A 72,089-nucleotide genomic window follows, 5' to 3' on the forward strand; every position below is an offset into this window, starting at 1 on the left:
TTAGTTCTTGATAAAAAAAAATTGAGTTGTCATCAAGATTGTTAAGAGAAAGAAATAATAGCAAAAGAAGAAAAAACAGAGGAAAAAAGAATGGCTTGAGGAGTAGTGGAGTGATGGATTTGTTTTTCATCTTATTAAGGAAGCAAAAGTACCTAATTGAGTAAAGCTCCAATATTAGACATTTTATTTTTGCAGAAAGTCTATAATTGAACATAGAAGGGGCTAAATGTTACTTAGTTTTTATTGACCAACAAAGGAGAGAATCTTGGAAAAGAGATATAAGTGAGTTTAATAGCGTGTTTGGTCAATTCTCAATTCTTCGATATCATCTCATTTTGATCAAGCGGTGCAGCTCAATATAATTGAATCACATACGTGACTTGGAGCAGACTCTTCACAATTTCTAGCACGAATTGGACTAGATCTTGATTGCCCATTAAAGATAATTAGTTATTGATCAAGAAAATTTGAGCTCTAATCAAGAGTACTTAAGAAAAAGAAATAATAGCAAAAGAAGAAAAAGCAGAGGGGCAAAGAATGGCTTGATGAGTGGTGGATTGGTTTTAGTATTATTTAGGAAGCAGAACTAACTAATCAAGTAAAGCTCTACTATTAGACTTTTTTTTTAGTAAGTTTGTGATTGAACATAGAAGTGAGCGACTAAATGTTAGTTTTTATCGGCACCAGAAAAAAAAAGAATCTTAGAGAAAGAGATTATGTCATTTATAAATGAGTTTAATAGCTTGTTTGGTGGGAGAGGGGGGTTTGGTTGGGGGTGCTAAAACCAAAATTTAAAAAGAGGCCTTGAGATTTTTCAACATGCCTCATCATACACGTGCAACTCAGGTACTAATAAACTAGTAATAATATAAAATGGAAGGAGCTATAAGAAAACGTAGATAACAACATTTATATACTTGTTTATCTAGATTGATTTGACAGTTAATTTAATCTAAAGACAACATACATTATACATAGTTATTTAAAATTTATATACATATGGGGGGGGGGGGGGGGTGCATAAATACCGAAAACCGAAAAATTTAAACCGAACCGAAACTTGAGACCGAACCGAACTAGTTTGGTTCATGTCCATCGTCAAAAAATCGAAACCGAAACAACCGAAGTTTGATAAAACCGAACCGAAAACCGAACGCGCACCGAAATTTAATACATTACCCAAAAAAATTAAAATAGGAGCCCATTAAGTTTAAAGCAAAAAAAAACATTTATATCTTTTGTTTATTCCTAATTTTGACTTCAATTAAAAAAATCAAATAATTTAATCTAAAGACTAGGATGTCTCTTTAGGATATATTATTTATATGTTTTTTTATTTAAAATTGTATATACAACATGTCATGATTATAGTTTTTATGACTTGTGTATTTTGTTTGATTTTGATTTTAATTTATCGGTTTTATATTTTATTACTTTTGAGAATATGAATTAGTGTCAATGGAATCGCTTCTAATATTATATTTTGAGAAACCGAACTGTAACTTTAAAAAACCGAAACCGAAAGGAACCGAACTAGCAATTTGTATTTCAAAAAAACGGAAATAGCCAAAAAGTTTGATACCCTTGTTCTAGCCTAAAGGCTATTGCTTTACTTGCCTTGGGTTAAAGTCAGCCCTTATTTTGAGTACTCTGTATTAAAAATGTATTGGTAGAGTTGCAATTTGTATTTTGCTAAACGGAAAAGGGCCAAATATACCCCTGTTCTATGAGAAATAGTTTAAATATACCCTTCATTATATTTTCGGTCCAAATATATTCCTGTCGCTATATTTTGGCATAGATATACCCCTCATAATTTTAACGGAAGGACATGTGTCATCATCCTATTGGCCTATTTTAAACTATCCCCTAATTAATTAAAGGAAAAGGGTCAAATATACCCTTATACTGTCAGAATTGGCTTAAATATACCCCTCGTTATACTTTCGATCCAAATATACTCCTTTCGTTATACTTTGGCACAAATATACCCATCATTTTAACGGAGAGACACATGGCATCATCCTATTGACCTATTTTAAATTATCCCCTAATTAATTAAAATCCAAATTATAACTCGGTATCCACTTAAAAGACTCATACCCATATCCGGATAATTCTAGGCAAGCTTCAAAAAGCTTCTTCAATGGCTGCTTGACGATGTTGCTGTTATTCTTCCACGAAGAGGAGACAAGATGGAGACTTGTTTCTTGGGTGAACACTCAAATAGCTCTATTTGCTGTTCGGTAATAGCACTATAATCCCTTTGGATGAGTATTTATTCAACACATAAGCTCATGCTATCCCAATACTTTCTAGAGGTCAATGATACTTTGTTTGCAAGAAGAACTTTTCAACATTGGCAGATGCAGATGACCCAAGAGAACATGCTACAGTTATTCCTCCACGAAAAGCAGCTATTGAAGAAGTTTTTTTTTAAGTTTGCCTTGAATTTTTCGGGTATGGATATGGGTCTTTTAATTGAATACCGGGTTATGAGTTGGATGATGACAATAGGATGGGGTTAAAAATACGCCTCTACCTTGAGAAAAGAGCTAAAAATATCTCTCGTTACAAATTTGGATAAAAAATACTCCTCCCGTCATTAAAGTTTTCAAATATACCCTAGTCATAACGGAAATCCCCAAAATAACTCAATTTTATTTTTAAATTAAATCCGATCCAACTAAATAAAAAACTCATATGGGTTACCCGCTCCTGTGCCTAGTGGCTCCAAATGTAGGACTGGGAAACAAGTTGGTTGCATATGAATTTTTTACTTAGTTGGGTCGGGGTTAAATAAAGTGGGTTTAAAAATGAAATCGGGTTTTTTTGGAGGATTTGGAGATTTCCGTTAAGACAGGATTATATTTGAAAACTTTAATAACAGGAGGGACATTTTAACCCAAATTTGTGAAGGAAGATATTTTTAGCTTTTTCCCAAAGTAAAGGGGCATTTTAAAACAGGCCAATAGGATGATGACACGTGTACCTCAGTTAAAATGATGGGTATATCTGTGCCAAAGTATGACAGAAGGAGTATATTTGGATCGAAAGTATAACGAGGGGTATATTTAAACTATTTCTGAAAGTACAGGGGTATATGTGGCCCTTTTCCGTTAATTAAAATTTAACCCATAACTCTGTATACAATTAAAAGACTTATAAGCATACCCGAAAAATTCGAGACGAGCTTCAAAAAGCTTATTCAATGACTGCTTCAAAGTATTGATCAGTTTATTAAATCAGTTCCACGGAAATCAGTTCACGAATTCACTATCAAGGTGATTCTTGGGTGAACAGACCTTCAGAGAAATAAAACGTCGAAATAGTACTTACAAGAAACCAAGACCCTTACATGCAGGGGCGGAGCCACATAGGGCCGAGGGGGTTCATCCAAACCTCCTTCGGCGGAAAAAAACATTGTTTATACATGGTTAAAATTATTTATGTATATATAGTAGATGTTGAACCCCCTTTGGCTTCTTCGTATGTTTACCTTTTTATATTTTGAACCCCCTTAGTGAAAATCCTGATTCCACCACTGTTTATACCTATATATTTGAATTGAGTTATCAGGTTTTGAGATCTTGGCTTTCCCAAAATGTATGCTAATAGAATGATAGCAAACAACAATTTTATGATCCTTTCAATAGCTGTTTCTTCAATTCTATTATGACTTTGAAAGGTCTTGCCAATCCTATTAGCAACTATTGAAGAAGCTTTTTGAAGCTTGCCTCGAATTTTCCGGGTATGGGGTCATTTAGTGGTGTCTCCGCCATCTTCAAATCATGGTCCGCCTTTGAACTGAGGGAGTACTTTGCAAGAGGATGTGACGGATGAAATTTTGATTTATCAAAGACAAGTTTCTTGTACTAGTTGCTAAAGATAAATTAATTAGATGTATTTGGAGGAGCAAATTTGTTTGCTAATATTGATCAAATTAAGATCTGGCCCTCACTAATTTTTTTCAAGATGGTTGCTTATGATGCTTATAAAACTGCTCTCAATCATCAGGAAAATATGAGGGATAAATTTTACAACAGTCACTTTTGAGTTTCTGTAATTGAAAAATTGTCACTTGTATGGAGTTTTAAATTTCACATATGAAACTTCTGGAGATTATCATGTAGTTTAATTTGTGAATCTGAAACTCCATGCATTAGCTATTTTTCAACGACATGACTGCAAAATGGTGGTGGACGCAATTTAGTCAAATATATTTTTATGCCTAAGCACAGTGGTGAAGGCAGGAATTTTACTAAAGAGTGTCAAAATATACAAAAAGTAAACACACATAAAAAATAAGGGGAGTCAACATATAGTATTTATACATAAAACTGAAATTTTAACTTAACCAAATAGTGTAATTTACCGCGAAGGGATAAATTGACAACCCGTAGCATAAGGTAGCTCCGCCACTGCTTAGGTAGACTAATATCTCATTCACATCCAAAGTCAATTGTTCAATTTTTAAGGTTCGTTTGAGAAAACATACTTGCTGATTACAAGTGGTTTTTTAATGGAATATCGTTCACGAGTTCAGTTTTTAAGGTTCGATTGAGAAAACATACTTACTGATTACAAGTGGTTTTTTAATGGAATATCGTTCACTTGTCTAAAATAGTACAATTTTCTTGTTCTACTGATTACAAGTGAAATTTGGCGTAAGACCCCTCGTTCTACTCTATTTAACCTTTTTCTTTGTAAAAGAATAGTTACAGTTCCTATTGCATCCTTTAAGGGAAAAGATTGTAATATTTCAAACTTGAAACGAGATGACATGTCTTAACATTTCCTAATAAAAAAATAGGAAAATAGCTTTTGCTGCAGATCTCTAGATGTACTAATAAAAGTATACGATAACAATAGTTTAACCTTTTAAATAAGACCGTTCACATAATTTAATTCACCTGTAACAGAGTGCGGGCACACATATAGAAATTCCCAACAAAGCAGAAGTATGTTTGAACTTGTTAAATTTTGATCTTTTATGATTTAACCAAAGCAAACCGTAAAACAATACATTCCTCTGAGCAACCCAATCAGCTTCTAATTTACATATGAAGATTGACATTTATTTTTGTCAATATGTGGCAAAAACCCTCAACGGGTAAAAGAATAGGAGCCTCATTGTTCAACTCTGATTTTATCTGGACAATTATCTCTTTTTTCCCTCCTATAAAATTAAATCCATCATAATACATGTTCAGAGCTCTGAACACACATCATAAATGACAAAAAAAAAAAAAGTAAATCTGTGACAACAACAATATAATTGAATTCAATAGCTTTCTCTTGAAGGCTGTCTAAGAACTTAATAGTATAATTGAAGATTTTTAGATATTCGTACTTGAAATTTACTATGTTCATGACATTAATGATGATTATCGTAGATATTTTAATATTTTTATTTTATAGATAATATAATTCTTACAAAATATTATTACACAATATTTGAGTGTGACTGTTATAAAGAGGTAATTTTACAAAAAGTGTACCGCTATAATGATGTCATTGCTGTTATATACAAAATCTTTGTTATAGAGAAGTAAAATATAACATAAAAAATTAGTGAGAGGTCTGACCGTACATCCAAAGTTAATCAATGAGTTCAATTTTTAAAGTTCGATTGAGAAAGCATACTTACTGATTACAAGTGGTTTCTTAATGAAATATCGTTCACTAGTCTAAAATAGTACAGTTTTCTTGTTCTACTGATTACAAGTAAAATCTGGCATAAGACTCATTGCTCTGCTTTTTTTAACCTTTTTCTTTGTAAAAGAATAGTTATAGTTCCTATTGCATCCTTTAAGTGAAAAGATTGTAAGATTTCAAACTTGAAACGAGATGATATGTCTTAACATTTCCTAACAAAAAATTCGGAAAATAGCTTTTGTTGCAGAATCTCCAGATGTATTAACAAAAGTATACGATAACTAATAGTTTAACTTCACATAATTTTTAATTCACCTGTAAGAGAGTGCTGGCACACACATATATGATATATATATATATATATATATATATATATATGATAGAAATTCCCAACAAAGCAGAAGTATGTTTGAACTTGTTAAATTTTGATCTTTCATGACTTAACCAAAGCAAACCGTGAAACAATACATTCCTCTGAGCAACCCAATCAGCTTCTAATTTACATATGAAGATTGACATTTATTTTTGTCAATATGTGGCAAAAACCCTCAACGGGTAAAAGAATAGGAGCCTCATTGTTCAACTCTGATTTTATCTGGGCATTTATCTCTTTTTTTCCTCCTATAAAATTAAATCCATCACAATACATGTTCAGAGCTCTGAACACACATCATAAATGACAAAAAAAAAAAAAAAAAAAAAAAAAAAAAGTAGATCTGTGACAACAATATAGACCAAAAGGATTCTATGCTTTAATTTTCCATCCTCTCTCAGCAAGAGCTTCATTGACACGGGTAGCTGCTACTGCAGTGTCGTTAAGAGGAGGGTAACTCCAGCTTTCTGACATCTATTAAGACAAGAGATGATGGAAAAAAGTTAGTGTATTAACAAAATAAATGAAATAGTGAGGATTCATATAGCCGACCCTAACTTGTTTGGGACTACAGCGTAGTAGTTGATATTTTATTGACAGAATAAAAGAGGAGTTTGTCAAGTAGTCTTCTAGAGGCGAGAAGTCCCTCTCAGCTCTATATACAAGTCGCCTCAAGAATTCCCAGTTATTTATGGGGAAGTAATAAAGCACCTTAAAACATATTTCCGCATGCAAATATACTTCTTTAAAGGGAAATAATAAAGCACTTCAGGCATACTTCCACAAGCAAAAATACTTCTTTAAGGGGAAATAATAAAGCACTACAGGCATGCTTCCACAAGCAAATACTCAGAGATGAGCAATTCACAATAATATATATTTGGCAGGTCCGTGAATGTGAGCCAACTCGACTAAGAGAAGTCAACAGGTAGCAAATTTTGGGAACTGCTCGCTCAGCTACAATGCAAAGCGCTCTTTCGAGCTACCAACTGATTGCAGCACATAGACAACAGTATCTAGCAACCATCTTAGAACTTATGAAGAAAGAATTTCTAAACACCCAGAAGACAAGAAATCTCTTTGCTAAATTTAGGAGACATTATCAGTTGTAGGCTATATTGCTATGCCTATTGATATACGTCGTTCTACTAGATACGTTATATACGAGTATGTGCAACTATAAACAATTTCACCATTTAATTTTTTAAACACAACTGGAATCCACTATAGAGAACATTTTCAGCATGAGCAATCCAGACGTCTTCCTGTAAACCTTGTTCTCAAAACACACCACTCAGGTGACTCCCCACTATTTCACTCATGGAAACACTACCACGCAAACACAAAGGAATAAACACACCAACCATGTCCTAAATAAACCACCATCCCATCAATCCCAAATGCTCGTACTGACAAGAAAGACAAGTTTGGACGCACAAGCACCTAGCATTGTCAAAACATGCTTGTATTGAAGAACAATCTAACCTTTTCTCAAAGCAGAATGTCATCACAACTATCTACTACTCTGAGCAAGAACCATCAGTTTAGTTGTAAAGAAATACCCAATGTATTTCTCAAGTTACAACTTCCCAATTTTAGCCGTAAAGAAGGAGAAAGAGTAAGGGATTCTTACATCCTCAAGTCCTGTGAATGGCCTAGTCAGTCCTCTCTCTCTAAGTGCCTTATGGAAATCTGTGAACTTCCATGTACAGCGTTCAGCTCCAACTACATACACAGGTTTCCTGGGATGGAAGGTATGAATCACAACAAAATTTTAAGGAAAAACATGTTCAAAAAAAATTAGATCATGAACAACCACTGAGCTAATTGTCAGACATACCCAGTACTGCAAGCCTCACTCAACATGCTAACTGAATCTGCTGTGATGACAAAAGCATCAGCCCAAGCTAGATGCCCCATGTGTGGATTTGGCTCTGAAGATTTAAGAAAAATATCAATTAGATGATCATCCAAATAAAATTATAACTACACAAACTAATACAGATTATTGTTTCTGGGTCACCTTCACCATTCCAAATGTGTACTTTTGGATCCATACCAAGCTCTTTGACCACGATTTTAGAATGCTGCAAGAAATCAACAATGCCCAGAGTGTCAATCACATTTAACATGTTGCCAATTGGTATAACTTGAGATGCAATCTGTAAGAAATACCTTTTCTGGTGTCCTTCTGGAGAAGGATATTCTTACGCTCCCACAGCTCGCAAGAACATTGTGAAGGGAGGCTGTTAATTGCTTAACAAGGTCTGCCCCATACCTGCAGTATCCTAATCATAATCCAGGAATGATATAAGTTGTACATACATGAACCTAGCGGCAAAGAAAGCTACCACAAAGGGATACAAAAAGAACAAAATAAATCATACTCTACAGTCCTGATAAAATTTCATGAATTCCCATACATGTCTTAGTTTTCCTAGACCACTGAATAACTGAAGGTAAACAAGCAAGATTTATGGACTCTATGGTTGGAGAGAAATAAGAGATGCTTTGAAGGCAACAAGAGTCACATTTCAGTGGTCAAAAACAAGTGTATCCAGTATCTGTACTATTGGTGTAAGGAGGGCTTGTTAGAGGATATGGATCAATATCTTGATTTCCTAAATTTGTTAGGGAGAAGCATGTAATGGTTGATTGGTCTGAGTTCTTCTTTTTGTTGTAATTTCTGTACCAGCTTGGTACTTCATTAATAAAATTTAACCTACCATTATCAAAAACAAAACAAAAAAAAAAAAAGATTTAAATATCATCCTTTTTAATCATCCTTTTTTGAGGGTCTCCAAACTAACTTGCAAACCATGCAATAAAGATGATTAATCTATACAGATACTAGCCATTGAAAAGGAACAATACTCATTTATGACAGATTGGACTAGACAATAAACTGGGTTACAAGTCTCCTCAAACTGCAAACCAAGCATTATGAAACCCAGTTATGAAGATAAAGTAGAGTCTACTCAAGCAGATGTCGAGAAGTTCGAATATAAAAACACAAAATTTTGGAACCAAGCAATATGGAAACCCATAGATAAAGATCAAACAGTTCACTGAAGAAGATATTCAGCAGCAAGAATTAAAAAGCAATAAATCTACACAAACGGACTTGGCTTCTTGGCATGGAAGAAGAAGTTTGCTTTACTATGCTTCGTTCTTACCCACTCAAGTTAGATAATTGACTCCACTACAACTAATGATGTAGCCAAAGATTCACACTGGTACCACATACAATAGTGTTATTGTTACCAGTTTCTACTAAATTCCCTTTTGCATTACAACAGTATATCTTCTCACAAACTTTGCATCCACCAGTATAACCATTAAATACTTTTTAAACAAAAAAAAAATCAGCAATTATATACTTCAAAATTCAACATTATATATTCCAATTCATATGTCATGCGATCTCAGCTTCATCTCTTTGTACTTTCCTTTGTTTAACAAAATGAAGTTATGAAGTTTGATTTTGCAATGAAAGGATATCAGTCATTCAGATTGAAGAAATATACTTGTAGGGCCTCCAATGTTGACCACCAATAAGGGCTTCGGCAAAGGTGCAAACTCTTCATGCCAGGTAATGGCTGCAGCTCTAAGCACAGAAAAATCAACTTGATGTAGAGCTCCTACTGTAAGTACCTTGTTTTTTCAGAAACAAAAGTCAAAGCCCACAAATGATCAATTTAGGTACAACAGCTCTCAACACACAAATATATTACATATTACATGCTAAAACTAATATAAATGTTGAGGATACCTACAACATGCTTATCAGGTGGTTCATAGGGTGTTATCCACTTGTGCAGAAAACGTGGAACTTGTTCCTTCCCTTGAGGAGTTAAAGGGTAATAGTCATGCTTGGGGGTGATTACCAAGTCGAATCTGTCCAAACGGGACCTTGGATGCTGAATCTGAAGTTGAAATGCAGCAGAGACAAATAAATGAGATTTTCTTCTCCAGACGCAGATACATTCAAGAATTTTCCCAAAAAAAAAGTACATGGCATACAATCCAAATATGTCATAACAGCTTTCTTTGCTGAACTAAACAGGAAATCCAGCAGCTACCATTAGCAGTCCCTAAATTTGAGAAATCCTTCATGAGTCAACCAGTTCTTCTAGAAAAATGATTCAGTCACAAATGTTTCGGAAGTTTCTAGTCAGAGTGACTTGTGTGTGTTATTAAAAGCCATCGCCATGTGAAGCAAGGGATTATCGCTTCATGGGCTAAGTCAAGCGTTTCATAGAAGCATTCAGTTCTTTGAATCTCAATTTTGAGGAGCTGACTTAATATCAACATTTTCATACATTGGGTGTTAAAATATTTTTATTTTTTAGTAAACGGTAATAAACATGGGTATTAAAATAATTGTAATTTGATCATTCATATTTTTAATAATCGATGTCCGGACCAGCTTGCGCGTACCTTGACTAATTCCACGGGTACCTGCTACCTCCCACCAACACTATCAGTAACTCTATCCACAAGGCTTGGACAGATGGGAAGAGATCACCTAGAGCTCGTTTGGATGGGCTTACGGCTTTTGACTTATAAGCCAAAAGTCGTAAGTTAGAAATTCTAGCTTATGGCTTTTAGCTTATTTTTGTCATTTTGGCTTAAAAACAAGGGCCTAAAAGAACTTTTTAATCTTATCCAAACACTATAAAAGTGCTTAAAAGCACCTAAAATAAGTCAATCCAAACAGGCTCCTAGTCTTTTTGCCTTCGCTGGGATTTGAACGAAAGACTTCATGGTTCTCAACCCACTTCCTTGACCACTAGGCCACACCCTGGGTGCATAATTGTCATCTGATCACTAAACTACAAAATTCATATATCTTTGATATCTTTTAATGTTATGACTTGTGCGCTTCACTTCTTGCTTTTTTACTTCAAGCCGCATGAACCTTGTTGCTTTTTTGCGCTTTTCACTATTAAAAACACCGTATCTGCACGTTCACTTCCTTATCAAAATTTTATATATATATATATCAAAAAGATCTGCACGTTCACTACAAGGAATTTCACTAAACTTGCAGCCTAATTTCTTCTTCACCATTTTGGTTCCTCTGTAGCTCATATCACCTATCAGCTATCCTTATCAGGAGAACATCTATTGTACTAATTTGTGATCACAGCTGATTGACAGAATGGGCCAAAAAAAAAAAAGATATATATTTGTTCATTGACATGTAGACCTGTGCATTCAAATACAGATAGCTTGAAGCAGGAAAGACAGCTTTTCAAGCAGAGAAACATCCTAATATGCCTTTGACTTCTCAAGAATTTAGTCTCTAATAGGCAACCAGAAAAAAAACTGCAGGACTAAATAAACTGCAAGAGTAAATCACATCTTTCTCATATGGAAATTGGACATATATGTTTTTTTTTTTATAGCCAGACATATATCTAAAGAAATGGAAACTGTTGTAGAGCATGAAAGCGTGATCCAGTTTTCATCAAATTCGTTCTTAGTTCCTAGTTCCTACTCCTCCAGTAGATGAAAGTTCATAGATAAACAAGTTGTCCAACAGCAAAAGTCAAACAACCCGCAGAGAAGAAGGGTAGCACAATGCACAAATTCTTTTTTTTTTTTTTTAAATCAATAGCACAATGCACAACTTCTTTTGTATTAGAAAGCAAAAAAGGATGTCAGTAGGCATTAATATCTACCACGTAAAGAAATAAATTGACAATTACCAAGAAATAGATCATTGGGTTTCAATTGTGTTATGAAACATAAATTTGCTTCTCGTAACCTTTGTCTTTTCACCATTCAGAGTTCTACTGCAGATCTTCAAGATAATTTAGACCTAGTTTGATAAACTTTTGAGTTATTCATAGTTAAGACATAATCCTAGGCTTGTAATTAGGAAGCCTTCTGTATGCATGATTTAACCAACCCTATTTGAAGAACGCTAATATTTCCTCGGCCCCTGTGGATCCAAGGGGTTCCTATCCTCGAGGCTATCAGTTGTTACAACAGATATCTTCTTCCTACAAATGTTTGTCACCTCTTTAACACAGATTTGGAATTATTGCAGGTGTGTTACCAAATATCTCCACTGGGATTTAAAACTATCCAGTTTTTCACCACTGATGGAATGTCATTTGAGAAACTGTCCAGCCCACCACCAATAAATAGATAAATAATAAGAGGGGAAAAGATTAAAAAGAGGAGAGGAATAGGTTAAATGGACTTTCAACTATAACGATCTGCAGAAAAATCATGTTTCGCGCAGAAGCATCAGATTTCATACCTGGACAACAAAAACATTATCAGATGCCAATCTTTTTATGGAGCTAGTTATTGAAATCGTATCTCTTCCAGATGCAATCACCAGCAATGGTCCATCCCTGATAAGGAACAATCATTAGCTCATCATTACTACACTGAGTTTTCGATCGAGAGCACAAACATTATTTTTACCGTTACAAAAAGTGAAGGTCATTTCCGAGAAAGGTGTTTTAAAATGACACTGAAATGAAACATATTTTTTTAAAGAAAAAAATCCAACAAAACTGGCATTAGTCCCAATTTTTCAAAGTTGAGATTCAAAGAATAAACCATTGCTCGTTCAATCACTTTTGGCATATTACTTGAAGTGCACACCTGTCTGAAGCGCATAATTTATGAAAAATTAAAAAGTACCAAATATTTACTACTACTATAGTTTTTTTATAAGATACTTTAGTACTGCTATAGTAATCAAATTTCAATTACAAATTTACAGTAACTAATTTCAACGTTCAATATACAATGATGTTGAAATTAGGCAACACCTTAGAGTGGAGATTCAAAGAACTGGCGACTTCTCGATTGAATCACTATCCCACCATTTCTTGAAGTTCACATTTCTCTGAAGCGCATAGCTTCACGCGACAAAACGATGGCTTTTAACAACACTTTTTACCAATATTTTAGGTTTATGTTTGCAAAGAGTCTTTAGTTTGATAAGAAATTTTGTGTCACTATATGAATTAAGTGTGAGATAGCGAGAATCTCTAGTTTCAGAGAACTCCTAATTCTCTTAAGGGACAAATTAGGTTAGAACGAGATGGACCGGAGTAGAGCCGAACACAGATAGATGATTTTTATATCCATCACAACTAGTCTAAGATTGGCAAGTAGTTGATCAATTAATTTTTTGGTAAATTAGACCCCCTCTCCTCATGGGCCCACGCACCCTCCCTTGGTAACTCAAACTCCAACCTTCGTTGGAAATATATATATATATATATATATATATATATATATATATATATATATATATAGAGAGAGAGAGAGAGAGCGCTCTACCACTAAAGAACTGAAAAATCAATATCTTTATTGACTAAAACTCCAAAGATCCACAAGATTCTCTACAAATAGAGAATTGACTGCATCTGGTAATATTATACATTCTCAAAAATCTAACCAATAAATTTGCTTTCGCATAAAAACTTCTGCACTAGAAATTACCCATTTTTTTAACATCTACCATAGACTCGAACAAAGAAAACAGTACTACAACTCTACAAGCATTTTTCGATGTGTGCATCTATCATAACTTTGCATAAAGGAAATTACTGCCCAAAAAAAAAATGGACCTTTGACCTAACTCAACCCAAAAACTAGCTCATGAGATGAGGATTGCCCAAGAGGCCAAGACCATATAAGGAGACAACAACCCGTTCTCTTAATCAATGTGGACTCTAACATCACTCTACACACCCGATCTTGCCAAAGACTCAAATAATCAGTGTTTTCTTTTCTTGTTCTTCCTTCTGGTGTCCGACGAAGCTCCCCTTCAGCAGCTAGTACTCCTATCTCTAGAGTCTAGACAATCATTTAGGCGCTCGTCTCTCTAGGATCATTCAAGCACCATTATCTTTTCAACATTTGCGCAACTGACACCCTCTTCTACACCCTGAATTTCTTGGCTTTGTTATGCAATTGAAGTTAAATTGATAATAGTTATAAGGATCCACAACACTAAATCTCTTCTTGGTGATTGAGAGTAAAGTTACCAACGACTTCCCGCCGAAAAGAATTCCAGCACCACTTTTCTTTGTGGTGATCGTGCACTACTCTGGCGAGATTTCAATGTCAACTTTCTATTTTTTGTGAAATAAGCACGCTGAAGTTGGTTTACAGGTTTTTGCTCAGCTAGCTTCATGTTAATTCTTGTTTGAAGCAGCTTTATGCTTAGTTGTAACCTCTGCATCTTCTTGATGCCATTCTAATACATTTTAATTACTTCACCAAAAAAAGCACACTGAAGTTGGTCCACTTTGAGTTTGAGGGAGTATGTCAGAATATCAACTGAATATGGGTCTAAATTCATCGACGTCTAGATTCATTATACTTGAATAAGAAAAATCGTAAATAATATAGTACACTTAATCCCGATGTGTGGTGGTAGTGTTCTCTATGAAGTCTTTTTATGAGAAACTTTGGGTTAGGAAAGAGGTTGATTTCCCTTGTAATGCAATATGGGTTCCAAGTGTGCCGAGAAAAGTGTGTTTTTTCACTTGGCTAGCCTCTAGAGGGGTGATTTTGACAGCGGAAAATCTTAGAAGGGGGAAGGTTATCTGCGTCAGTTGGTGTTACATGTGCAAGGAGAGGGGCGAGGACGTGGATCACCTTCTTCTACATTGCGGGCTGACCATGAGATTATGGTGGGATATGTTTAGGTGGTTTCACACACATTGGGTAATGCCAAGAACTGTGAAAGATTTGATGTTCAGTTGGAAGAGCCAGAGGAGGAGAAGACGAAAGGCTTGGAACGTGGTACCACTTGCGTTGATGTGGGTAGTGTGGACAGAGAGAAATAGGAGAGCTTTTGATGGAGTAGAGTCGAGTTTCTCTCAGTTGAGGAGTAGCCTCCGCTCTTTTATTTACTTTTGGTCTAAACAGAAAGTTCCTAGCTGTATACATGATTGGGTGGAGTTCGTAGAGGATCATATTTTGTAGATGCTTGATCGTATGGTATACCCTTTGTGTACGGCCGTTGTGGTAATGTTTATGAATGAAAATACTTTTACTTGATCAAAAAAAAATATATATAAGATACATTAGAAATTTTTGTATTTAATTCCAAGAATATTTATTTACCTTATTAGCATAGTGATCAATAATCACCTACCATATTAAACACAATCTAAGAGTCCAATATAAGGACCACCTCTTGTACCTTGTTAAGTAAGTATATGAGAAGCTTTCTATTTTCACATAGTATTAGAGTAAGCAAAGGTTATGAGTTCAAGTCTCCGAGCCACTCATTAGGAAAAAGAGTCACGTGTTGCTCAATGAAAAAGAATCAGCGCGTAAGGAGGCGTGCTGAAGACATACTTAAGAATAAGTGTGTGTTCTCTAATAGCTTAAGCTTTTAGATGAGATGAACACATACTTCAATTACTACCACGATTAAAAAATTATAGTAAAATGCAACGGGAAGCAAATGAATCACATGAATGAAGATGAAGTCATGAACAAAGTAGAAACTTACTTCTCAAATGTCTCACGAGCCATTCTAACTATACTCTTCACGTCAGCTTCCAAAATAGATGACAAGCCTGTGCCACCATTTCCCATAGGCAAAGTTCCCGGTTTTCTAGCCCTTCTTCTCAATAAAATTCCAAATATCTGGCTTATAATGTAATACAAGCTTTTGTGGAAAGATACAGGAAGCCAGTGTAGCCACTCATTGACTCCTCCTCTTGGTCTAGTAACCCGCTGCATGTACAGATAGCAGCAACAGCGATTTCAAGGGGGGAAAAAAAAAAAAAAGGTGTGATCAACAATTACAATCTCCCAAAATAAATGCAGGACTTTCAAGTTATCACCCTCTACTTACCTCTCTGTATCACTTAATAGTTTAAAACAGCACCATTCAAATCTAGGAAGATAAGAAATTTCTAATTATCAACCGGATCAGTAGAAACTTCAACTGTTTCATTCACTCTACTCATGCAAACTTTTGAACAAAAACATGCCTCTGTTCAAGAAACTTATACCAATCAAATAAGATTAGACTGGAAGTAATGCATTGGTGGATGTGTGAACCCGGGAGAAAAAGATTGCAAGGATAAAACCCAACACCTAGTCCATTGTAGTAGCTAGATCAAGTTCATTATAATTACATACAATCATTTATTTATTTTTGATGACATATAATTACATACAAGCATGCTTCAGAGGACTACGGATTCTAAAGTGAACACGTCAAATGAGTTCAATTGACAGAACGAAAACCAAAATCTTTCAGCTTTGATTCGATAAAAGCCCCACAAGACATATTTATGCAACTACTACATGGTTGATAAGGTTCTGTGTCCTTGTTGTTTTAACAACTTGTGCCTAAACTTATAGGTTGTGCACCGGTGAGATGAATTGCATAGAGGGCAGTGGTGGAGCCAGAAATTTTATTAAGGGTGTTCGGATTTTGAAGAAGTAAAAAAAACCAATGAAGGATGTTGATACAGACCCACTTCTCAAGACTTACTCTAGGAGAAAATATCGACAAATAGATAAAGAATTATAGAGTCTTGATGAAGTGTAACTTCTGCAGTTTTTAGTGTACACCCGGAGAAACTGTCAACCAACTGCTTCCTGGAACTGCTCCAGCAGTTTACTATTCCTAGTTTATAGTTATCTGATGATAATCTTATCCTATTGTATTATCTATAAATATGTAACTAGGATTAGTTAGTTGGATATGAAATTTCAGATTTAAAACTACTATATTCTGGAGTCTTGTCCTCTCCATACGGACATCTTTATTGGTGTAATTGTGTTTAAGATTCTTGCACGATCTATTACCAATAAATCGCAGTTTCTTATTCTAGTCCTTGTGTTCTCTATTTTCTGGTTACTATCAGATGTTCCAAAAATAGTACATATCCATAGTAAATAATATTTTATCTATCTACAGAGCATAATTTTCTGGCGAAGGGTGTTTGCGCGAACACCCTTAAGCCAAGGTGGCTCCGACACTATTAGAGGGGATAACTTGCCAAAAGCATGCAAACTCTGCTCTTTTTTCTTAATCCTTTCTATTCATGTTAACTGTGCAGGATTTAATCTCATCTGAGTTACTATGAAACTCAGAAAATACCACATGCTTGTTGGATTGAATGTGGTTATATCTGACAAAAGCTATCAGTTTAAAACTATTTGTTAACTGCTTAAGTTTTTGGACAAGAAATGGGTAACCCCATAAGTTCATTGTATGAATGTTGCTGACTTTGTGTCCTTTGGATTGATCATTTGACTAAAGGATCTGCCGCGTATCTTTAACTATGCAAGCTTCTAGACTTTGTAGGAGATCAAATAAATACCCAGGTAACCAAGACAGAAATCAGGGCTAGGGGAAAAAGGACTTACAAGTGAATAGGCCTGTAGTCCGAGTTCTATGTGCTAGAATTGAAGCCAAATAAACACTTAAAAAAGAAAGGCAATAAGGCTCTAAGCCCCAAACTTGTGCAATCAAAGTCTATAGGAAAAGCAGTAAAAAGTTATCAACCTTTAACCAGTCAAGGAAATATTAACCATTGTTAGTACAATCTCACTCCCCTAAGTCTCAAGACATAATATTTCAATTCCATGCCCGCTATTTTTCATGTTTGACTCTTTTGCCCAATAAATTCTGAAAGAACTCTTTCAAAACATATACCATGCCAACCATAAAGTTTCCAATAAAATTTGCTAAGACTCCTATTTCTACACATTTGGCATCACCCAAACATTTCATAAAATCCATTTTCAATCCCCTAGTGCCACGATACAGCCATATTTGAATCAATTGGGCAATATCAGCAAGCATCTACCACAATAGTCCAGCAACCTCAAATCTTATTCGTTCTCCTAATTCAAGTTCACTAGGTCGATGTAAGAGGGCAGAAGGCACTCAGATACAACACTCGTGCACATCTCTATCTACACAAAAGATTTTCTATTTAAGTTTGAGTTTCCTGCAATTTTATCCACACACTATGTAAATAAATACTATTGGTCCGCAATCCACATCATCTTCACCATCTAGAGTAACCGTGAGCACTTCCGGCCAAACTCCTCATAGAATACTAATATTTCTCTTCCTGACTCAACTGGGACAACAAAGCAATCCAAAAAGGAAAAAGGAACTCACATATAAAGTGTGCTTGTCGGGAAGGCCGAGTGCTTGAACCAATCCAATACTAATCAAGCTCCTGACGCAATACTAAAAATTCTAATAATTCTCTTCCTGAACTCAACTGGGACATCAAAACAACAACAATAACATACCCAGTGTAATCCCACAAGTGGGGTTTGGGATGGTAGGGTGTACGCAGACCTTACCCCTACCTCTTGGAGGTAGAGAGGTTGTTTCCGGAAGACCCTCGGCTCAAAGGAAATGTAATAACAACAGCAAATAATCAAGGTAAACAAAGCAAATGAAGCAACATGTAGTAGTAAAAAGTGAAGAATAAGATATTTACTAACTGATACTACTAACTATATAAGGCGAAGATGAGATGTCACGACCTATTTTCACTAAGTCGTGCGGGCACCTACCTTTCCCACCTCGGTAGGCGAACCCTTATTCCAATAATCAAAAATATATAAATAAAGCGGAAGAAGATAAAATAACGTAAGTCTCACGATAATAATATAAAGAAATATAGAAATAATGAGAATCAACCCCGAAGATCGGTCGGTCATACAAGAGCATCTAACTAAATACTATAAGTACGAATCATAATAATACATAGTAGCCTAAAAGATCATGTCCCAGAATGAAACAAGACATAAGGATAAAAAGAGTCATCGGCATCGATCGTCCTCGCTCATCCCGAAGGACTCGAATCGTAAATCCTCGAATATTAGCCACGAAGAGTAGAAATCGATCTCGGTCTGGTACTCCGCATTCATAAAAGAATGCGAAGAAGTGTAGGTCGGTACAAACAACAGTGCGGTAGGTATCATAGGCCGACTAAGACTAGATAACGTATATAAAGACAACAAGCAAGAAAAACATATAAACCAACAAGTACAAGTCAATATGAATCCATATCCTGAGAACAAGTCATCTTTTATGTTATAGCATCTAAACCCAATTGTGCCAAGTCTTAGTATAATCAATCCGAATCGGACATCACGAGTATCACAACAATCAACAGGAACCAAGATATAACGCAATGCAATAATGTATGTGGGATGAATGCAATGCATATGCAGCTTTGTACAACATGTCCGGACGGAGTAACTCCGCGTCTCGGCGATCATGACCCATGGGGACCCGCGAAGTCCATGTACCACTCGCTCCGAATATAACCTCGGATCACGAGCACACTCTCACGATCCCGGCAAAAGACCTCTGCGTCGGACACTCCGTCGTTCCCGCAAGAAAACCTCGGGCAACAAACACTCATCTCTCTTTTACCTATAGGCAAAGACCTCGGAGGCTACACGCTCTCTCACATATCATCATTAGTGCCATAACCATGCATATATCAATGTATCATGGAAATGCATATGAGTATGATGAAATGTAATGTTAAAAACCAATTCAATCCGAAACGGTACCACGCATTAAATACAAGTAATATCGACAATAAGGCTACACAAAAAGCCACAATGGAATCACCATTCTCATCTCCATATCAATCAAGTAAAGCACCGCAATATCATAGTCATGATATATCATTAGTCACAGATACTCAATGTCTCAAGTGGCAACGAGCACACGAAAAAAAAAATAGATCAAGATAAGTCAACAACACAACGGGATGTGTAGCCCCCAAATCATACAACAAGGTCCAACCTAAGAAAATATCTAACCCAACTTGATGCCGCAGTTTATATGCATTCTCCGACAATATCATCTAAACATACGCTTCGCTAATCAAAGTCTCACCATAAGGTAAACCGTAACCTACCTCAATGCCGAACAGGTGTCACGAAATTTCACGCCAAAGCTTTTTCCTTCTGAAGTGCTTCCGTCAAGTTGCATCTCACGTTCTTCGCTTTGGTTTTTGAAAGAGAGCGAATGTTGTCCGGTTCTAATATCTCATTAATTAATGTAGGAATAAGCGAGAGAAATACGTATCTTCTTTGCATAGCTAAAATAAATTAATGTTGCACCTATCGACCAACGTAAAGAGGTGAGTTGTGCAATATATAGTAAATCACAGTGTATGTCCATCAAGTTGAAGTGATATAATTATAGTAGGACGCGTGTCCAACCGCACTCTTAAATTCTTAATTGGAATATTCATCAAACTAGTATAGAGCACCGCACTATAGCACCTCTTCCACTTGGAAATGCATAGTGGACCGTGGGTTCCACTAATGATAGCAATACACCAACCCATATTCTTGCTTGGTCATTTACAGAAAATTGTCAAAAAAATCACGTGTCAATCATAGCAACTAACTTAATGCTTATCCCTCTCTCCATTAATTCCACAATTAATCTTTACTCTCCCGCTTTATTCCGACATTTAACCAATTGCACACATAATTAATGATAATAACAAGAAGTTATACGGTTTCCTACCATTAATCCGGTAGTTCTCATCTCACAATTTACCTATGGCTTGGACGAATTTAAATATATCTAGTAGAGGAGAATTCTTAACTTATATTTCAAGAAATACTCTCCTTTAACCTTACTTTACTCGAAGAAATCTTCGAGTTGTATCATTCAAATTTTGTTGGTGACGTTTTTGAATTAGCCAAAAGAGATTGATTGGTGCATAGATATATACAACCATTCGAACTGATTATCACTAAAAAGGGTCTCGTGACCGGCCCAACAAAAAAGGGATTTAAATGGGTCTACAAAATTAATAACTTTATGCTTACCATTCATTTTCAAAACGTGTCCACTAGTACATAGCAATAGTCTTATGTTGCTGTCGCATACATCCACTTTGTCCTCCACTATAGTACCAATGAAACCTTAATTTAATGCCTAGCTTAATGTAATGATAAAACATACCACGTGCGTAATCCAACTCTTTTACAAAGCACAAATATTTTATCCTCTTGTGTACGCGTGGAATCATGATGTGTACTCCTAATCCCTTTAATTAAAGAATGCCACATAACAATATATATAAATTTGTCATGCTAGTTGCGCCACGTTAGGGGGTGACATCCAAAATAATTCATCCACTTAATCCATAATCAAATAATTAACTTCCCACTAAGTTCATCAAATAACCATTTACGCATAATTAATTTCTTAAGCACACTTCACATACTTGTTAATTAAATAACCGAATCACCCGTTATCGCGAACTATAGAAAGCAAGATTAGACCACGAAAAGGGTGTTTTAGGAATATTAGGCCTAAAAGTGCTAAACGACCAAATGGGTCGTTACATCGGATACGATTAAACAATCGCTCGTCCTCGAGCGACACAGAAGAATGAACGCCGACGGTAACTAAAGAATCTTTAATAGGACAATGCGGAAAACCTCTACGGAATACGCCATAAACACTGCTCTCTCTCCTTACTAGTCGGAACTCCCTCTAACTTAGATAAAAGACCTAATTTTCATATTTCCAAATTCAAAATTTTTCCACATCCTCAGTTTCCGAATATAAGCATTGCTTTTGTCAAAATGTTCTAATCCTATATAACCAAACCTATGAACGTTATCGATAGGCCCCACAATTTTCCTTAACCACATGACCTTAGAATAAGACGCAAACCTTGCCACTCGAATCGGTAAAGTATTCGATTTCACTAACCCTTCTTTCACCATTCTTAAATTTTCTTTCGTCGAAGTACCCTTGCCAAAAATCCTTAATGGAAATAATTTCCCTTTCTCCTTAGTTCGTAAGTTCACTAACGTGATCAACGATATCTAAAAGTATTTCACCATTAGTCTAGTCACACCTTCATCATTCGTCACCGTAAATAATTCCATTGACCCACGCCTTATTCGATAGTCCTCAAAAGGTGCTTACATATGAATAACCGACCTTTACTTAACTATACCTAAATTAGTCAAATATAAGGTATAAGTGTTTGTATTGTAGACTTAGGGTAGATAATTTACTTTAAAGTACTTGGCACGTCTTTCTATATTTCTTATGTGTATAAGTACCAATACAAATTATTTCTTGTCAAGATAGATTTCTTAACCGTACTTATATAACGTAATTAATTGATTCTTGATTTGTATATCATGGCTTTGACGTATTACAGATTTGTTATCGGTTATATACGTCTATTCTTAATCACGTATTTTTATTTATTTTTATTTTATTTTTATTTTTTTTTTCTGCTCATTTGATTTTTTTTTTTTTTTTTTTTTTTTTTGTGGCGACAAGCTTTATAAAAAGCGGTAGTTCCGACTTTTCAAAAAGGCTTTACCCTTCGGGTAAAACCGATGGCCGACAACTTTATGAAAGAGGATTCAAATCCTCTTTGAAAGCAAAAATTTACGGCATCTTCAAGATCAGCCGTGGTTTGGATTAAGCAATTTATAGGGGAAGAGATGATGTACATGAAGTGACTACACTAGCTGACCTTCGTTCATGCACTCTTCGTTCATATAGAACCAAACTTTGCGTATATGCCTCAGGATCCTTCTTACAGACCCGATTAAAGAAAGAATGCAAGGTAATTCAAGCCTTTCATTGTTATCGATCATCGGTATGATTTCGCTTTGATCTTTTGCTAATAGATCCTTTGATGATGGACTACTCTCTCAAGATCCATTTTATTCATCTTTTTTTATAATTCCTAGGTGATGGTCATATTCGAATATCTATTTGTATACACTAATAGTATTTGTTCTAAATAAATTAGCTAATGTATTATAATGTTATGGGTGCGGGGATGTGGAGCGAAACGAGCGGTGGATTTGGATTAAGTACCCAATTACTTGGGCGGGCGAGAACCGGGGAATTGTTGTCATGTGACAACAATCAAGAAAAGATAATTATAACGGAAAAAGGAAGCAAAAATGTTGTCTCGAGAAGCAATTTCCAAGTGTTTTTTACATGCCAATAAAAAAGCGGCCAAGGAACTCAATATTGGGGTGACAACTTTTGAAGATAAGATGTAGGGATTTGGGAATTCGAAGGTGGCCACATAGGAAGTTAATGAGTCTTCAAACCATAATCAAGAATGTTAAGGTTCGCTCTATATACACGTCTTAACTTTACACTCTTGTTTCAAATTAAAAAAAAAAATTCACCTTTTAGTTTATGTAATAATATTATATTCTCTTAATATTTCGTTTAGAAAAGAACGTTAAGATATTCTCTACATAGACATGTTACCCTTGTTTCGATGATGAATATTTGCGGGAATTGAAGAGGGGGAAGGAAATGGTATGGAACGAAGTGGAAGGATGTGATAGATTCATTAGAGGAAAGAAGAAAAGGATGGAGGAAATCCGGACATGGAACTTGAGGAGAAAACAAAGAAATTAAGGCAATCTTGTTTCAAGGCTAACCAAGAAGAGAAAGCTTTGGGTATGGCGAATTGCGGGCTTCTTTTGATACTTTTTGCGATAGTGGTCCGATTGCGGAACAATAATCTTGCTATTGGTTATGGCCATAGAGAGGAAGATGATGAAGATGAAGTCATTAAGTCTCTTCTTCTTGCGTTTTCAACTCAGGCCCAACCTTGCATGATTGAACTTTGCTTTTTTTTTTTTTTTTTTTTTTTTTTTTTTTGGTGTGTTCTATTAGCTACTCGAAGAAAGTAGTTGGGACAATGGTAAAATGTCTTGATTTGAGTGGTGAAATCAATCTCTTTAAAACTTCCATTTGTGGGACTTGTTCGATATCACGGGCTCTTGAAATGCGGTTCCTTTTCTTTTCAATAAAAGGCGAATAAACCTAAAATGTTTAATTAAAGGCGAACAAACCTAAAATGATCAATTAAAGGCGAACTAGCCTAAATGCGGTGCTCGATCTATGATTATTAATGAGCGATTGCTAATGATTTGGGGATTTTCTACCCTTCCAAAATCCACGTCTAAAAAGTTCACACTCAAAGAAATTTGTGAGTTTCAAATTTAATCGGTATTAAGTTGGCTTTGCCACTTTGCTTTATCGAATCTTGCAATTCCGACACTATTTTGGAGGAATCGGTCAAAAGTAGTTCATATGTGCAAGGAAAATAAAATTAAAATTTCTAATAATGTGGCCGAAGCCTATGTAAGCCTATAATTAAATCCTATTATAAGGTGGATAAAACCCAAATAAATAATGAAGTCTTATTATAAGGTAGACAATCCTAAAATAAAATAATTAAATCCTATTATAAGGTAGACAAACCCAAATAAATAATGAAGTCCTATTATAAGGTGGACAATCCTAAAATAAAATAATTAAATACTTTGAATAATTCGTTCGTTAAATGACCACTCCACTACATCTATACCTATTCTCACCTTTTCATAATTAGGTTCCCCTTTGCCACCAACCTTTAGAAAGGAAAAGTCATAGCACTAATCCATTGATCAAATTATTTTTATCTTTTATCCCCACTACAATCCAACATTAATAACAAAAATATCCAGCTGTTCAGTCTCGTTTCTCGTGCCAACGGATCCCAAAACTCGCTTTTGATGCTTCCAATGGATTCCTTGTGAAATTTCACTCAAATTAGGCTTTTGAATCACTCAATTTGACCTTATAATGAATGAGATATGGTGGTTTCAAGTTTTGGAAAGAATGCAAATTTTTAATACGAATTTCAAATAGCCATTTCACAACTTTCCCATAATTCTCATTCGAAAACTTAGATGCAGCACCCGATAATCCTTCATCTATACCATAAGAACTCTTACTTTGCTATACGCTTCCCTAAAACCGATCATACCATCGAAACAAATCGCTCTTATTAAGCCATAAATGCGTTCTTGCCTCTTTTCGAGAAAACCCAATACTATAAATATGGAGATCTTATGACCCTATGAATCACCTTTCCCATTCCTTCAACCAACCTTACAATAACGAGCCTAACCACGACTCCACACAGCTGAAACCTTAGGTCATATCTAGAAACTGAACTTAGTCAGGCATCTAAATTAGGACAACACAACTTGTACTGTACCACATGTCGGAAACAACCGTTCGCGCAAGAATTTAAGGATGAGTTCCCATCATCCGGGAGAAGGTAAAAATAGAAGTTCGGATACCAATTGGGATCAACTAGATACCAATTTGAATGAAGTAGCACGAAATAATGAAAGAATACGAATTTTCCTAGATGTCCATAGCCTCCCAATTATAAGTGTGCGCGCAACACACCCATAAGTAGGACTACTAGACATTGCTCTTGTACTTATATAAGGGTAACCTAAGCTCGATACCAACTTCGCACCCTATTTTAAAAACGGAGTCGTGCGGCGCCTACCTTTCCCGCCTCGGTAGGCGAACCCTTATTCCAATAATCAAAAATATATAAATAAAGCGGAAGAAGATAAAATAACGTAAGTCTCACGATAATAATATAAAGAAATATAGAAATAATGAGAATCCAACCCCGGTATACGGTGGGTCATACAAGAGCATCTAACTAAATACTATAAGTCGAATCATAATAATACATAGTAGCCTAAAGATCATGTCCCGTAATGAAACAAGACATAAGGATAAAAAGAGTCATCGGCATCGATCGTCCTCGTGCTCATCCCGAAGGACTCGAATCGAAATCCTCGAATATTAGCCACGAAAGAGTAGAAATCGATCTCGGTGGTACTGCATTCATAAAAGAATGCAGCAAGTGTAATCGTACAAACAACAGTCCGGTAGGTATCATAGGCGAGCTAAGACTAGATAACGTATATAAAGACAACAAGCAAGAAAAACATATAAACCAACAAGTACAAGTCAATATGAATCCATATCCACGAACAAGTCATCTTTTATGTTATAGCATCTAAACCCACCGTGCCAAGTCTTAGTATAATCAATCCAATCGATGTACATCACGGTAGTATCACAACAATCAACGGGAACCAAGATATAATGCAATGCAATAATGTATGTGGGATGAATGCAATGCATATGCGATTTTGTACAACATGTCCCGGACGGAGTAACTCTCACGTCTCGGCGATCATGACCCATGGGGGACCCGCGAAGTCCATGTACCACTCGCTCGGAATATAACCTCGGATCACGAGCACGCTCTCGCGATCCGCAAACCCCTCGGGCATCGGACACTCCATGTCGTTCCGGCAAGAAACCTCGGGCAACAAACACTCATCTCTTTTACCCTCTCCATGCAAAGACCTCGGAGGCTACACTCTCACATATCATATTAGTGCCATAACCGTACATATATCAATGTATCGTGGAAATGCGTATAGAGTATGATGAAATGTAATGTTAAAAACCAATTCAATCCGAAACGGTACACACATGAAATACAAGTAATATCAAGAATAAGGCTACACAAAAGCCCACAATGGAATCACCATTCTCATCTCCGTATCAATCGAGTAAAGCACGCGCAATATCATAGTCATGATATATCATTAGTCACGAGATACTCGATGTCTCAAGTGGCAACGAGCACAAAAAAAAATAGATCAAGATAAGTCAACAACACAACGGGATGTGTAGCCCCCAAATCATACAACAAGGTCCGACCTAAGAAAATATCTAACTTGACTTGATACCCGAGGGTTTATATGCATTCTCCTGCAATATCATCTAAACATAGGCTTCGCTAATCAAAGTCTCACCATAAGGTAAACCGTAACCTACCTCAATGCGAACGGTGTGTCACGAAATTTCACGCAAAGCTTTTTCCTTACGAAGTTGCTTCCGTCAAGTTGCGTCTCTCACGTTCTTTCGCTTTGGTTTTGAAAGAGATGAGAATGTTGTCCGTTTCTAATATCTCATTAATTAATGTAGGAATAAGCGAGAGAAATATGTATCTTCTTTGCATAGCTAAAATAAATTAATGTTGCACCTATCGACCAACGTAAAGAGGTGAGTTGTGCAATATATAGTAAATCACGGTGTATGTCCGTCAAGTTGAAGTGATATAATTATAGAGGACCGCATGTCCAACCGCACTCTTAAATTCTTAATTGGAATATTCATCAAACTAGTATAGAGCACCGCACTATAGCACCTTCCACTTGGAAATGCATAGTGGACCGTGGGTTCCACTAATGATAGCAATACACCAACCCATATTCTTGCTTGGTCATTTACAGAAAATTGTCAAAAAAATCACGTGTCAATCATAGCAACTAACTTAATGCTTATCCCTCTCCATTAATTCCACAATTAATCTTTACTCTCTCTTTATTAAGACATTTAACCAATTGCACACATAATTAATGATAATAACAAGAAGTTATACGGTTTCCTACCATTAATCCGGTAGTTCTCATCTCACAATTTACCTATGGCTTGGACGAATTTAAATATATCTAGTAGAGGAGAATTCTTAACTTATATTTCAAGAAATACTCTCCTTCAACCTTACTTTACTCGAAGAAATCTCGAGTTGTATCATTCGACTTTTGTTGGTGACGTTTTTGAATTAGCCAAAAGAGATTGATTGGTGCATAGATATATATCAACCATTCGAACCGATTATCACTAAAAAAGGGTCTCGTGACCGGCCCAACAAAAAAAGGGATTTAAATGGGTCTACAAAATTAATAACTTTATGCTTACCATTCATTTTCAAACGTGTCCACTAGTACATAGCAATAGTCTTATGTTCTTGCATACATCCACTTTGTCCTCACTATAGTACCGATGAAACCTTAATTTAATGCCTAGCTTAATGTAATGATAAAACATACCATGTCTTGTAATCCGACTCTTTTACAAAGCACAAATATTTTATCCTCTTGTGTACGCGTGGAATCATGATGTGTACTCTAATCCACTTTAATTAAAGAATGCCACATAACAATATATATAAATTTGTCATGCTAGTTCTTTGCCGCGTTAGAGGTGACATCAAAATAATTCGTCCTTAATCCATAATCAAATAATTAACTTCCCGCTAAGTTCATCAAATAACCATTTACGCATAATTAATTTCTTAAGCACACTTCACATACTTGTTAATTAAATAACCGAATCACCGTTATCGCGGACTATAGAAAGCGAATTAGACCACGAAAAGGGTGTTTTAGGAATATTAGGCCTAAAAGTGCTAAACGACCAAATGGGTCGTTACATGAGAAGAGATAGCTGCTACCTCTCCCACGCAAAAGTACTACAACACTCGACTACCTACTATCCTTCTATCCTAAATCCTCGACCTTCATACCTTCCTATCTAAGAATGTTCTCAACAACTACTGTAAATACAACAACAACATACCCAGTGTAATCCCACAAGTGGGGTCTGGGGAGGGTAGGATGAATGCATACCTTACCCTGGCCTTTGTGGGGCAGAGAAGCCGTTTCCAAGAGACCCTCGGCTCAAAAGGAAAAAGAGAAGAAAGGGAAGGCAAATAAAAGAAAGAAATTTGACGCAGATACAAAAAATAGGACAATAAAGTAACAAGATATAAAGCAAAGGCGCAATATATAGGAATACACATCGAAGAATAGAAACTGCACGATTACTAAATAATACTACTAATAAGCCCCTACCTCTCCCACTATAACTACTGTAAATATTTAACAAATTTTCTAATACAAATACTGAAGCTCCGCCCTGCACAAAATTGAAAATTCTACAAAAAAGAACTCACGTATAAAGTGTGCTTGTCGGAGAGGCCAAGTGCTTGAACCAAGCCAATACTAATCAAGCTCCTCATGCAATACTAATAATACTCTTCCTGAACTCAAGCGAGACATCAAAACAACAACAATATACCCAGTGTAATCCCACAGGGTGGGATCTAGGAAGGGTAGGATGTTCTCAGACCTTACCCCTACATCGCGGGCGTATAGAGGTTGTTTCCGAAAGACCCCTCGGCTAAAGTAACTCATAACAAAGCAATTTTAAAAAATAACATACCAGTTTTAAAAATAAAAATAAAAAATACAGAAGCAATTTCAAACCAATACACGAAAATTGAAAAGTGTTAACCTTTTGAAAGTCTTAGACCACAAAATTTCAAAAGTCTTCCTTTCTTTCTTAAACTTTGTACCAAGTCCAACGGTGTCACATAAATTGGGATGGAGGGAATAATTCTCTTCGTGAACTCAATTGGGACATCAAACAATACACAAAAATTGAAAAATTCTACAAAAGGAGAAAAAAAAAAAAAAAAAAAAAGAACACTCACATATAAAGTGTGCTTATCGGAGAGGCCGAGTGCTTGAACCAAACCAATACTAATCAAGCTCCTCGTGCAATACTAATAATTCTCTTCCTGAACTCAACTGAGACATCAAAACAACAACAACATACCCAATGTAACCCTACAGGGTGGTGGGGTCTGGGGAGGGTAGGATGTACGCAGACCTTACCCCTACCTCGTGGACGTATAGAGGTTGTTTCCAAAAGACCCCTCGACTAAAGTAACTCATAACAAAGCAATTTTAAGAAAATAACATCCAGAAGCAATTTCAAAACAATTCACGAAAATTCAAAATTCTACAAAAGGAGGAAAAAAAGGAACTCGAGGTAGGGAGGTTGTTTCCGAAAGACCCCTCAGCTAAAGTAACTCATAACAAAGCAATTTAAAAAAAAAAATAACATACATACGCAATTTCAAAACAATACACGAAAATTGAAAATTCTACGAAAGGAAAAACAAGGAACTTACATATAAAGTGTGCTTATCGGATAGGCCAAGTGCTTGAACCAAACCAATACTTTGATTCTCAGAAGCAGGAAAACCATTACCAATAATAACAGCTCGTCTAATTACACCATGTACTCCACCTTCAAATATATCAGGCACACCAGTCATTGCTCGTGGACTTGATGGTGGTTCTGGTAACCTTATTGGCTTCATTTATACTAAAATTGAAAAACAAAAAAAATCAAACCCTAGTGTGTATGTCCTTTAAGATCGATTTTCAGTTCAAATATAAACAACTTAGTTGCGATGATGGGAAGGGAAATTGATGTTTGTCTGAAAGCTTGTGATTGGTGGTGGCTTTAGACAACCGCAAAGGCCAAAGCGGTTGATTTTTTTGCCTTCCTTTTGGTCTCTTCTTTTTTATTGCGTGGGGAGGAAAACAAGGTTTTGCGATTGCTTTCTTCTTTATTTTCTTTTTGCTTTGGACGAACTTATTATTCATTTATTGTGTTTAATTTGTTTATATTTTGGTGCTGAATTGCAAGAGTCTTTAGCTTGGATGGTTGTTTCCGGTGCTCTATTATTGTATTGTTTTGTATGAAATCATATTTGTTTTCATTATTTTTAGAATTATATTATATGGTGATATAAATTCGTTGAAATTTTATGGTTATATAATTATGATAACCTTAATTTTTATAACCACACATTTAGTTTTTTTGCGTGGTTATAGATTTTATTTTCCCATTATGCCCCAACCCCCACCCCACCGACAACCACTCACCCCGACCCTACCAGCCACCCCTCCACCACCTACCCACTGACCAACCCATCTCCACCTTATTTTTTAAAGTTTCTATTTTATCCTTTATCTTAGTGTGTGTGCGCACACACTCTAGTAGTATTTGAAACTAACATTAAAAGTTAAATTTATAATTATGTTTTATCCTTTTTTCCATTGGATGTCGTCTAAACTTTAGATTTATTTATACCTAAATGTCAAAAAACATAATGACCAATATTATATTATAGCAGTAACATAATATCTTTGTCATGAGTGGACACACATTTGCACAATCCAGTATGGAGAAAAAAAGGTGAAACAGCAGGGCACTTAGAAAAGTCATGAACGAAGGTGGTTCGATCATTTTAGTGGTAGAGGCTTCTTTTTAGAGATGAAACCATAAAAAGATATAATGAGGAGAACTCCAAGAAAACTAAAGAGCTAACAATTTCACTCGTTAACTTAAAAAAGTGAACCTATCTAATGAAATATTATAGCAGTAGTAATATTTACTGTAACTTCTACAAATAGTTTTTCTTAATACGTTTTGCTAGAATTGAAACTCTTTTTAATGCCACAATATTGTACATTTTGTGGATAAAAATGTAATAGCATGTTTTTATAATACATTGTATCATGCGAAATTATGCATTCAACGTAAGTCAAACTTTGTATTAATATGTATTCCTTCCGTTCTAATTCATGTGAAGATGTTTGGTCGAGCACAAAATTAGTTTTTTTAAAAAAACATTTTTGAAATTTATAGGCTAAAATAAGCCATAAAAATTTGTGCGACTATAAATTATTTCATTAAGTATAAAATGGGAAGTTTGAAGTTAAATTATTACTAAATATGAAAAGATATTATTCTTTCCTGGACTAACTAAAAAGAAAACAATGTCATATAAAGTTTTAAATTATTATCTTTTGTATTTAAAAAATATTTGGCTCTTATATTATCACGATGATTGCGAATAAAGTAAAAGTTATCATAAAATATGGCACTTCTAATAGTTTCTCAAAAGGTATCTAGTAAGCTTTTGAATTAATTTATGATAATCAATTATATAAACTATATATCCAAATATTGGAAGGATAAGTTTTATTCGTCCAACTTGTGCAACTGACCCAATTTGAGCCAGAGAGAGTTCTTCCCTTCAAATAGAAACTTCTGCATGAACCATTATATGTTCAAAGTTTTTTTTTCTTTTTCAAAAGTGCTTTTTAAAAAGTACTTTTAATGAGAAACGATTTGTGTTTGACTAATCAATTTGAAAAGCATTTTTGAGCAACAATTAGTGTTTGACCAAGGTTTTAAAAAGTATTTGTAAGTGTATTTTCTTATGAAAAAGTACTCTTAGAGAAAAATTATTTTTTTAAAATCTGAAAAACAGTTTTTGCTACTCCTCCAAATACACTTATTTTCTTTTAAAAGCTTGGCTAAACACCTCACTTTTTAAAAATAAGCACTTTTTGAAGAGAAAAAACATTTTTGGCTTCGAGGCTACCTTTGCAAAATATCTTAAAGTTTTCCTCATTTACCTAATTGTGTGATGACAATTGAAGTACCCCCTCCATCCCAAAATAAGTGTAGTTGTAGAAAAAAATAAATTGTCCCAAAATAATTGTTGCTTTAGGAATTCAAGAAAAAAAGAAGTAATTGTTTCCAACTATACTTTATATTAATGAACTACTTCTTAATAGTGTCCAATTCTCAAGAAACATATAATTAATTTAATAAATAGGATAATTTAATAAATTATACCTTATGGAGTACTTTTTTTTTTAATGAGCGTGAAATAAGCTAAAGCGACATTTATTTTGATATGGAAGGAGTAATAGGGGCAACATAAAAGAGAACAATACAAAATCTTAAATTGGTACAACACGTGTCACTCCGTTACTGTGATATGCAGAGCTTAAAAAGGATGTTAACTTTTAGTAACTATTCAAAAGGGCTTATTAGCTGAACTGAGAGTGACACTCTTCCCAAGAAAACTAAAGTTTTAAGAAATTCCAAAAATAGGTCTAGGAGGACGACGAAAAGCCCTTTGTTCTCTCTTCAATATATTAGTAAAGTAATATATATATACACACTAGTTTGTAATTAAGTGTTAAGGATGTTTTAGTAAACTTGCATGTTATTATACAGTCAAACCAAATAAGAAAAATGTTATTAAACCACAACAAACGATACGGTCCATCCAAACATTGTATTCACTAATACAATACAATACAATACAATACAATACAATACTATATTGTACATTATGAAGGGGTGATTGACCTATATGTACATAATAAGAAAAGTATTTACAAAATATAACGAAACTCTTCAGTTTACAAAACATAGCAATAGATTTCTTACAAAAATTCTAGCTCAAGTTTTTTTTAAAAAAAAAAAAAAAAAAAAATTCTTTTCCCTCAAGGCTTAAAAAAATAGCTCAATTTTTTGTGTATGAAATAAGTATATCCCGTTCAAAGATTAAAAAGTTTACTCAGAATTTTATGTATGAAATCTGTATAAATGGTTTAAGGCTTAACAATTTCGCTCAAAATTTTGTGTATAAAAATGGTATGAAATATGTATAACTCGCTTAAGGCTTTGAATTTCGATCACATTTTTTGTGTATAAAGTTCATGTTAGGTTTCTGGAAAATCGATACAACTACAATAACATTGTATACAACTTTCATACATATTTAATGCTTAAAAGGTTGTCCAAAATTTTGTGTATGAAATGTGTATATCTCGCTCAAGGCTTAAAAAGTTCGCTCAAAATTTGTGTATGAAAACTCTATTAAAAATTTTGCTCACATACATTTTCCATACAGTTTTTATACACAAGATTTGACTGAATTTCTCAAGCCTTGAGCGAAAAAAAAATATTTTTTTTCATTTTTTTAAATAATAAAAATTAATTTTTTAAAAATAATTATGAAAAATGAAGATCTGTTATATTTTATAATAAAGAATCTTAAGTAGGTAGCGTATGATATTTTCCTATTATTATGAAACCTTGGATAACGACCATCAAAACAGAGGCAAGTTGTGAGCTACAATATTAATAGTTTTATTTAGAAATATATACAAAGTCAACATACTAAATAAAAGGTTTTTCAATTTCTTTTTTCTTTGGTGAGGTTTTTTTTTTATTATTATTATTTTTTATTTTTTTATTTGTGTTTAAGCGCGAGAATCCTTTGACCACATTTTTAATTGAAAATATATGTTACTTTGTGATACTCGGAAGGAGTGTATAACATTATTTACGAGTCAATGTGAAAATAAAGTTTCTCAACATACTTTTTTCACATTAAAGAAGTAGAGAATGTCGCTGAATTATGAGCTACAATGTTAATAATTTTAGGAATATATACAGAGTCAACATACTAAGTAAGAAGTAGGTGCTATTGGTATCAACAATAATAATTATGATACTTATCTTCCTCGTATCAACATAAATCTGCATTTGCATATAGAGTTTACCATCGTTGAGCATAATTATCATCTATAAAACTAATATGAATTTCTATTAAAAAGTGTGTAACATTTACGAGTGATTAAAGAAACATATTCTTTTGCATATAAAGTTTACCATCTTTGAGCATAATTATCATCTAAAAAACTAATATGAATTTCTATTAAAAAATGTATAACATCTACGAGTCATTAAAGAAACAAATTCTTTTAACATACTTTTTCCATTAGATAATATATATGTGCATTTTTCTTCATCATTTTGAATCGACTTCTTAAGAACTACTCTTTTGATTGGAAGAACTTCAATAATTATGGTCATCCAATAAACTATAAATCGGAAATTCATGGGCATGAGACAAGGTGCCTTGCTATTCATAATTATGGATCTTTTAGTTAATTAATTTGAAGTTGCTAATGCAGTTATCTTTAAATTATTTGAAATCAATTTAGATTGTTAGGGTTATCAAAATTTTCTCGCAAAAGTTTAAATTTAATATGCCATCGAACGAAGTTATCACGGGGCCGGCATACTTATGCCTTATAATACTTAGCATTTACGCGTAACTTTGATAATTCATTCAAAGTTTATTTGGATCATTTAAAAGTTTGCCATTAAAGTATCGGCGTAACTTTTGTGAAGGAATTACAAAATGGCTCATTTATGACTTTATCGTCCTTACCAAAATGATGCATTCATGCCATTTTTCATTAACCGCATCTTTACAATTTATAAGGCATGAGTATCGTATATAACATGTGACCTCCAATTTTTTTAAAAGATGTCCACGTTGTTTAATTAACCAACCCAAATTTTAATCCTGCAAAAAAATGTAATTAGAAATATCCGACCCATCGGAAATTTGTACATTTAATCATTAATAGATGGCATCTTTTGTCTTTTTAAATGGTTCATTCATGTCATTTTTCATTAACGTCGGTTTTACAATACCATATATGACATATGGTCTCTAATTAGTAGTCCACGTTGTTTAATTAACAACCCAATTTTTAATCCCAAATTAATTAAACGAGCCAAACGATGGAATAAATAGCGATTTTGTAATGGCGATAGCATAAATGAATTTTTGATTGATGACATAAATGCCAAACTATGACGAGTGACATAAAATAATTCATAGTTGGCGTATATTTGAACACTACATTCCAAAGCATCACCAACTAAATTTCAAAATATTTATACATCTTTGTAATTGGTTCAAAACAAACCGGTTCAGCGTCATGTAAGATTAATTTACATGTCCAAATAAATACTAAATATAAGGTGTTTAATTAGCTAAAAGAGTTTTTCTCTAGGGACCAAAATTGACGAATTTGAACTGTATAAACCATTTTTGGTGTCAAATAGGGGACTATTTTTGCAAAAATAGTCCTTAGATAAAGGTTCTGTTAAAACGATCCACCGGAAACTTCCCTCTGTGATCAACAAACAAAAAAGCAAAAAATTTCGAATCATTTCACAGATACAGAAACTACACCTATGGTAACTCACAGTTACTGTTTCGCTCACTTCTACAAATGGACATACTTTTTGATAAAGATTGGAATCATTTAGGGGTGGTTTGATATCGGAATAAGGTGTGATATTCCAGAATTAAATTTGAGGTTAATTTTAAATTATATACTAGAAGGTATAAATTTATATGAGATTAATTTTATACTCTGTTTTGATTAAAATTAATCTCAAACTTAATCATGAAATATCCCGCTTATCTCATCAAACTTGATATTAGTACAAGCATAAAATCTTAGAATTATTCCGGAATAACTTAATGTGAATACCAATCATCCTTACCAGACATAAAAAAAACTACCTATAGCAACTCACAGTTGAGTAGCCTCTGTTCGTGATAAATTTATAGAACCTTTTGACAAATGAGTATAAAATTAATCTCAAATCTAATCATAAAACACACCACTTATCTCATTAAACTTGGTATTAATTCAAAAATCATAATTCCAAAATTATAATGCCGGAATAACTTAATCCACAAAACGAATAGAAAAAACTGCCTATTGCAACTCACAGCTGACTTATTCGAAGTAAATACTACTAAAGATTATGTGTTTAATTAAAAAAAATTATGTGTTTAATTATCTAAAACATTCTTTTGGGGGCCAAAGTTGATAAATTGAACTTGCCAGAACATCATGGTCAAAAACACATTTGGCGTCAAATTGAGACTATTTTTGAAAAGTAATCCTTATATAAAACGATCCACCAGCCCGCCGGTGACTTCCCTCCGTTATCAACAAACAGAAAGACAGAGAAAAAAAAAGGCTAAAAAAACTATCAATGGCAACTCACAGTTGAGTAGCTTTCCACCATCAAAGAGCTCCGAAGCAACAACCAGCTACTAATAATTTGCTTCAGAGCAGCAAAACATTACAAATCTCACTTGTTTTGCAAAAATAGTCCCTATATTTTCTACAAATGGACATACTATTCGCTCAGATCCAAGCAGATCTCCGTTCAAATGACGCACTCCGTCAATCAGGCGCACTTCTTCAAGCACTCCAACAATCCGCTGCAGGTCGCGATATTTCCGTTCTCGCTAAATCCGCCGTTGAAGAGATCGTCGCATCACCAGCTTCCGCAATTTCTAAAAAACTCGCATTTGACCTAATTCGATCTACGCGTCTCACAGCTGATTTATGGGAAACCGTATGTACAGGTATTCACTAAAATCTGCGCGATTTGTGCCGCATTTTGAAGTTAATATTCGTTAAAATATTACTTTTTTTCTTCATCGAAATGGACTTGTTATGATTTTGTATGAGATTTAGGAATCGGAGCTTAAACTTTGCTTGCAATTGAGCTATGAATCAGTGTTAATTTTTTTATGTATTTGGAGTCGCTGCAATTCGTATTGATGTTAGGTCGAATTTAACGCATTCTAAAGTCACTAAAATCTGCGCGATTTTCAATTGTATGATCCGTGTTTGTGCCGCATTTTTAAGTCAATATTCGTTAAAACATTACTTTTTTTTTTTCGTCATCGAAAATTCGAAATAGAGTTGTTATGATTTTGTATGAGATTTAGGAACCGTCAATATTTAGAGACTTGTTATGAATTTGCTGAATCAAGCTTAAACTTTCCTTCCAATTGAGCTATGAATTAGTATTGATTTTTTTTTATGTATTTGGAGTTGCTGCAATTCGTATTGATGTTAGGTCGAATTTAAAGCATTCTAAAGTCACTAAAATCTGCGCGATTTTCAATTATATGATTACTGTGATCCGTATTACTCGGTGTTTGTGCCGCATTTTTAAGTCAATATTCGTTAAAACATTACTTTTTTTTCTTCATCGAAATAGACTTGTTATGATCTTTGTATGAGATTTAGGAATTGGAGTTTAAACTTTGCTTGCAATTGAGCTATGAATTAGTGTTAATTTTTGATGTTAGGTCGAATTTAACGCATTCTAAAGTCAGTATTTAGAAAATTAAATAGACTTGTTGTTGGTCATGTCTGAACTTCTCTGTTACTTCAAATCATTTTCTTTATATATGTATGTTGAATACTTTTGACATAATTCGATCCACGCGCCTCACCACTGACCTATGGGAAACCGTACGTACATATATTATTCACAGATCGATAACTATTCATACTAATAATCAGTCATATTGACACTATTATCTAGTATTCTGTTTTAGATACATATGTAGAAGCAGTGGTGGATCTAGGATTTTCACTGAGGGTGTTCGAAAAATAAAAATGTAGTACCTGAGGTTTGAACTTGGAACCTCAAGGTGAATTTTGAATTCCCTAAACCATTGAACCATTATATATAAGTTTAATTTTCGCCCCTGTGTAGAAGTTGAGAGTCGTTCTTGTTTATCTTTCTCTTCTCTGTTACTTCAAAATCATTTTCTTTATATATATGTATGTTGACCTAATTCGATCCACATGTCTCACCGCTGACCTATGGGAAACCGTATGTACATGTATTTACAGACCGAGAAGTCATTCATACTAATCAGTCATATTGACACTATCAAGTATTCTGTTTTACACTTTGTTTGGATGGCTTGTTTCATAATGTATTGTATTAAATCGTATTGTGTTGAATTGTATTGTCTTTGTATTGTTTTGATGAATAATACGTTTTGATAGATCATATCGTTTCACGTCATTACATAATGTTAGACATCAACAATTTGAAGGATAAACCTACAAGAAAAGTAGGATACAGTGTAGAACCATCATAAAAAGGATAAAATATGATTATTAGATAAGAAGTAAAGACAAAATGAGAAAAAATAAATAAGGTAACGACGCGATAACACCAAATTGGTTGTTACATAAAATGGGACTTTTCATCGTTACGTAACGAGGGATTTAACGATACGATGCAATAAAATTTAAGTAACAAACAAAACACTATATTTAAACTAACAACACGATACAATACAAGAAGTAACATCCATCCAAACAAGCTGTTAGATACATATGTAGAAGTTGAGAGTCGTTCTTATTTATCTTTCTCTTCTCTGTTACTTCAAAATCATTTTCCTTATATATGTATGTTGAATACTTTTGACCTAATTCGATCCACGTGCCTCACCGCTGACTTTGGGAAACCATAATGTACAGGTATTCGTAACGATCTCAGTTTCCCTGACCCTGACGTCACCGCTGCTGCTGTATCTATACTCCTCCCAATTTATGTGATACTTTTGCTTTTCGAGAGTCGATTTGACTAAACTTTGAAGCTATATTGGATTAGATTAACTTAATATTTTAACTTTCAAATTTATATATTTGAAAACTGCATGAAAAGTACTATAAGTTGCAACTTTTTTTCGCATCAATTTGGTGAAAAATTACATCTTAGGATGTTGGTCAAAGTTCATGTAGTTTGAATCTCGGAAAGTATCACATAAATTGGGACAGATGGAGTTTTATTTTGTTCTGAAAGCATGTTTTATGAGTGGAGCGTTGTTTTCTGCTTTTCGTTCCTTTATTTTCCTAATCGATTGGTTTTCTTGAGTTCTATGACTGCTTTTAACTTATTATTTTTAAATTATTTTTATGGGAAACCGTATGTACAGGTATTCGCAACGATTTCGATTTCCCTGACCCTGATGTCACCGCTGCTGCTGTATCTATACTTGCTGCTATTCCTTCTTACCGTCTCGGTAAACTTATAACGGATTGTAGTAAACAGATCGATAGCTGTTTTGATTCGCATAGTGATAATTTACGTTTTGCTATTACTGAAACACTTGGTTGTGTACTGGCACGTGATGATTTGGTAACATTGTGTGAGAATAATGTGAATTTGTTGGATAGGGTTTGTAATTGGTGGAATAGGATAGGGAGAAATATGATTGATAAATCTGATGCCGTTGCGAAAGTCGCATTTGAGAGTGTTGGGAGGTTGTTTCAGGAGTTTGAATCGAAAAGGATGAGTCGTCTGGCCGGTGATAAGCTTGTGGATAGTGAGAATTCCGTTGCGATTAGGTCTAATTGGGTTTCGTCTATGGTGGATTTTGTTTGGAGGAGGAGGAACGCGTTGATGGCGCGGTCGTTGGTTTTACCGATAGAGAATTTTAGGGCGACGGTTTGTCCGCTCGTGTATGCTGTGAAGGCGGTAGCTTCGGGTTCGATAGAGGTGATCAAGAAGCTATCAAGGTCTTCCAAGAGTGGTGGGAATGCAAGTAGTTCGTTAGACGTTGTGAATGGGGAGAAGTTTGTTGGTGTATCTGATGTTGTTTCACATTTGGCACCTTTTCTGGCTTCGTCGTTGGATCCGTCGTTGATATTTGAGGTGGGGATTAACATGTTATACTTGGCCGATGTTCCTGGAGGGAAACCCGAGTGGGCATCCACATCCATGATTGCAATTCTCACTCTTTGGGATAGACAAGAGTTTTCTTCTGCAAGGGAGAGTATCGTTAGAGCTGTTGTAACCAATTTGCATCTTCTTGATCTCAGTATGCAGGTTGGTGAATCCGTGCCCTTCTTGTTTTCTTTTGAAGGCAAATGGAAATTACTGATTTGGCTTATTAACAATGGCAATTATAGACCTTGTGATTTCTATGACCCTTTGTGATGATAATATCTGAAAGATTGTAGATTCTGTTTACATCATTTTACTGTTCAGTAGCAGTTATTGAAATCATGACACATTCATGTATTACATTAATTATTTATCTAAAAGAAAAAGTATAACATTAATCATTGACTTAGTATAACTGGATTTCCTGATGTATGCTACTATAATCACTTCCCATGCCTCATTTCTGCATTGTGCTAATGTTTGCTGCAAGTTGTTCAGTAATCTAGCAGGTGTATATTTCTGTTCAGAATATATTATGCTCTTGTTTTTGAAGTTTCCTTCTTGAGAATTTTACTTTTCAATTTGATTTGATTGCATGCAAAAGGTTTCATTTCGATCCTGTGGGTAGAGATCTCCTATTCATTTGCTTTGCTTCCTTCTTTTTTATTTATCCTTAGGTTAGTATACTTCACCTTCATTCTTGTGCATTTTCTGAACTCACTGCAGATGGCTTAGAGATCATTTTTGCTTGTTACTTACTGGTAGGTTTAAAGAGAAGAAAAAAAGAGAAACTTTAGTTTCGCCCTTGATGTTCTAGTCGGTTGGGCATGTTTGGATTCAGTTTCCATTTTTCATCACCTCTGTGATCTTGGTGTTTCGGAGTTGGATCTTTTGGTGATACAATTGTGCATTTGGTTAAGAATTATTCTGATCCGACCATGAAGAAGAATTGATATACTTTTATGATGACCTTTTCAATTATTCATTCAGTCATTGTCTAGAAAATACTTGATTAATACATTTACTTTATGCAGGTTTCTTTATTCAAAAAGTTGCTTCTTATGGTGAGAAACCTGAGAGCAGAGTCAGATCGTATGCATGCTTTAGCATGCATCTGTCGGACCGCTCTGTGTGTTGATCTTTTTGCAAAAGAGAGTGTTAGAAGAGGGCAAAAACCTGTTCCAGGAACAGATATTGCTTCACTTTTTGAGGATGCAAGAATAAAAGAGGACCTCCATAGTGTAACAAGTAAAAGCTTGTTTAGAGAAGAACTAGTTGCAATGCTGGTGGAGAGCTGCTTTCAGTTATCACTACCACTTCCTGAACAAAAGAATTCAGGAATGGAAAGCAGAGTTATTGGAGCTTTAGCATATGGAACTGGTTATGGTGCATTAAATTGGACAGAACCAGCTTTGGAAGTGGTGGAAGTTTGTAGACCATGTGTGAAATGGGATTGTGAAGGTCGAACATATGCTATTGACTGCTATTTGAAGTTGCTTGTCAGGCTTTGTCACATTTATGATACAAGAGGAGGTGTGAAAAGAGTCAAAGATGGGGCTTCTCAGGACCAGATTCTGAATGAAACGCGGTTGCAGAATTTGCAAAGGGAGCTTGTCAGAGATCTACGCGAGGTTTGTTGAGCTTTATAGTTACTTAATGACATATGTAAGATGCATTTTGTCCTTTGAGCTTGTTCTAGCCCCCAGAATTGTACGTTTTAACTTTAATTGCCTTGTTTTATATTGCCAATATAGCCAAAGTTACTCAAGTTGCCTAAGGATTATGTTGTGTTTACACATATTGAGTAAGTCTTTATATATGTTCTTGTCTTGTTGAGCCTACCTTACTATATCGGCCTCCTTAAACCAACACGAAGTTTTCATTATATAAAATGGTTCTGGGTTACTGTAGCTTTTTTTTTTTTTTTTTTAAAGCTTTTCTCCTGTGCTAAGATGAAATTGAGCTGCACTAGAGTTTGTTCATCAACTAAAGAAACTCTATACCTTCTCCGAGTATATCCCCCTTCCTCCTACATAAAACTGAACTGAAGGAAAGAGGAGAAGATAAAGCCATATATAACCTTAAGTTATTCGTGGTGCTTTTCTTCTACATTTGTGTTTTATTTATTATTTCTGTTCTGCATCAAGCTCACCCTTTTTGATGTTGAAACCTTTTGTACCGCTTTGCTAACCAGGTGACATATTGTGTCTTAAAGTTTTGTCTGGAACTTGCATCTTGCAGGTGAACACACCTAGAATATGTACTCGGCTTATTTGGGCTATCTCAGAGCATATTGATCTAGAAGGTTTGGATCCACTTCTGGCTGATGATCCAGAAGATCCCCTGAATATAATTATATCAAATATACACAAAGTTCTCTTCAACTTAGATTCGTCTGCCAACACCACAAATCGCCTTCAAGATGTTCAAGCAGTTCTTCTGTGTGCTCAGAGGTTGGGATCACGTAATGCCAGGGCAGGGCAATTGCTAATAAAAGAACTTGAAGAATTCAAGACCAATGCATTAGCTGACTCAGTGAACAAACATCAGTGTCGGTTAATACTGCAGAGAATCAAATATGTCACCAACCACTCGGAAAGCAAGTGAGTAGGATGTTATTCTTTCCTCTCAAATGATAATAGTAGTCTAGATCAGATGATGCCCATAGCTGATTACCCTGTAAAATGCCTGAAATGTAGGGAAAACTATTGAAACTCAAACTCCTCAAAAATGATTTAGCTTCTAGATTGCTATTCAAACTCCCTCATCCGTTTTGAAAAAATTAAAAGGAAAAAAAAGCTTCTATGAGATAATGAGAGAGTTAATACAAAATGAAAGGATTATATATAGTTTATTCCTAGTTAAACAATTAAGCTTCTGGAGTAAGTATCCTCTTTGCTCCAGGGGGATCTGTGTAAGACAATGTGAGGGGGTTTAGTTGGTTGTAGGATATACTTTATCTGAAAGTTTAAACTTGATTAGCAAAATTGTCAAACATTTGTTGGATGATACTTCTGTTTTATTTTATCTTCTCCAAAGGTGGGCTGGGGTTGGTGAAGCAAGAGGAGATTATCCATTTAGCCATCACAAGTTAACAGTTCAGTTTTATGAAGCATCTGCCGCTCAGGACCGAAAGCTGGAAGGACTGGTTCACAAGGCTATTTTAGAGCTTTGGAGGCCTGATCCTAGTGAGCTAGCTCTATTGCTGGCTAAACGAGTAGATTCCACTTTACTCAAGGTTCCTCCTAGCACATATACTTTGACTGGCAGCAGTGATCCTTGCTATGTTGAAGCATATCATTTGACTGATCCAAGTGATGGAAGGATTACTCTGCACTTAAAGGTCAACATCTGTGCTTCTCTTTGTTGTTATCATTGATTTGTTTCCTCTGTGCACTGCATATTTGTAATCATGCGCAAAAGGTCTCTTGCCAATATGGCATCATAGCAACTGGTGGGACAATTATGATTTGCGCCCTGGTGGTAGATAGTAGAATGCAGGTACTACTATTTGTGATAACAAATTAAATCGTGCTGAGATATTTCGGGATGGAGGGACAGTTTCTCGCTTACATTCTTACTGAAATGTTAAAGAAGAGTTTGGATCTTTGGCTGGCAGGGAAGGTGGGATGTGTTATGTGGTGGTAAAGGCAAATCCTACTATATTAAATGGAAAAATTTAAATTATGCTGCAGAGCTTTAGGAATGTGGAAGTATTTTCTTACATACATTCAGACTGGAAAATAAGAGTTCAGCTATTGTGCTTCAGACTGTGCAAAGTGCAACAATGAACATGAATTATTTTATTAAGTTATATCTGCCTTTTTTAGTCAAACAACTTCTAAAATGAATTTATCGTTTTTTTGATAAGAAGAATTTTAAAGGACATATCTTTATTATGATGATGATATGATATGGGAGCTTAAATGAAAGAAACGAGGATTCATATAGCTGACCCCAACTTGTTTGGGTCTGAGGCGCAGTTGTTGTCTTTTCTTGCTTCAGTTCGACGAAATACAAGTTTTATGAATGCAATTGGTACTTGTTGCCTCAGTTCCTAGCTACTCTAAGTTTAGACAAAAACATGGTAGACCAAATGAATAAGCATTGAACTCAAACCTGGACGTAGGTGGATTTGTTCCACATCCATTTGATCTTCAGTTCGATCAGCAACCACGGGAAGAAAAGTTTGATCAGGAACCCACCGCTCCCCTCCCTGCATTAAATTTCAAAAATTGAAACCCACTACCCCGGCATGAGAGCTCCCTGCCAGGCCCTGCATAAACTTTAACCTGCCTCGCTCTGCATCCCACCCCACCCCATTGCCATCTCTACATTAGATATATTTGAGCAAAAACCCTCAATAATTTGCAAAGATTTGTTTTCTCTATTAATATTTTTACAATTAGCTAATGGTTTTATTAAAGAAGTCTGTATGATGTCTTTGGATAATTCTATGTAACCCTACCCGTTGACTTAGACCTTGCTGTATCTCATTTATAATATCCCATTACACTTTTTTCATGTGTAATTACAAATAGGAGAGAACTACTAAATAATCATGCAAAAAAAGTGTAATGTCCCAACTCTGCATTCATGTTCTTTAGCGTGCCTTGCTCTGAAATGCAAGGGAGGTGGAGGACAATAAAAAGAAGAGTAGAGCTGCAGATAACACAATTTAGAGCAACAGACGCTAGCTGCACCTATTATTAATTGGATCAATAATTTTGGGGTCCTTTATGGTCCATCAAATAGTCCATAATTGTAGTGGGCCATGGGGGAAACATGTTTATGTGCTAATAATATATTTCGATGAAATATGAGTTGCATTGTTTGTATGGAATTGTTGCTCTGGTGATCAATATTTATTTAGTAATTTTTGGAAATCTAAGAGGCAGCATCCAGCAAAAAATGCAGTTAATTACACCTTTGCGCGAATGTTAAGGTTTTCATCATATTAACAATCGTAATGTTTGCAGGTTTTGAATTTGACTGAGATAGAACTTAATCGGGTGGATTTGCGAGTTGGACTTTCTGGTGGATTGTATTTCATGGATGGATCTCCTCAAGCAGTACGCCAGCTGCGCAATCTTAATTCGCAGGTTAAACCTTATTTGAAACAGTCATGCTTATTTATCTATTTTTCTCTGAAAACCATTTTTGTCCTCCCTCATGGATATGATTCTCCTGCTAACAGAAGGCATAACTACTTTGTTCATTGAACATTTTATTATTGTTTTTGTCTCCCTTCTAGATGCTTCTTCTCCTCTGACTTTTGTCTCAAAATGTGTCATGGCTATGGTTACTATCAAACTAGTACAGTTTTTTCGTAGATCTGACATTGGCAATATTAGCGATTAGGATTATGGAAGTACCGAAGTAGCTAAGTGAAATTGTAGATTTATTAACACATTTCATCAACACTGCGTCAAGATACTGCAAACTACTACTGAATGATTTATATTATTACTGTGTCAAGTGGTGATTTCTCCAACTGTACGCCACTGGCCCTTGTGGGTTTCTTGGTTATCAAAGAAAAACTTACTTATCCATATGTTAAAAATAACTTGTTTCAGTTACCATTTTCCCAAAAAAAAAAAAAAATGCAAAAGGAAAAAAGCACCTTTGGAAACAATAGAAAAAGCAAAAGGCATAATAAAGAAGTAAAAAGTAAAAGACTGCAACTGCATAATAAAAGCTATTGATGATGTGGCCATGGTAATACGACAGTAACGTTGAGACCTCTCTACCTTTGCATCAAAGAAAAAAAAAACAGTAACATTGAGGCCTATTGAAGGGAGGTGTTAAATGCTAATGGGGTCAAAATCGGCAGTGCACTAGGGCGGTGCCCTTCCCGTATGGGTGGGACCCTGGAAGCACATAAACAAGCTATCGGAGACTTCAAGAAATACCTGCTAAGGTTCTGGCATGACTTACTGGTTTCGGCACAATATACCGAAACTGGTGTTTCCAGTCTGATTCCTATTTCTCTTATCCTGAGGCTACTATTGCACAAGGTAGAAGCAGTAATTGCTGGAACGTTATGTTAAGGAGAAACTTTCCAGCTTCCAGTATTGGCAGTTTCTCCCTTTTTCTTATCTAGGAGAAAATGCCAAGACTGGCAGCTGGAAAGTCGTTAGGCTGTAATGAGAAAGCTGGAGCAGGTGACTGTGAACATGCAGGGAGAGTGCAGATTGATATGAGGCAGAGAAAGCAAAGGCATTCAACCTGTATGGCACACTAAAGACCAAAGAGAAATTACACATGCCTTAGTTGGGTAGTGTTGCATAAGGCTTGCTTCACTTTAGTCAAATTTAAGAGAAAGTTCTTTAATTTCTACGGATGCTATATTTGTAATGCTCAATGCAGACAAGGAGACATCGAAGGGTGTGTCCGAGTGGTCAGTGAAGTGGGTTGAGAACTATGAGGTCTCAGGTTCAAATTCTATCGGAGGCAAGACACTAGGTGATTTCTTCCCATCTGTCCAAGCCTTAGTAGGTAGAGTTACCTGGTACCTGTGTTGGTGGGAGGTAGCAGGTACCCTGTGGAATTAGTCGAGGTGCGCAAGCTGGCCCGCACCATGGTTATTTAAAAAAATAACGCAGACAAGGAAGATGCCCGTCACCTCTTCTGCTTGTTGAGGGATATTTGGAACACTTCTAGAATTTCTGTGACATGCGCAATAAATACAGCTTATATCAGTTGGGGTCATTGGAGGATGGAGAAGCTATCAAGAAATTATGGAAAACTATCCCAGGTGTCTTTTGTTTTCCCTCTCCAAAGCCCTGGACAAGTGTTAATAATAATGATTTTGAAGTTCTTGAACTCTCGGGTCTTGTGTAATTGATTGAAAAAACTCTTGATTCTTGTATTTTAATAGACCTTGTGATTTGCACTGACCTATCTGCAAAAAAAAACTTAGTTATGGTGCACCAGGGGAACTCAAAATGTTAGTCTAATCCTTAATGTTTGATGACTTGATTGGGACTTCTTTCTTGGCAACATTAAGTGCCTAGATTGGATTGTGAATCAAATTGAGGAGGATAACTGCTCTATGCAACAGTGGTGTTAGAATACAACTAATGTTTTCTAGTAGTTTAAGATTTTAGATGAGATGATACAATATGATAAGAAAAAGTGGAAGTCCTGTAGTTAAGTCTCCATCTTTACTAACCAATAGCATGTTTTTACGTATTTACTTATTTGGTAAAGAATCAGGCCTGCGTATTAGGGAGTGTGTTCTATGCTCACAATTAATATTTCCTAATTATCCCATCTCTGATAGTTTGGATTTTAAGTAGGTATCAGGGCGAGCAGTAGGTCATTCTTTCGAGTCATACCGTCTTATATTAAAAATTAAACTATTGGAGTGTGATCCTTGTTGGCTTGGTTTTTTTCTTGGGTTAACCACATGGAAATATTAAATTGGTTGGTGGTGTTGGGACATGAATCTAGGACATCTACCTGCTCTGCTACTATATTGAATTGCGTGTAACATATTATATAACAATTAAACGGTTATAGAGATGACAATGCTATTTACAGAATATCTTCACCATGTCTCATCACACGTGGACCGATCTCTGCGTACTCTATAAGCTGATATTTTCTGCTTCATTCATGATTGACAATTGACTGGACTTGCATGAATCCAGGAACCAGTACTGAGCAGTGTAACTGTGGGCGTTTCCCATTTTGAGCGTTGTGATCTTTGGGTTCAAGTACTTTACTATCCCTTCTATGGTTCTGGCCCAGCTGATTATGAAGACTCTGAAGAGGATCCACAGGTTATGAGACAAAAGAAAAGCTTGAGACCTGAATTAGGGGAACCTGTCATTTTGAGATGTCAGCCTTACAAAATTCCTCTGACCGAGGTTCTTTTGCCACACAAAATTTCACCAGTTGAATATTTTCGTCTATGGCCTAGTTTACCTGCTATAGTTGAGTGTAGTGGTACTTATACATATGAAGGAAGTGGTTTCATGGCTACTGCTGCTCAGCAATATGGGGAGTCTCCATTTTTGAGCGGCCTGAAATCTCTGTCTTCCAAACCTTTCCACCGTGTTTGCTCACACATCATCCGGACAGTTGCTGGATTTGAGGTCAGTAACTTCCTTTACAAGGGTTTTTTTCTTCTGATTTTCTTTGGAAGTGTTTACTATGTTCGATTTGGAAGCCTCCTTTAAGTTTTTCAGGAACTTGGCATTTTACATATGAACTATGTACTAAATGTCGTACTTTCTTTTATTGAGCTTATCTGATTCTTATATCATTTGGTTGGTCTAGTCATTCTATTGGCGAGGGCTTATGGATTTGGTCTAGTCCCTTTATTGACCTTCGTTTTCCACTTGGATTTTTATTTGTTCAAATTCAGTATATTCCATCTCTCTTTATCTCATTGCTGTTTGGTATTGAACAGCTCTGTTTTGCTGCTAAAACCTGGTATGGAGGGTTTTTGGGCATGATGGTTTTTGGTGCAAGTGAAGTGAGCAGAAATGTGGACCTTGGTGACGAGACGACCACAATGATGTGCAAATTTGTGATCCGAGCATCAGATGAATCCATTACCAAGGAGATTGCTTCAGATTTTCAGGGTTGGTTGGATGACCTAACTGATGGTGGTGTTGAGTACATGCCTGAAGATGAAGTGAAGGTGACTGCTGCTGAAAAGCTAAAGATTTCAATGGAACGGATTGCGTTACTAAAGGCGGCAAGACCTCGCCCAAAATCTCCAAAATCTGAAGATGGAGAAGAGGAGGAAGACGAGGACGAAAAGAACGAGGACATGATTAACGTTGAAGGTGGTAAAACTAAGGGGCCAACAACTTTATTTAAGTTGACGGCCGAAGAAGCCGAGCATCGGGCACTTCAAGCAGCTATAATTCAGGAATGGCATATGCTCTGTAAAGATAGGAACACCAAAGTAAATTGATTTTCCCTTACTTTCTTGGACTTCTTTTGGTTTGATAGTTGATTTAGGAGGTAGTTGGTTGAGATGAGCTCCAAGTTTGTTTTTTGTAATTCTAATTGTTTCTTGTCTCAGTTTTGTAATTTCTATGTACCTTTTTGAAGCATTCTGAGGCTGTAAATTAAGAAGGTCGTCTCACGCCTTGTACCATCTTCTTCTTTTTGTATCTTCTCTCTTTTCCCCTCTCTGCAAATTCTATTGCTATTTTATATATTTTGCTTGTTCACATGAACCTTTATCGAGTTCTTTTTTTGATAATTAATCTCCTTCTCTATAGTGGAGCCAAAGCACCTAGCACTGGCGACATCTCTGGCATAAATACAAGAAGTATGTCTAACTAGCTGACATAGAATCTTGTGGAATGCGATTTGCTTGTGTAACCGCTTCAGTACAAACGGAAAATTTCGAACAAAAGTGTTGGAACTTGTCGATGGAAAAGAGAAAATCAAAGCAATGCTGAGAGCTTTGTCAATCCATTTTTTATTGATAGACGAAGCTCTTTCTTTATTATCTCGTGGCCGTTTTGACAATTATTAAATTGATTTCTATAAGCTATACACAAGTAGCAAATGGGTCATATTATTGCAAATTATTACACGGCTTATGTCAAAAAAGAGAAATATTTGACATTTCATCATAAAAAAGAAAACTATTTGCAAAATCCGTTCCACGTAGGATCAAGTGACTAGAGTGACAGGTGAGGTGTGCTCTAGTGGTTGAGGGTTCAAGTCCCGCTAGAAGGTAAATGAAAATATTATTGATCCTCCTGATAGGGTGGGGCCGAAAAAAAAGTGACTAGGTAGCAAAAAGTGACAAGGTAGCACAAACTTATTGGGGAAAAAACATAACTAGCAGCCTAATGATATTGTTTATTAGCCATAAACTTAGCCATATAATATTTAAATGAAAGAAAGGAATCTTATGCCAGTCATTAGCTTAAATCACTGAACTTGTGATGTTATTAAGCAATCTCCCAAGTCGCAACAAACAATCCCATTAATTTCTAACACACGATTCATTCATTATTCCAGAAAAATATTTAATTAAAATAGATTAAACTTAGCCGAAAAGAGAGAAACATGTGTATACCTGATGTATAACAAATATCAATGATGTATATAAAAATTGTACAGTTTTTTAAAAACAAATATCGTATAATTTTTGCTAATTTTTTTTACAACACCAGATTTACTATTCACCGAGAAAAAACAGTTCTTTTTAGCATCAAGCACTCCATTGAAGGCTACTTGAACTTACGATGCATACACAGTGTGCATTTACTGTATATACATTAAAAATACACAGAGTATAAAGTGAATATGCATTACTTATACACATTATGCATTGAGCCTATAGTGTATAATTAATGTATAGTGAGTTTGTACTTATTGATTATACAACGATTTTAAAATGGCACAATACATAAACAAGCCCTCAAACTCGCCAATTTGCAAGTATGCCTCAACTTTTGAGTGTGCGCAAGTAGGCACCTCGAAACTTGTATAAAGTTGAACACATAAACACAAACGCTGACGTGATACATAAATTTTGGAGGTGTCTAGATGATCATTTTGCAAGTTGGAGTGTTCAACTGACAGGGTGGAGATAAGTTGAGGTGCCTACTTGTGCACACCCAAAGTTGGAGGGCGTACTTGCCAGCTGAGGTCAAGTTTGAGGGCATATTTATGTATTATTCCTTTTAAAATATACACTCAAAGTACACTTAGATACATCAATTATTAACTCTATTGTTGCATTTCGAAGAAGAAAAGAAAAAGCGACCACAGTTCTGTAAAATGACACCACTATCACTGTTTACCTCAATACCACAATTTTCAAGAGAGAAATCATTTAGGAAAATATTTGACTTGTACTAATAACGGTTAAACAAGGAAACAACATCAATTAATGTAAAATAAGTTTATTTACTTATATTATATTCTAACTATATAGAAGCATCAGTTCATATTCTAACTATATAGAAGCATCAGTTCATAGTGAGGATCGACATGTCAGTTATTAGTCTTTAAACTCTAAATTGAGGGTAAGAAAAGAGACTTAAAATTAAGCTATCAACTACTATGATTTTACGGCCCAAATTCACGGCCCATAAATTCTGTCGTAAGTCAGCAGAACACTATTTAGTAAAACGTACATAACCTTTTGTACAAATTTGCATTTGGGCTCCACCACATACGGATGAAAATGTATTTCGAAGGGCTACAACTTTCATGTTTTAAGTTTTCTCGAGTTCCCAATAGATTTTCACGTAAACAAGCTAGAAGATAGACGTACCATAAACTTAGTCGATTCTATCAAATCTTATGCACCTCACTATTCGTCTTGATTTCAAAACAACTATTTCCACCCAAACTCACCACGATGGGACTTTAAATGGATAATTAGTATCCATCTAACACATTCACACCAATCCCAGATTTAAAGAGTGTTACATTATCTTCCCTTTGGGATCATTCGTCCTCGAATGATTGTCTTGGCTGTAACTACGGCTAACTCTGGAACTCTACAGAAATTTCGGCAGAGTTTACTTTGTAAATAAGCTACCTTTTCATTTCCCAAACACCTGTCAACTAACTATAGTATTAACAAAAGCCTCACATGGCATCATAATGCGCATAACATGCATGACAGGGTAACTAGAACATAAACACGATTGATGGAAACACATAGTCATTGAACTGACATGAACACATGAATACTGGAATGAATAAATACTAAATTAACTGACTACTGAACTGACTGAATGCTGGGAAACATGGAGATTACAGCATGAGGTCTGAATGTAAAGGCTAGTTACCTTCAATATTTTCTGCTTGCTCTTCAAATAGATGTGGTTGGTACTTGGAATTCATATCCTTTTCAGCTTCCCACGTAGCCTCTTCAACTTTCTGATTTCTCCATAGAAATTTCCTTAGTTCTCAGCTTGCGAACTTGACGATCAAGAATAGCCACAGGAATCTCTTCGTATGACAGGCTGTCTTTAACCCCTGTGATCTTTGTAGGGACAACAAGAGACGGGGCCCCCATGAATTTCTTCAACATAGATACGTGAAACACTGGGTGTACGGTAGCCAACTCTTGTGGCAACTCTAACTCATAAGCCTCTTGCCCGATCTTTCGTAGGCTCCTGTATGGCTCAATATATCGGGGACTAAATTTCCCTTTCTTCCCAAATCTCCTAAGCCTTTCATAGGTGAAACTTTTAGAAATACCCAATTATCAACCTGAAATTCCAAGTCTCTACGCCGTACATCCGAATAGGACTTTTGGCAACTCTGAGCCGTTTTCAAAAGCTTCTGAATCATCTTGACTTTTTCCATGGCTTGATGGACCAAATCTTGGCCCAACAATTCTACTTCACCAACTATAAACCGACCAATTAGCGACCTATACCTTCGCCCATACAAAGCTTCGAACGGTGCCATCTTGATACTATAGTGATAGCTGTTATTATAGAAAAATTCAATAAGAGGCAAGTGATCATCCCAATTACCTTTGAGATCCAGAACACATGCTCTCAACATATCCTCAAGTGTCTAAATAGTGCGCTCTGCCTGACTATCTATCTGAGGATGAAAAGTTATGCTGAGGTTTACCCTTGTGCTTAGTCTTTTGTGAAAGGATTTCCAAAAATTTGTTGTGAACTGTGCACCACGATCTGAAATGATGGACACTGGGATCCCATGCAATCTAACGATTTCCTGAATATATAACTTGGTTTAATCTTCCGCTGAGTCGGTGCTTTTCACGGGCAAAAAGTGCACTGACTTGGCGAGTCGGTCTACGATCATCCAAATCGAATATGCTTCTAAAATGAATGAGGTAAACCTGTTATGAAATTCACATTTATCATTTCCCATTTCCACACGGGAATATCAATGTTCTGAGCCAACCCACCAAGCCTCTAGTGTTCGGCTTTCACTTATTGATAATTTGGACACTTAGCCATAAAGTCTGCCACGTTTTTTTTCATGTCGTTCCACCAATAAATCTCCTTGAGGTCATAATACATCTTTGTGGAACCTGGATGAATAAAGTACCTCGAATTGTGGGCTTCTGACATGATTCTCTCTCTAAGTCCATGTACATCTGGAACACATAATCTATTTTAGTACCTCAAGGTACCGTCATCTCCCCCTTGTTCAAAAGTTGTCGTCTTGTGCTTGTGAATCCCCTCTTTAAGCTGCAATAACTAGGGATTACTAAAATATTTCTCCTTTACTTTGGCTACTAAGGAGGATTCAACCCTATTTTGAACAACAACTCTACCATCTTCAGAGTCCAAAAGTCAGAACTCTAAGATTAGCTAAGAGATGGACTTCCTTCACCATAGTTCTCTTGTCAGCCTCAACGTGAGATAAACTTCCCACTGAACGCTGACTAGGAGCATCGGATACAACATTCGCCTTCCCTGGATGATAGAGGATATCCATGTCGTAATACTTAAGCAATTCAAACCATCTTCTATGCCTAAGATCCAGTTCTCTTTTCCTGAAAATATAATGGAGGCTCTTGTGATCCGTGAAAATATCAATGTGAACACCATATAAGTAGTAACATCATATCTTTAGTGCGAAAACCATAGCTGCCAACTCCAAGTCTTGAGTCGAATAATTCCTTTCGTGACTCTTAAGCTGTCTGGATGCATAAGCTACTACCTTACCATCTTTGCATTAAAACATGCCGAAGACCAACTCCTGAAGAATCACAATACACCACGAACCCTTCGATTCCATCTAGTAGTGTCAAAACTAGAGCAGAGGTCAGCCTTGCCTTGCCTCTTCAAAATTTCACTCACAAGTGTCTGACCATTGGAACTTGACTTTCTTCTGACTTAATTTAGTCAATGGAGCTGAGATAGAGGAAAAACCTTCTACGAAACACCTGTAATAGCTCGCTAGACCCAAAAAACTTCTTATATCGGATCTTTGAGGTGGGTCTGGGCCATTTGTTTACTGCCTCGATTTTCTAAAAATCTACCTTCACGCCTTCACCTGAAATGACATGGCCTAGAGACGCTATTGATTTCAGCCAAAATTCACACCTTGAAAATTTCGCATATACCTTGCGATCCTAGAGTGTCTCACTACGGGAATATACCAGGATATTGTCAATAAACATAATGACAAATAAATCGAGATAGGGATTGAAAACCCTGTTCATGAGATCCATGAAAGCTGCTGGCGCATTCGTCAACCCAAAGGACATAACAAGGAACTCAAAATGACCATAGCGGGTTCTGAAAGCTGTTTCGGAATATCAACTTCTTTAACATTCAACTGATGGTACCCTGACCAGAGGTCAATCTTGGAATAGCACTGGGCACCCTGAAAGTTGATCGAACAAGTCATCAATTCTATCACACCCCGAACCTAGGCCTAGATGTAACACGAGACTCGGTGTCTGACTGCATGTGACTGAGCGAACCACATGGCTTGTTGAATCAACATGGGACATGTACTGATGTGGAATATAAGTTAAAACATGAATAGTCTAAATAAAACATGTGACATCATAATAATACTGAAAATACTGTTTAAAACATAAGTGCAGAAAATAGTCTGAAACATGGTTGTGTAGCCCACAAGGTTAAACATGACTGAATATTGAACATGACATACTGACTAGTCTATGAAACCTCTGAACATGAATCTGAATACTAAATTGTTTTACCGGGACAAGGCCCCCGGCATACCTCTACTACCTAACATGACATGAACATGAAATAATAATAATACCCCGAATGAAGTGGGGCTATCCAATAGCTGATACGAGAGAAGCCTAACGAGCCAATCTATCGTTTTGTAAATCAATGCCTGCATCGTAAAATGCAGGCCCCGGGCAAAAGGGACGTAAGTGTTGACACCTAATTTTTGACCTCCCGTAAGTCATTTTAATTACTCGGGGTCCCTGGGTAATGAGTGAATAAGCTGAATATCTCTAATAGCCTTAAATGATTTTTCCAAAATGCCCGGGTCCATATTCCTTCCTTTTAAATCAGTAAAAAGATTTTTCATGCATCATGTTTTATTTAGAGAATAATAAATGATTTTGAAGATATTTAGTTGAATTATTTTAAAAGAGGAAAAAGAGAAAGAAGAGGAATCCTTGTTTAATCATTTAAAATTATTTTGTTTAACATTTCTCTTTTATTTTTCACCTCTAAAATTTGAATAATTTAAATAGTTTAAGTAATTAATTATTGACCTTTTCTTTACTACTCCCGATTTTTACAAAAGAATAAGTATAATCACCCTTTAATGATTTAATTAGGCTAGTTGATTGATTAAATAATAATTATTGCAAAACTGAGCCCTTTTCATATATACTTTCCCCTTTTCTTGATTTTTTGCCTTAGTCTCAATTAATTTAATTAATCTTTCATTTAAAGGAATTAGCTTATATTTTTGAAAATTAGCCTGTCGGTATTTTATTTAAAATAATATGTTGTCTTAATTTTCTAAAAAAAAAAAAAGGAATTTAGGCTAAAAGGCCACAATTAAAATGAATGCGTTGGACCAATTGAATTTCAGGCCCATCAACGACTTAACCAGCTTTTAAAAGCATTTCTCTTTTTTCATTTATTATTATTTATTACAAAATACATAGCAACCTATTTTTCCCCATGGTTTAAATTTTCTTTAATAATATTTTTAATTATAAATGGTTAATGACTAAGTATATTCAGCATATACACCAAGTATACACAACATATATGTGGGATATATGTGTATACACTTGGTGTATACACAAAAAGAGAGGCCCATTTTTATTCCCCAAAACGGTTGGACCGAGTCCAAACCCAATAGGGGTTGACCCGGCCCAAGTCAAATAATAAGGGGGGCAATTACCCCTTCTCACTTATCATTTTCAGAAAGAAAAGAAAAAAGGAAAGGGGCCAAACACCCCCTCCCCTTTCTCTCTTTCCTCTTCCAGCAAACCCTAGCGCCGCCTATGTGTTCCTTTCTCTCTCATCGCCAAAAATGGCAAACGATTCGTAGGTCTCGGGGGGGGGGACTTCTTGTGTATTCAAATGCATGCAACAATTAATGGTTCGTCTATTTCTCACTCAAAATCGTTCCAAACACGGTATAGGTCGCTTTCATCTTCGATTTTCCTTTTAGTTTTTGAATTTATTACACGATTTCTGCATTTGTTCTTTATTTTCACTATAATATTGTTGTATTTTGTTCGATTCTTATTGGTTAAGTTAGAACTTCATTTGCAAGAGTAATTTAAACGAATCTAGTTCATCCCACATCGTTGTTCTTATGTTTTCTCACAGTCTTGGGGTTTTATTTATAGAACCCCAACCTTCAAACTAAACAGAAGTTTTCAGCACTAGAAAAAACCGAAAGCTAAGAATTTTAAGTTTAAACTTGAAAGTGAAAGCAAAGTATAATTTTAGACTCAAAAGGAAAACAATTTCTGTCTGGTTTGAGTCTCTCAGTGAAAATTTTATTTACTTTCTTTTATTTTTTGTCGTGGTTGAGTTTGGATTGGAAGCACAAGAGGCTTGCGAATCTGTTCTTGACAAGGACTGCATCAAAAAAAGGTAATACCTAGCCCCTCTTTTATATTCTTTGTTACTTTAGTATCTAGTCTGTATTGTTGAAATGCTCTTGGTTGATGGTTTTGTAGTATAATTGTTAGTTTAGGCATTGTTTAGCAAGCTTTAGAGTAAATCCTTTACAGATATGATGTTGTACTTATGTGTTTAATTTAGTACATGATTATTTTGTTTAAGATGAGTACCCTAGATCAGTGTTATAACTTTGCAAAGATATTTGAGGTTTGTTGGAATCTGAAAATGGCTTGTGTGACCTTGAATTCTTGATAAAGATCAACAGTACACTATTAATATGTGCCTATTGAAATAAGATGGCCTAATTCAATCGGGGAACACCTAGGTTATTATAGGATTGCTTAGGATATTAATTTGGTTTACTGTTTGATGAACACTGCTTAATGTTAGAAAAATCATCTTGACATGTTCTTGGGATCAGCATTGTAATATTGGCATCATGACATGATAATACCTGACCCGTAAAGAATTCATGACCTAAGCATTTTTGTTACACCTCAGAAAATTTTTCCGTTGATGCGCAGAGAATAGGCGAACGAAGAGCATGAAGTATATGGTGTTTCGATAAGTACGAAATAGCATTTGATGATTCTAAATAATATTTCAAAGACGTTTGAAGTAGGAGATGAAAGTTGTTAAGGAAAGAAAGGTATATGTCATGTGTCGGGCAAGATTTACGAGTATCGAATTAATGATGACTTAATGAAGTTTTGGAGAAGAGTTATAACGTCCCTTAGATTGTTAATGAGGTGATAAACAAGTGTTAAGAAGGTTCCATAAGGATTGGAGATCGAACGAAGTGGCGGGGACAAGATCAGTGGACTGATGGGTTATACGGCCCATTATACGGACCGTATAAGTTATACGGACCGTATAATGGACCGCAGGACCATCACAGTGAAGGTCCCTCACTGGTGTGATTATACGGTCAGTTGTAGAGACCGTATAAATTTATACGGACCGTATAATAGACCGTATAATGGTCACAGAGAAGAGACATTGAAGGGTCTGTTTCACGGTCACTTATACGGACCTAAAAATAAGTGTCCGTATAATCTCCCGACGGATCAGATTTTTGGGTTATTAAAAAGAGGACCAAGTTCATTATTTTATTTCCATTTTTCATTCCTTCTCTCTAGAACTCTCTAGAACATTTCTCCCACACAAATTCAAGAGATATTAGTGATCAACTACATCAGACTAAGTGAATCAAGTATAAGAAACCCATTAAAGTTCATCCAAGACAAGAATCTAAGTGAAGGTGAAACTAGCGTTTTGCTCAAGTGAGGTGTTTGCACCCGATGTGCATTCCTACACCATCTAAGGTAAGTTTTATGACATTTCCATGATTGTTTAAGGTATTTGAAATTTGAAACACTTGGATTACAAAAGGATATAGAAATGGGTCATGAATGTGGGAATAGTGTCACTTTTGAGTAAATGCTTAGATTGAGTCACGATTCTTGGTACATTATAATTATAATCATGTTATAAATGATGTTGAGAAAATGGGATAGATGTCGTATATGAATGAACGTAAATGTGTGTTACGACCATGAATATGGATAAATCGAAGTGAATTGAGAAGTAAGGATAATGTAGTTGAATAAAGGCTATTGTTATAATCATTTGTGAATGTTAGTATTGATGTTTGGGAGTTGATATATGATATGAGGGAATTTATATAAATAAAGGAGATCTTTGTCCAATTTTCTCTAGCCTTAGTCATGTATGCTAAGCTATCGATTTCTAATGATAGTATGACTCGAATGAAGGTAGAAACGTGAGCATTGAAGGAGAATGAGCAAGTGATAGAATAGTTGAGCGGAAAAGGTATGTAAGGCTAACCCTTATTTCATAAGGCATGGTTCTTTGGCCAAACATCTATTCTTAATAATGAGCCTACGATATTCTCCGAAATTTATCTCTAAAAGCTACCAAGCTTATGATTCTCGATATGATGCGATTGTACTAAGTTCCTTATATGACGAGTAATACTTTAAGAATAGATGTAATGAACAACGATAGTAATAATGCTAAAGATGGTTATGAGCTTATATGTGCCTATGTGTGGCTACTATGAAACCCCGAGCTTATATGGCCGGGTAGAATGTATAGATATGTATATGTATATAATGCGCGCACACCACTGCAGTGGGTACGGATAACCTTGAGCCTTGGTAGGGCCAGGTATGTATGACACTGAGCCTTGGTAGGGCCAGGTATGTGAAACACCAAACCTTCGTGGTCGGGTATGCTATATAAATGATATGTATATGACATCAATATGAGTACGATTATGCTAAGTATATGTAAATGCTATGTAAAGGCTATGTAGATGCAATGTATATGATATGAATATGAGTATGAACGGAAATATGAATACGGATACGAAAATGAATACGAAAGGTAAATGGGTACGGATACGTATACGGATACGGATATGGATGTATGTACACGGATACACAATAGAAATGGAATGTCCCTATGAAAAGCAAGTAAGTGCTATGACGAGAATCGTACCTCACATCACATGTTATTTCATATGTTGTCTATTATGTTTTCATATTGATATTGATCATACTTTACATACTCGGTACAAACTTACGCGCGTCCTTTTGTTTGTGCCATTAAATGCCAAATATTAACCAGGTGGCCGGGGAGACGATTTGATCCATAGCCTCATTATTCGGGGACTAAATAGCGGGCTATTTCAAGTTCAATTTCTGACTTTTGGTATAGATTCTTTTGTGTATATATTTATGGGCACGGCGGGGTCCATACCAACTTTATATGATGTGACGTATTCTTCTTAGAGGCTCGTAGACATGTGTATATGGTTAGATGTGTTTGGCCTTATCGGCTTATATTTTGGGATATTATTTTGTTAGCCTCGTCGGCTTATGTACATTGATATGGGCATAGTTGCTAATGATGTTACGGTATGTGTTGTTGCCCAATGGGATTAATATGAATGATTAATGAAAGTATGATTTAGCTATGTGGCTCACCTAGATGTGATGTGAAAGTATGTTAAGAGGTGCTCGGGTGGGTTAGCACCGGGTGCCCGTCGCGGCCCTCCGGTTGGGTCGTGACAATTTTCCTCTAGCTATGTTTGAGGACTTTCCTGATTTGCCTTATTGAATGTTTGAGATTGTCACAATTTGATTTGTGATATTTCTTTGCAATAGTAATCCCTTACAACTCCTATCTTATCATGCTTGAGTTGAAAATTCTTTTAAGACTGTGCCTAAAAGTTTGTGTGCAAAATGTGTTGGGTCTTGTATGATTGGTGCTACCTTGCTATACTAATGACTCAGAGTGATCTTCTATGTGATTTGTCCTTACCTCCTGTTAGCTGGTTAACTCTATGAATGTGCAATGATTGTATTGATCTTGGTAAATAAGATGAAAAGGGATTAGAGTCATAGATAGATCAAGCATTCTTTTTTTTTCTTTCTTCAAATAAGGAACCACCTCCTTTTTCTGAGAACCAGCCTAGTTCTTGTTTCATTTGTAAAAGCAAGCTAAACTAAAACAAGGTTAATAGCTTAATATGTGTCTTCCTTCTCCCTTGATGGGAGGTTGATGTGTTTGGAGCTTTATTGGATTGTGCCTTCTTGATCTGGTCTGGCTAATGAAAGTGGTCAGTAGTTGTTGACAATATGAGTGCCAGGTTAGAGAAGTTGTTGAGTGGGCTTAGTTAGTAGTTAATCACTACTAAAAATAAAAGTTGAATAGGCAAATCAGGGATAGAATCATGATGAAAACAATCCTAGGTGGTGTTGGAACAGGACTGTAAGGGGGGGAAGGAAAGGCTAGATTAACAATGACTCGGATTATTGGTTTGATAAAATGTTATCCTACTAATTTAGCTTGCTAAAACATGACTAATGAAAAAGGAGGTGAGACTGCTTAGACTAGATTGAACCATATGTAGGTGAAGTAGGATTCTGTCTAAAGAATTAGGTTGACAAGGGAGGGGGGTTTAAGTCAATCTTTTGCTAATTAACTGGTCTTCCAAGAACTGGACTAGAAGCCTAAAAATGTTTGCTATATGACCTGTTCATGAATTGTCACTTTGTTCTTTGCACTTGTATGACAGTTTTAAAACATGCTTCATTTGCCAGTTAATGCATATCTTCCCTCTTCCTCTTACTTTCCACTTCTGTGAATCTTGTTATGTTTTAAAGCTTAAGGATATGTCCTTTAGAAAATGGAGGAGTCTACTTAAAAAATACAAATGCTTGGTTCATGGCCATTTGGTAAATGATAGTTTGAGTTCCCTTTGTGCTCCATTTAGAGACTCTGAATGTTGTCTTCTTAAAAAGAAAGTGATTGTTCCCATCTAAGTTCAAAGTGCCCTCCCTTTGATCAGTGTTGTTAAAACATGAAATGCCTTGCATGAGTCTGTTGGAACCTAACCAGCCTAGATAAAATGGGAACTGCCTATAGTCCACTACTTGAGTAAATTTATGTCCAGACTTGATCTTTAAAGGCCCTGCCAAGATATTTGATTGTCTTTATCTCCTTGACTGTCTCATGTACACCTTCCATGGTCTGTCTAAGTGGGGTTTGTGATATGATACCACATTTATACATTCCTGAGTTGATCTAGGATAGTTCTGCAGAGTGACTTAAGAAATTTGCTGATGACATTTGACTTGTCTTGTGAACCTGCATGAACTTGTTGGCCTCTAGTGTTGAAATGATCTTGACTCTAGCCTAAATAATCCTAACCATTTATACATTCTTGTAATTGAATTCATTAAGACACTTGGCTGTAAGAAAAGATTCATGGTAGCAAATAGCCTTTATAATTGGAAAGGGTTGAAGGCAAACTAAAATCCCATCGCCAGGAAGAGTCTTTTCAAAAAGAGGCGCTTTGAGAAGGGATCTAAAGAAGGGGTGATCATAACACTATTGGATCCACCATATCTTCCCTTTGTATAAAAGGCACCATGGCATTTTCCTGAGCCTATGGTGGTGCATGTTGATTGAATTCATCCCTCTAAAATTATGTAGACTTACTGCTAGGACCTAAAGGAATAGGCTAAATCAGACATGCATTGATAAGTGTTTGATAAAGACTTACTGATGAACCAGTGAACATCTGTACATGATCTAATTGAATACCAAGGGAGGGACTTTAAAAGAAGGTAGAAAACTTGCATGAACAAGGATTTGAAACTAAAACAGGATTATTGAGATTATTGAAGATAATGTAGTTTTCTTTTAAAAGGAACATCACCCAAAGAGACAAATGATTTTATGCATATCCCTTTATGTTATAAGTGTAGCTTGTGTATTCTTGCTTGATGTCTTCATCTTGTGAGGTCCAATTGGTACCTGGGATTCATCTGCCTAGCTGCCATGGTTCATGTATTTCACGCTTGAATTAAAATTAGTCCCTCTCTTATGATGGCCTCTGTAAACTGTGACTTACGGTACATTTCCCCATTTACTAGGGTCTGTTTTGTTCACTATACATGTGCAGTTTGTAACTGAATTTCATATTAATATTGGCTATGCATTTTGTATGTAGTAACTGACAAATTTCTTAGTATAAACCACTCTTAGTCTAAATGCAACATATGATGTGATGAACATGCTCCTGTTTCCTTGGTGATTAAATAGCATTTAATGAATATAGAGTGAAGTAGTATCTTTTCTTAATAGTTGCATCTGTACTCCAACTTGGGATGAAGGCTAAAACTGCTCAATGATATTGGACCATAACCATGCACTAGTGCTTGATTGTGGTAAGGTTGAGGATCACTTGGGGTTGGCCAAACCTTCCCCCAGTGCCAGCCATGCCTGGGGTTCGATAAAAAAATCCCTTGGATCTTGTGCGACACTGGAAACAAGGAGGGTGGCAACCACCCTAATACCACTCCAATATACTCAGCCCACACATCACTAAAATGCATTATGGAAACATATCATGCTAAGGCAGCTTAGCTGTTTTATCTCAATGTTATTATTGTATGTGTATATTTTCCATGTATATTATGTGAATTTTCATAGGATTCAGTCTAACCTATTTCCCCCCCCCCCCCCCCCTTTCTTAACCGCTGGCGCTTGGGGCAAGGGATACAGCCTCTCTATAAGGCCCAATAGAATAACTCTTTCAAATTCTGCCGCGTACGAAAAAAAGGGGAAGCTAATATATATGTCTATGAAGGCCCAACTATGGGTGAAAATGGTTAAGGGGTTTGGTACACCCCAAGCTTTGCTTTCTTTATTTTTGTGATATGATATGTTTTACCTTCGCATTTGTATTTGTAAAACTCACAACATTATTGGAAACCAAATGGTTGGAACTAGACGTTTTAGGCAAACGGTACTTAAGCCGTTTAGTTTGACTTTAGGCCCCTTTTGCTAATTTTCAAAACAAACTATTTTTATTTTCTCACTTTCAAAAAGAATTTCTAAAACAGTAGGCAAAACGGGTATTTTTTCTATAAAGAGATAAACTGGAAATAGAAATTCGGGTAGACGCTAGTACTTAAACAATTCTCTATTGAAGTTATTTGTCAAAGTTTTCATTTAGCATAAAAAGGGACATGGTTCTTTTCATAACAAACCCAGTTTACAAATAGTAATAAAAGTTTTGGTATCACGGTAAAATTAAAAACAAATCAAAGTGTACTGTGTCTAGCTCTTGAGAAACTGGCATGATTTCGATAAGTCTCAAACCAACAAAATCGAATTTTTGGGCCACGGCCCACTAAACTGTTATAAGACCAGATTTCAATCTTAAAGTTAGTCTTGAGCCCTTTTTCTTTGAAAACCAAAATAAATAAGTTTTGGGCTAAAATCCGTCAACATTTCATCAAAAAAGGTCATTATCCTTCCCTTTTTAACTTATAAGATTTTAAGTTCAAAATATATGGTCGGTAATTATCCTTCACCAATTCAACTTGTTTTATGGCCCAATGCCAAGTTAAAATAATCTCTTTCAAACTTATTAAAACGTCCTTTAATAGAAGTAGTAGGTGAGAGGTTCTTAGCGTACGTATGTGTTTGACCCGAACCAAGTGTGGAACAAAGCATGAACTAAAAAATATACTCATATACTTCATTATAACACATTTTCCTCTTTGCAAAAGATTATCTATCCTCATATATAAGAGGAAACATATTCTTTATATATGATAGATTCAAACTAAAAATAGCCCATATATAAGGGAACTACACTCAAAAAAATTTCAAGAAAAGAACTTGATATGCAAATAAAAGACAGATTTTTTGCGGGAATTGACATTAAATAAACAGTTCATGCAGCTACCCACACATTGGAATTCGAAGGTCAACCATATAGTACAGATCCTTAATACTAGGGTGCCTAACACCTTCCCTAGGGGATCACCAAAACCCTTACCTAGAACTTTAGATTAAGAAGGTTTTTTTTTACGATGTATGAATAAACCCTTCAAATTGGTTTTCCTAATTTCCTAAAAAATAGGTGGCGACTCTTTTAAAACAAAGTCCGAAAGAGCACCAACGATTTCGAAGTAGCTTTTTCGAGCGCTAACCCCGCCGACGAAAATGCGAACCGTTACAGTAAGTACACAAAAATTGTACTTGTATGTAAAGAAACTGAATGAAAGAATAGTAAGTGGGGTTCTCGGGGAATGGGCAACCCAAATCAATAACATGGATACATGAAGTAATACGAAACTGAAACCGTAACTGCAAACTGTAGCTGAAACTGTAAATGTAAGCTTAAACATGGACATCATCATGATCTGGCATGATAAAGCTGTAACATGAGTAAATCATTTTAAGTGGGAGAGCCTTAGTATAACCGACAACATGAAATCACCACGTGAGCACGTGGAGTTTGGTACTTGGCCCGACCAGCAGAGCAATCCTATACCTTGTCGGGGGTATGAGACATGAACATGATATGAAAGGATCCATTCAAGCATACTAATTCTCTGAGAAGGATTCATATAGTAGAGTCAGATTTTATTTGAGGCCAGTAAAAGATCAATTGAATTTTGCTGGACCATGACTTCGTTGGAGTAGTATGCTTTTATGTATCGACTTATTTATGAATATATTCATTCATCAACAAAGTATCCACACTGTTAAAAGTTGGCTCATTTATATTCTTGCCATTAAAATCGAAGTTTTATTTAGTTTTATGTAAAACTTTCATCTTCACTCGTCAGAACCATCAGCAATTTGGGATTTTTTTTGGCTAATAATGGAATGTAATTTCTGTTTCCTGATTCTTCATATAATGTTTTGCTTGTGCTAGCCTTTTTAAATCTCTTCTAATTTCTTACAAGTATCCACGGGAGTTGTCACGACCCAAGGCGATGGCCGTAACAAGTTCCGACCACTCGACCCAAGCACTCCTATGCTTGCATTTGCGCTCACCGACTATCCTGGGCCCATACACAATCATCGCGAGCATCTTGTCTCCCGAACAATCAACATAAAGAACCTTTGCACCGGGAACTCACGGCCAACACATACATATAAACATAAACACTGAGAGTAATAGCGCAAGCCGATTTGGCCGGTACACATATATACTGTACAACAAAATAAACGCCGACGAGGTTGCATAACATAACGACTTCATATCACTGTTTACACACCTCTATGGAGTACAAACTGTAGAAAGGACAGGACAGGACAAGGCCTTGCCGTACCCATATATGTACATAACAAAATAGCATACCAAAAAGGGCGCCCAGCTCGGATCGATGGGGAGTGTCTGTTGTCGGCCGAGGGGAGGCCCTCTTGCGGTGGATCGTCGACCGGCTACACGATCTGCGGGCATGAACGCGGCGTCCACGAAGGGACATCAGTACGAGGTATGTACTGAGTATGTAAGGCATGAATAATAACATAGTAAGGGATGTAAAGTATGAATAATAACAGAATGGAAATATGGAGCATATCGTAAAATAAAAGAGTAACCTGTACATATGAGTGCCTCTTAGGGCGGATGCCATGCATGCTTAGCTTTCTTTGAAAAACATTTCTTGTTCATGTATACATAAAATAGAACATATCATGTTGTCGAGGCGTCGGCTCCGATCCATTTAACCACATATGTCCCGGCGTCGGGATGATATCATGTCATATTATACCCGTTGATCGAGCGGCCATGCGTCTATAAGCGCCTCACCCCTTTTTCCCATATTCCCTATATACGTATACATATATCATATTCATATATCGTATAAAGCGCGTGCGTGAGAGCCCAAGAAAGCTATAACCTATCGGGTGACGTAAGGTCGGTAACCTCCGATTATATTATAGAATAATCATCGCTCTATCTCACCTTGAAGGAACAATTATTTTAAGGTGAGACTATCAATGAAGAATAACATCAAGAGAAAACATAGAATAAGGTCATAAATCTCATAAGGCGTCAATTCATATACCTTGAAGTCTTTAGAAAATAGAGTCATTATCAAGGAATAAAATTGAGGATCAAGAAATAGCTCAATATTCTCATATTCATATTGAATCCACAACTTGAGACTTTCAAACATGAAACCATTCTCATCATAGTCATCATAGACATATTCTCATTTTGACATCATCGTTGTCATTACAAAAACATGTCCGTCGTTGTAGTCATAAAAGCTTACAAAACCATAAACCTTTGTTTTGGAAAAATACGAACATTTTGGAAACCATTTACGGGTTATCAAGAAGGGAATCATGCCTTGGAATCATAGACTTTTAACTTTTGATAACAAGGAAGATATGGAAACATTTATGAAATCATAACATAGGAATCATGCCTTTGAAAGAGAGGAACGAGCCTTAACATACCTGTTCAACCTCTAATTATCTACACTTATTCGTCCGAGCTCGCCAGTCTACATTTAAGAGGATTTCAATCGTTTGACTCATCGTTATACGCTTGTTTTAGTCCTTCAAATAAATCCATTTATAATGAATTCGGTAATCTCGGCACCTCCCCCGTTTATATGCCTAGCCCGAAATCACAATACCAACAAAATAACAACTACAACAAAGCACCAACATCAACAACATCATCATCAATACCAAAATATTCCATAAAACATCCCACGCTATGTTTGTCCAATTTCTCAACCAACAACTTTATTATACAACCATTTCGTCACTCTATCTTCGTAAATAAACCAAAAGTAATATTAATAAGGAGAGATTCATACCTTATTTTTGTTAAAACAGCGATATCTTCAATATCCATCTTGAACCCACCGCAAAACCATACTAGAATCACATCTATGCGTTTATCCGAGCTTCGATTAATACTCCGTCACTTGAAAATTGCTTACTTTTTGATTCCCTCACTCCCTCTTCAAGTTTTCTAGAATTTTCTGGGCAAATCTGGTTTTAAAAAAAGGGATTTTTACCCTTTATATAGGGTCAAATTCGGGTCGGGTTCATCAGAAGCGATCGTAACAAGTCGGTTCTTGTAAGCATCTTGTAGCACGCGTTTTCTCGCTTCTGTCAGCCGAATTTGTAACGTCCATAATTCTCTACTCCGATGTCCTATCGACTAGTGGTTTATTGCGTTGGAAACTAGACTCGACGAACTTCATTTTAGGCTTTTGTTTCACCTTAAAATACTTCATATGCTAAGAGATATTCGTCCCCCAAGTTGGACCAAAATTTTCACACAAAACATTGCCCATCCTTTCTCCATAGTCGTACTACTCCATTTCTTCCACTCATTTCCTTATAAAACCTTCCGGTATACCTTATATACATCCTTCACTCATTAAATATACTTAATAATGCTTGCTCCTTATATTCGAAAGTGGTTTTACTTAACCCTAACTCAACGTGCTTATGTTTCAAATTTGATAAGTGCTCTTCGAAGATACGGGGTGTAATAGGAGTTGACTCCAACCGTGGTTTTATGTATGTTATTAGCGTGTGCTATCTTTTGGGAAACAAGTGAATAGTTAAGTGATTTTATTAATATTAAATAAAGAAAAATCATTTTATTATATAATTTCATCAAGTTGAATGACCATTTGGAAAATTTACTCCCTTTTCATCACTCATCTATATATTTATCTTTATCATGGCTAAATTCTTTACAGGAATAACTCTAACTCTCTCGAAAATTCTCTTAAAATCTCAAAACCAAAACATATACTAACATACATTTACATCCTATGGATTCATCAAAATGCCATAACCAAGAAACAACCATTAAAATTTTTGAATCAACTCCACCCCTTACCAACAGATTAATAAATTTGGGAAGAGACCTTTCAATTTTTGCTCTTCAAAATACTCCACAAACAAAGAACGTTGTGAGAAAGTTATAAAGAACAAACAAGCGCATGTGAAATACGAGAGCCTTCAATTTACAACATATTTGAAGGAAAAGAAAAACCTCCTAACATACTGTAAATTTACCTCAACTAGCTCAGCTTCTCACATAAAATAAATAGAACAGGAGTCAGTTGAATGACGTCCATAAAAAAATTAGATAGAATATATAAAGAAATGTAATATATGTATAGGTACAAAGTTATTTCTACATGTATATTAAATTTTAGATATCATTAGCGAAATTCTCAATTTTACCACAAAAATGACATTTTTTTATATTAAAATTTTTTTAACTTTAATTTTATATTTTATCTTAAATGTCATGCCTTTATAGCCATAATAAAAATTACATGATATATTTAAGGCGATAAGTTCTAATGTTACTTATATATACCAAATGTCTTTATTATCTTTTTAACTTGGTGCCAAATAAAAGTTAATCTAATAAAATGAAATGGAGTAATATATTTCTTGCAACATGATTCCCTATCAACCTTTGCATCGTGTAATTTTTTATGTCTAAAACATTTAGATAGATAGCAAAATTACACAATTAACACTTTGTTTATGCTCTAATCTTCTATTATTTTTTTTTAAATTTCAATTTCATCGACCGCTAAATCAAACTCTTGAGTAGTTGATCCCTTTTCATTCATCAAGAATTTGATCAATTCTCAAAACTAAAATAGATTAAATTAATTTAACATTTAAAAAGTAAAATTCAAACTTTTAAAAGTTACACAAAAGATATATTAGTACTCCATCTGTCCCACTTTATGTGATACACTTTCCTTTTTAGTCTGTCCCAAAAAAATATTATATTTTTATATTTAGAAACAATTTAACTTCAAACTTCCCTTTTACCCTAAATGAAAGATTTACAACCACATAAATATATGTGACTTGTTTTAAACCATAAGTTTCGAAAGTCTTCATTTCTTTCTTAAACTTTGTGACTAGTCAAACTATATCACATAATTGGGACGAAGAGAGTATATACTATTACAATCCTTTTCGTATACATACTCCCTCCGTCTCAAAATATTTGTCGTCCTTACTAAAAATACTTGTCTCAAAATATTTATCGTTTTATTTACTCAAGATAAAATTAAGTAGTTTTTCCCATTTTACCCTTGCATTAATTACATCAATGGGCTGATTTTGTGAGTTCACATACCAACATTGAAGAGGTTTCAACATTAATGGAGTAAATATTTATTGAGGAGAGAGAACATGATGAAATATGTTAAGAGGGTAAATAGTCAAAATACTACCGTGCTTTCTTAATGGGCGTGTAAATAAACAACAAGACAAATATTTTGAGACGGAGTGCAAGATTTATATAAAAAAGATATCTTTGTTATAAAATAAAATCGAGTACTAGAATTAAGAAGCAATAAAGGCACAAAGAGTGAGAGAAACGAGCAATAGTGCTATTACTTTTCTTTTACTATTTTGGGATATCTTTACATATCAACTTTCAAACTATATATAATGCCTCAATACTTGGAGTAGTGTTATTGCTACAGTACACAATACTTGAAGTAGTGTGTTTTCTACAGTACACAAGTGGGTCATGGCATCCATATCATCCATTCACAGCACTCCCCCTTGGATGTCCATGCAAAAAGAAAATTTTAGTAGAAAGAAAAGTACTATACGCATTGCTTGCTACCTCATTAAAAATCTTATCAGGAAAACTCAATTGTACAAAACCTTGATCAAGGAAAAAAGAGTGTAGCGCGTATTTTACTCGTAATGCCTTAGTGAGGAGTACTCCCCACGATGAAACATCAATTAATATCTCGAAGACGATGCATTCCAATCTTGGATATTAGCTTCTCAAATGTTAAGGTTGGCAATGCCTTAGTGAACATATATGCTGAATTATCACTTGAGAGAACTTGTTGAACATCTATTTCACCCTTTTTTTGAAGATCGTGAGTTAAAAGGAATTTTGGTGAAATATATTTTGTTCTGTCTCCTTTAATGTATCCTCCTCTTAGTTGAGCTATACATGCAACATTGTTTTCGTATAATGTTGTTGGAATATTCCTATCCAATGAAATGTCACATGTATCCTGAATATGTTGAGTTATTGGTCTCAACCAAACGCATTCTTGACTTGCTTCATGAATGGCTATTATCTCTGCATGATTTGAAGAAGTAGCAACCATAGTTTGTTTTGTTGAACGCCATGATATAGTTGTACCTCCATATGTAAATAAATAACCTGTCTGGGATCGACCTTCATGTGGATCAGACAAATATCCTGCATCTGCATAACCAATTGGTCGTGAATTGGGTTTATTTGAATAAAACAATTCCCATATCAATGGTCCCTTAGAGGTATCTGAATATATGCTTAATACCATTCCGGTATCTTCTTGTTGGGGAAGAACTAAATCTTGCTAATAAGCTTATAGAGAAAGCTATATCTGGTCGAGAATTATTGGCAAGATACATTAATGCCCCAATTGCACTGAGATATGGTATTTCAGCACCAACAAGTTCTTCATTATTTTCATAAGGTCGAAATGGATCTTTATTGAAATCAAGTGATCTTACAACCATTGGGGTACTCAATGGATGTGCTTTACCATGTAAAATCTCTTTAAAATATTTTCAGTATATGTTGATTGATAGACAAATATTCCATTTGTAAAATGCTCAATTTGTAGACCAAGACAAAATTTCATTTTTCCAAAGTCTTTCATTTCAAATTCCTTTTTCAAACATTCCACTGCCTTTGGAAGCTCTTTAGGAGTTCCAATAATATTCAAGTCATCAACATACACAACTATTATTACAAATTCTGATCCGAACCTTTTCATAAACACATAAGGACAAATTAGGTCATTTTTATACCCTTCTTTCAATAGGTATTCGCTAAAGCGATTACACCACATGCACCCTGATTGTTTTAATCCATACAAAGATTTATGAAGCTTTATTGAATAATTTATTCGATAATCTGTATATGCTTCAGGCATAAATAGGCCGTGAGTCAAATGCATATCAAGTTGTTCATGAACTGCCAGATTTATAAGATATCTGAAGATTATTGCATCCAATACAGGAGAATATGTCTCCATATAATCAATGCCAGGTCTTCGCGAAAATTCTTATGCCACAAGTCGTCTTTATATCTTATGACTTCATTTTTCTCATTTCGTTTTCTCACAAAAATCCATTTGTACCTCACTGGCTTTACACCTTCAGGTGTTCGAATTATAGGTCCGAAAACTTCGTGTTTTCAATTGAAGCTAATTCATCTTGAATTGCATCTTTCCATTTTGGCCAATTATTTCTCTGTCTACATTCATTGACAGATTTTGGTTCAAGCTCCTCATTTTGTTGCATTATTTCATCAGCAACATTATAGGCAAAAACATTGTTGAGAATTATATCATTTCAGTTCCATATATTTCTGAGGAGACATCACTTATTGAGATCTCTTCATTTTCATTATTTGCAGGTACCTGAACCTCTTATGAGATTTTATCAATTGTTATGTCTCGTTACTCTTCTTGAGAAACCGCCTCCATATTATTATCGTTTTGATTATTTGCTCCTTTTCTTTTTTGAGGATTTTTATGTTTTGAATCGATCGGTCTACCACGTTTTAATTGTGGTTTAGACTCATTTGCCTTAATTGATTTTCCTATCGGGACATCAACTCGAATTGGAGCATTAGCAGCTGAAATATGAGATTTAGTAATCCTTGATAGGTCCGTGAATGCATCTGGCAGTTGATTTGCAATATTTTGCAAATAGATTATTTTTTGAACTTCAAGTTCACATTGATGTGTACGAGGATCTAAATGAGATAATGATAATGCATTCCAATCTATCTCCTTTTTTACCGCTTATTTTCTCCCCTAATCCGGGTATATTGATTCATCAAAATGGCAATCAACAAATCTTGTCGTAAATAAATCTCTAGCCATAGGTTCCAATATTTTATAATAGAAGGGGATTCATACCCAACATATATCCCCAACCTTCTTTGAGGACCCATCTTTGTGCATTGTGGTGGAGCAATTGGAACATATACCGCTCATCCAAATATTCTGAGATTGGAAATATTTGGCTTCTGACCAAAAGCCAATTGTAATGGGGAGACTTTACGATAACTTGTGGGCCTGATCCTCACAAGAGTTGCTGCATGCAAAATAGCGTGACCTCATACCGAAATGGAAAGTTTTGTTCTCATAAGCATTGTCTAGCAATTAATTGGAGCGTTTGATTAATGATTCAACTAGACCATTTTGAGTATGAACATGAGCAATCGGATGCTCAATCGTTATTGATTGATATACAATAATCATTAAAAGCTTGGGATGTAAACTCACCAGCATTATCGAGACGAATTGTCTTAATTGGATAATCTGGAAATTGT

At 35.4% G+C, this 72,089-nt stretch overlaps 2 protein-coding genes across 4 annotated transcripts; one reads left to right on the forward strand and one right to left on the reverse strand.

Moving 5' to 3' along the window:
* Positions 1–5,003: 5,003 nt before the first annotated feature.
* On the reverse strand, positions 5,004–29,971 carry LOC132065490 (mitochondrial fission protein ELM1). Of its 3 annotated transcripts, none has more exons than XM_059458904.1 (11): positions 29,746–29,971; positions 15,537–15,763; positions 12,306–12,402; positions 9,808–9,957; positions 9,559–9,685; positions 8,207–8,319; positions 8,055–8,118; positions 7,872–7,965; positions 7,665–7,773; positions 6,380–6,505; positions 5,004–5,266 (listed from the first exon to the last, which is right to left on the reverse strand). In XM_059458904.1, exons 1-10 carry the CDS (start codon positions 29,935–29,937, stop codon positions 6,404–6,406), a joined length of 1,275 nt encoding a protein of 424 aa, XP_059314887.1. In that variant the 5' UTR covers positions 29,938–29,971; the 3' UTR covers positions 5,004–5,266; positions 6,380–6,403. The 3 variants fall into 3 exon arrangements, with proteins under 3 accessions (XP_059314887.1, XP_059314888.1, XP_059314890.1); XM_059458905.1 differs by lacking the exon at positions 29,746–29,971 and adding an exon at positions 28,723–28,872; XM_059458907.1 differs by lacking the exons at positions 15,537–15,763; positions 29,746–29,971 and adding an exon at positions 14,056–14,267.
* Positions 29,972–36,214: 6,243 nt separating this feature from the next.
* LOC132065491 (protein TPLATE) lies at positions 36,215–48,918 on the forward strand. Its single transcript, XM_059458908.1, has 8 exons — positions 36,215–36,684; positions 39,070–39,962; positions 40,835–41,431; positions 42,042–42,403; positions 42,840–43,143; positions 44,780–44,902; positions 47,456–47,902; positions 48,220–48,918. Exons 1-8 carry the CDS (start codon positions 36,444–36,446, stop codon positions 48,730–48,732), a joined length of 3,480 nt encoding a protein of 1,159 aa, XP_059314891.1. The 5' UTR covers positions 36,215–36,443; the 3' UTR covers positions 48,733–48,918.
* The last annotated feature ends 23,171 nt before the right edge of the window (positions 48,919–72,089 follow it).

This window comes from Lycium ferocissimum, chromosome 7, assembly GCF_029784015.1.
Source record: "Lycium ferocissimum isolate CSIRO_LF1 chromosome 7, AGI_CSIRO_Lferr_CH_V1, whole genome shotgun sequence".
Classification (NCBI taxonomy): Eukaryota; Viridiplantae; Streptophyta; class Magnoliopsida; order Solanales; family Solanaceae; genus Lycium; species Lycium ferocissimum.

Excerpts from the sequence above, each read along its gene's own strand:
- LOC132065490 (XM_059458904.1), bottom strand. The coding sequence starts at position 29,937 with ATGAAGCCAATAAGGTTACCAGAACCACCATCAAGTCCACGAGCAATG. Across the intron at positions 9,958-12,305 it reads ATAATGTTTTTGTTGTCCAG|ATTCAGCATCCAAGGTCCCG; the intron begins GTATGAAATCTG and ends TTTCAACTTCAG. Across the intron at positions 6,506-7,664 it reads CATTCACAGGACTTGAGGAT|ATGTCAGAAAGCTGGAGTTA; the intron begins GTAAGAATCCCT and ends TTGTCTTAATAG.
- LOC132065491 (XM_059458908.1), top strand. The coding sequence starts at position 36,444 with ATGGACATACTATTCGCTCAGATCCAAGCAGATCTCCGTTCAAATGAC. Across the intron at positions 42,404-42,839 it reads ACCAACCACTCGGAAAGCAA|GTGGGCTGGGGTTGGTGAAG; the intron begins GTGAGTAGGATG and ends TCTTCTCCAAAG. Across the intron at positions 47,903-48,219 it reads GGACAGTTGCTGGATTTGAG|CTCTGTTTTGCTGCTAAAAC; the intron begins GTCAGTAACTTC and ends GGTATTGAACAG.